Source organism: Amborella trichopoda, chromosome 7 (genome assembly GCF_054954075.1).
Source record: "Amborella trichopoda isolate Santa Cruz 75 chromosome 7, AtrichopodaSantaCruz75HAP2 v2.0, whole genome shotgun sequence".
Taxonomy (NCBI): Eukaryota; Viridiplantae; Streptophyta; class Magnoliopsida; order Amborellales; family Amborellaceae; genus Amborella; species Amborella trichopoda.
In genome coordinates this window covers 30,012,751-30,084,839 of record NC_142342.1, presented here as the reverse complement: position 1 = coordinate 30,084,839, position 72,089 = coordinate 30,012,751, and the positions used below count along the sequence as shown (strand labels likewise).

Sequence of the window (72,089 nt, the reverse complement as noted above, 5' to 3'; positions counted from 1 at the left end):
AGTTTCCATTTACGGAAACTGTGTTTTCTCATTTTGGGATGATTTCAATGTTCAAAACTCGCTCATTTTGAGTCAAATTAAGCTTAAATTCGAACACAAGTTAGATCTCGACAACCCGCTCGTTTTGACATACGGTACGCGTCATGGCATGGCCCTAAAAAAGAGAATTTCTAGAGAGAAGATGGGCGTGAAACATGAAATTCAAATTTTATAAAGAACATCTAATTCTTTCAGATGTCAAAGCTCAAGATCGCGATGTCGAATCATCGCAAATATGAGTCTGTTACGACCATGCTTCGAAGAGCTATAGTTTGATACAATTTTATGTATGATCGAAGGCCAGATGATACAACTTTTGAGGTTGAAAATGACATACTTTTTCCTGTCACCGGAAGCCCATTTTTTGGCGACTTCCCAAAATTGCAACGTACTCAAATGGAGACCAAAATGAATGAAATTTATTGCAAAACGATCGTGATAATATCCTCTTCAATTTGTGATCAAAATGAAGGCTTGGAACGTCATAGATCATGCTGGATTGGTGGTCGAAGAATCACAAGTTTATGGAACTTGGCCCGATTTTGGGTTCTTTCTAAAAAATCCATTTCAAGACTATCAAAGGGTATCAAAACGTGCGCAATAGTTCAAACTTTGATTCTACGATGAATGATCGCCTGAATTACCATCGTAAGTGTCCAAAAAGGCTCCTAAGGCCCAACAATGGCAAGAAGCCCCTTACAGAGGGATGATTTTGTCATTTGTTGAAAAGTGCCTAGAGGTATTTTGATCATTTGGTCCTAAAACGAAATTAATATTTTAATTTATAAAACGGGTATTTTTTTTACAATTTTGGTAGTCTTTGAGCATTCCTTGTTTTGTGGTTTCTCTATATAAGGAACTCAAGTCATTTGTAATAACATTGTTGGAGACTCTCTTGAACATTTTGGAGTAAATTCTTGAAGTTCTAGCTTGTTCTTTGGCTTTGCTTTCAAGTTCAAGATCCAAGATGGGAGGAGAAAGAAACATTTCCTAGAGAGAGAAAATCCCCCTATAACCCTACACTTCCTGGAACCCCAAAGTTCCAACTCCTTTAGGATTCCCAACTCCCAATCCCATACTCCCTAGAACTCCTAGCTTCTATACACCCTATAACCCTTAGCTTCCAATCCTACTCCATACACCCTACACCCCACCTTGGTTTACCTACACCCTAACTTACACTATACACCATAGTACATCATATACCCTGCTCTATTCTATACACCCTGCTCTATTCTATACACCCTACTCTATTCTATACACCTTAGGATGCTTATGCCTTAGGTCATTCTATACACCCTAGTCCCTATACACCATACCTCAACCCAACCCATCTAAGCCATCCACCTAGACTTTAAACCTTAACCTAGACCCACAAAGACCAAGACCTCTCTCTCTCTCTCTCATGTGTATACAAAGGGACCGATGAAGGTGCACCTAGGCTAAGGCCCATTCTAGGTCCACTGTCTCTCCTCTCTCTTCTCTCTATCTTCTTTTTTCTTCTCTCTTTTGTTTTTCTCTTCTCTCCCTTCCTTTTCTCTTTTTCTCTTTCTTTCTTCTCTCTCCTCTCTCTCTCTCTCTCAGACCCAGGGCAGGTTCAAGCACCCCCTCTCTTTCTTTCTTTCTCTCTCTCTCTCTTCACTTTCTCTCTCTCTCTCTCTCTCTCTCTCTCTCTCTCTCTCTCTCTCTCGTCTAAAGCCACGAACCCACACCTAGGGGGGGCCGGCTTTCCTCCCCTTCTTTTCTCTCATCTCACTCTCTCCCTCTCATCTCAAGTGACGGACCCGCGCCTTAGGCGGGTCCGCTCAACTCTTTCTCCCTTTCACTCTCTTGCTTATTTCTCATCCACCCCTCTCATCTTGCACCTCTCATCTGCCCCTCTCACCCATCATCCTCTGATCCGCCCCTCTCCCCTATACGCCCTATCCGCCCTACTCACTTCATATCCCTATACGCCCCATCCGCCCTACTCACTCCGTACCCCTATATGCCCCATTCGCCCTACTCACTCCATACCCTATACGCCCCATCATCCCTACTCACTTTATAACCTCATACTACTCGCCCTATCCATCCTATCCGCCTTATTCACCCTACTTGCCCTATCCACCCCGCTTGCCCTATCCGCCCTATACCCCCTATCCACCCTATATGTCCTATCCACCCTCTCTTTCCCTATACACTCTATCCCCCCCCTTGTGAGCCTAGACCCATACCTCAAGTAGGTCCCTTGACTTCACCCTTCTTTCACTCTCTTCCCTCTTTAAACCATATTTTAAACTCCTCATTCACTTTACTTTGCTTTTCATTTCATCATTATCTTCATTTCTCCATTTGCTCTTTGCTTCTTTCACTCTCAAGCATTCGATTCGAGGTCGTCCTGAGATGGTGCTCTAGGTTTTTAACTCTCGGATTGCTACTCTAACCATCAACTCGTACAATGAAGTCGGGTCAAAAGAGACACTATTCTCTTACACTCGAGTCGGGGTCTTCTTGAGTTAACTTTCTTTAGAATTCTAACCCTCCCACTACTCTAACCACCGAGTCACACAGTACTCAAGTCGTGAGGGGCTTTCATATCTCTCTTTCCCTCTTTCTCTCTTACTTTCTTCTCTCCCTTGATCACATTTACGGGGTCTTTGGTTTAGTGACATAGTTATAGGTTTAGTTTTGTAACTCCACTTTCCAAACCCTTCGGGTACCAAGGCTTTAAGCCTGGTGCTTTTTCTTGTCTCTGGCAATACCTCTTAGGAGAGGTTACGTCGGGAGACTGGCCAATTTTCTTTGGGTCATCCCTTCATTTCTGTTTACTTTGTCTTCTTTATCTTCTTCTTCTTCTCACTTCTAAACTAAATTCTGATCTAGTTCTTAATTCTTATTCCCTTCTTTTTCCTCTCTCTTGCTTATTTCACGCCACTCTGCCCCCAAAATTAGTCATTAACCCATAAAACACATAAAAGAGAAGTACATTATATTTGGATTTCATTGGCAGTTTTCAAGTGAGATTTGAGGTGAACTGTTGAGTTTAGAGAGGGGGGCCGAATTCAAACCGTGCTGCTGGACAGCCAAAGGGCATTCATTAACTCAAATCACAGTGAGGTAGGTGCTCGAGCCCATCTCTTCATCGCTTTTGAAATCCTCTCATAGTTGGACATACCTTTCCGTGCGTGGCACACGAGCAGCACACACACTTGTAAGGTCAAGGCGGTTGTTTGAAAGGGGGTCAATCGAACTCGAGTCCCCGAGGGAACCCTAGCAAGGTAGATCCAGGCCTGACCAGCTCCTTGCAACAGGGCTCCTAGGCGCTTGTGAATCCGCCTATCCTTATGATAGGTGTGGGAATGTAGTTAACATATATGGAAACTTGATGTTTAGAGACCAACTCTAACTTTTTTGATCGAAGGGAAGTAGGGATGTCCTTTTAGATCTCCATTTTATTGTTGGTTTTTCTCTTTTAGGAGACCGCTATGAGAAGTTTACTCCAGAGAACACGATCATTTTTGGAGGTAAAAGCTATTGGAGTCTCCGAAGATCAAAGTGCTTGTAGGGGATTTTTAAAGAGTTTGCGAAGCTGGCTGCTGTCAGCAAACACATAAATCAAAACGTTTACTTCCAAGTCTGGATTAACCACTTTTTTTACATGCGGAAGGTCGTAGATGAACCGACCAACCCTATCCAGAATGCAAGTGACGAACCTTCTGCTTCACTGGCTGATGTGCCTCTGCGCTCCGTAAAGCTAGACAATACCATCTATTTAGTAGCCTATTTGGCTTTATTCCTTTCCCACTTTGTTCTTCTAGGGTCGAGGGGATATGTAATTAGGCATGAATACCTTTATGTGGCATGTAATATGGTTGAAGGCCACAAATACGTCCTTGCTCAACTCATTTTGTGCAGCATTTATCACGAGTTACGAGAAAGGACCAATCCGCAGAAGACATTGGGGAACATGTGCACTCCTTTCCCCATGCATTATATGTACAGCTGGCTAGGGGCTTATTTCCCAGGCACGTACAAGTCTCCAAGCAGGAGGCTAGGGGCTTACTTCCTAGGCACCTACAAGTCTCCAAGTGGGAGGAATGTCGATGTTTTTTGTATTTTTGCTCCGCCTTATGGGTCGTCAGGCGGTATTTCATTCAGATAATGATTTACGAAAGTTGTTCTGAGACGAGTACTTCTCTTTAGAGAAATCATTCCCGATAGGGGGTCCTAAAGATCATTTTTATGCAAACAAACAGCCATACCGAGCCGGCCTAGATCCTGCCATAGAGAGGGGGATGATGTACCTGCTAAGTGTTCGAGCAGCCCTTCTTCCCTTAAGGATCGGGGTTCAAAGGTATATCGAGCTGTATAATCCCCACCGATTTTCTAGGCAACACAGGATAGATCAGGTTTGCCATGTGGTTTATGAGTTCACCAGGTGGCCCAATTGGCTCGGTTCTTGTATTAAGATCGTGTGGGATTCTTGCACATGTTTAGGTTTGGGTCGACAAGTCATCATCCCCCATTATAGCAAAGAGGTGTATAAGACTTACACCTACTGCCTTTGGAATGATAATCATCAAAGGGGTTTTCATAAAACCCTTTTAACTAAACTGCCATCGATGAGAGAAGATGGAACATCTCGCACTCATTACAAGTCGAAGATTACCAATGTGGATGTAAAGTGGGCCACAAGGACTCGCTTTCCCGATAACTGGAATATTGTCAATATAGAACGTCCAGTAGGTCCTTTGGTTCAGGAGGATGTTTTGATAGAAACCAATTTGCCTTTTTATCATTACTTGAGAAATTACTAGGGAATGATCCATGGGTCTCAAACGGACATGCAGACCCTTTTATTCAAGATCTCAACGCATATGTTGAAGCTGAGGCAGCTCATCGAGCTTCTGCTCTCGTCGAAAATTCCAAAGGCAAGAGGGAAGCCATGAATCCTTCCGCTACAAGAGGAAGATTGGCGCACGATCTTTTAAGCAAAAAGAAAATGCAAGAGAGGAGCTCTTCTCCTACACAAGATGAATATGTGCATAAGCCCTTAGCTAAGAGGAAGAGTCCCTCCCCTCAAGGGGATCAAATGGGGAAAAGACCCAACTGTTTGAAAGTTGAAGAAGAAGGTTGCTCCTTCTATAAAAGAGGAGTCGATAGAAGACCGTCCAGCTATGAAGGAAAGGAAGACGCAGACAGAGATGGTACCCTCGACTATAACTTCATTGGAGGAATCAACTACGGCGGGCAATGATGTGGTTGTAGGTTGCGCAATAAATGATTGATGCGAGGAAAGGATTGAGGTTCCTCTTTCCCCGCCCACAGAAGCGATGCAAACTTTGGAAAGCACCACGGATTTAAAGAAGAAGAATAAAGGTTGAAAGGATGGAGCTCCTATCCTGCCATTAATCGCCACAAGATCATCTAAGAGGCGTGTAGATTTGCGTCCTCAAGATGAATCTTTTGAGTCGTCGAAGGCTCATTCTTCGAAAACTGAGCTGCTTTCTGTTCAGGATTCCAAAGCGGTTGCGCCCACTTCAGGCCTTCGACTGAAGAAAATGGGATCTCAAAAGAAAAATAGAGTGTTGATTAAAGTAGACACACCTTCCCCTCCTTCTCCTGTTCTTGCTAACTTAGAGGTTGAAGCGCCCGGTGAGGAGTCTTTCGCCTTAGAGGAGCACGTGGAGGCAACATCTGCCTTGGACCACGAGGAGGGAATGACAGATGCTTTGAGGGGTATCCCCATCTCCCCAATGCGAGATGAGAGTTTGTCTTCTTCGACCCCTCCTCTTGCGAGTATTCCCGCAGCAGTTGAAGAAGTAGATCCTAAGTAAGACGAGGTTCGGAACGCTCGCATATTTGGTGACAAGCTGGCTTCAGAGATATTAAACGTTCCGCTGACGGGGTCCTCGTTCGAGCCATTCCTTATTCATGCGGAAGTGAGTGCGAACATTATTGCAACGCCACAAATTTTACTCTAGAGGCCTCTCTTTCGTCCACCTCCACCTTCGAGAGTCGAGGGTCGGACAGAGTCTGTTGATACGAACAAATCTCCCCTTCCAAGTATTGACTTAGCAATAATAGTTTTTATATCCCCTTGCTTTCTTCTAGTCTCTAATCCCCTTTTTTATTCTTGCAGGGGTCCGTCCATTTGCCAATCTCGTTGGAGAAGTTGTCCCACCAACAACTGCCCATGCTTAATCCCCAAAAGTAGATGTAATCGATGATGTTTTGGCAACTCTTGCCAACATGGCAGGAGACCTTGTGGGGTCCATGATGAAAGATCCCCCAACAGTCAGCAGTTTCTAAAGGCAGATGGGGATGAACAATGTGAAGGAAATGTTGCATCTTCTTGGCAACAGCTCTATAGCGGGTCATCGTGACGTCAAGGTGGAGATTCTTCCCATGCTGAAATTCACATGAACCATGTGGGTAGACACCGCGAAACTTCACCAACTGGTTGAAGGAATTATTCAGGGTGTAGGGAGGGTTGCCTCGACTCAAGACACCATGACTTGCACATTCCCAAGCATAATTACCGAGAAGGAGAGGGTTGTTGATAAGCATGAAGAAGAACTATTGACGACTTCTCAGATTTATGAAGTAGACAAAGCCGCCAAGTTTAGGGCTCATCATTCATGGTTAGAAACACGGAAAAGCACGGTGTTGGATGAAATGTCGGAATTGGAAGCCCGCCTTGCACTTTATGAGGTACTGGCCATCTCCAAATCTAGGTAACCTGGGGTAGAGACCCCCTCCACTGGTCATGAAATAACAATTAATAACAAGATTTGACTGAGAACTCGCCATCACTCTCGACTTCCCATATGATCTCATCCTCCGCATTTTGTGGCACATATACCCCTTTCAATAAATCCAGCAGAGAACTCAACTCTCCAATCAGTATATCGCCAATTCTATTGTATGGTAAAATCACATTCCAAAAAACTTGGTCACCAACTCCTTCACGGACCTCAAGGATCTTAGCATTTTGGTTAGTCACCCTCTTGAAAATCCCAGGGAACAAAATTTTTAAAGAGTAATTACCAAACCATTTATGGTGCCAAAAAGAGACCTCACTCCCACTTCCAATCATCCATCTAATATTTCTCAATAATTTATATGTAAAGAGCAATGGGTCTCCAAAAAGTGGACGCCATCCCCCCACGACGACGTCCTAACAACACACCTTGTCGATCTACCCCGTACTTCGCTGCCAATACTTTGAACCACAATTGATCCTTAAAAAAGAGGCTTCACCACCACGACTTACAAAGAAGCGCCTGATTAACTAAATTGAGTCGTCTAATCCCGAGACCTCCTTCACTTTTAGGGGTGCACACTTTATCCCACCTAAGAAGATGGAATTTTCTTTCACCTCCAAATGAACCCCATAAAAAGTCCCACATCATTCTTTCAATCTTTTTCACAATAGCGGGTGGCATTTGGAGCAAGGACATCTGGTAAATTGGCAGATTTGTTAGGTAAGACTATAACAATGTGGCTCTCCCCCACAATGATAGAAATTTCAGTTTCCACAGGTCCAATTTAGTCTGAACCTGATGTAGCACATTATCCCAAGCCAAGACGTAACATTTTGTCCAAAATTGGTAGTCCTAGGTAAGTTATTGGGAACTTACCCACCCGGCATTTCAAACTCCTGCAAGTTCAAGGATATATACCTCTTCATAGCTGATATCGATTAGAGAGGTTTTGTTAAAATTAACTTTCAACCCCAATGTGACCTCACAAATATTTAAGAAGGTGGCAATGTTACTAATCTGTATTAGATCAGCTGCACGAAAGATCAAAGTATCATCTACATATTGCAGGTGAGAAATAGGCACCCTGATATCCCCTATTTAAAAGCCATTAAAGTTTTTATTCATTAAGCTAATACATTCCGCATATATAATAAAGAGGAAGGGTGAGAGTAGGTCGCATTGCCTCACACCCCTTGAGGCTCCAAAGAAACCTATGGGGCTGCCTGTATAAAGTACCGTAAAATGAGTTAAGGAAAGACATCCAAATATCCAACTCCATTTCTCTCCAAACCCCATATTTTTTATGATTTCCATAAGTACCCCAATCTCCACCCTGTCATAGGCTTTCTCCATATCTAGCTTTAACACCACCCTTAGATTTTGGCTCAAAAGTCTAGAATGGATACACTCTTATGCAATCAAAGCACTGTCTGAGATCAATCTATCTTGGATGAATTCCAATTGAGGTCCAGAGACGATAAGAGGCAACACCACTTTCAGCGTTTCAACCACAATTTTATATAAGCTAATGAGAAGGCTAATGGGTCTAATATTTGAGAGCTCCACAATTGCTGTCTTCTTTGGGATCAAAGCAATATAAGTATATTTTAACCCATTAAATAAATCTCCTCAGTTTTAACCATTTCTAGAAGCCCCTTTTTAGTCAGATCCCAAAAGTTTTGTAAGAAGAATAAAGGAAAACCATCAGGTCCTGGTGCCTTATCCCCTGGTAGAGCAAAAGCTGCCCTTTTTTGTTCTTCTAAAGAAATGTCTACTTCAAGTTGAGCTCGTCAAGAAGGCAATAACTTTTTAAAAGGGATTCTATGCAACTTAGGAGTAAAAGTAGCTTTTGTAGTGAAAGCCTTCTTAAAGTGATTTACTACTGGACATTCCATCGCATGATGATCATCCGAGTCAATACCAGGGATGGTAACGCCCGAGATATCATTCTGTCTTTTGTGAGCACCAGCAATCGTATGGAAGTACTTTGTATTACAATCTCCCTCTTTTAACAGCTTAGTCCTAGATCATTGTTTCCAGTATATTTCTTCCACTCTCTTTAATTCAAAGAGGGACTTAAGCTTAGCATTCCTATCTGCAACCATCTCTACTGGTAGAACACCTGCATTCTGAATATGAAGGTCCATCGACTTTAGGTCTAGGAGGATCTCCTCAATTTTGGACTTAACTAGATATATGTTTTCTATTTTTTCCAACTGAGCAACTTATTTTTAACATCAATCAACTTCTTATGCAATTGAAAGTCTACCGACCCAACCGCATTGTGCTCTCCCAAGAGTGATGAACAAGATCTATAAACCCTTGTTCCTCCAACCATCCAATTTCAAATCTAAAAGATTTTGGACCCCCCTCACTCACTTTGGAACTTAGCATGATCGGGGTGTGGTCCGAGGAAGTCTAGGTAAAGCACCTACTGAAGCCAAACGGAAAACTTCAGCCCAGTCAGTAGAGACTAAAAACCTATCCAATTTAGACATTGAAAGGTTAGTAGTGCTACCATTTGACTGGGTAAAAATGGTTCCAGAGATCGGGCGATCCAAATGAGAATGCCTCTCTATAAAAACCATTGAACAACCTCATGGAAGAGATGAGGGAAGTCCAAGAAGAAGACTGATCCGGGCAACGGATGAGATTAAAATCCCCACCCAAGCAAACAGGAAAAGGAAACTCATTCAAAACATAAGACAACTCAGAAATAAAAACTTCTTTCAAAGCATGTATAACTGGATCGTAAACGTTCAAAAGCCCCCAAGAAAAACTTGGTAAAGGTCTAAAGAAACCAACAAGAAAAAAATTGTCCCTTACTACAGAAGTGAAACATTGCAAGACTAGAGGGTCCCACAATAGCCATAAGCCCCCAAAAGCAAGTACTGTATCTATGCCCAAAAAATTAACAGGGCCTAAGCCCTAAGTTTTCCTAACCCTAGATAGAGTAGGACTATGCAATTTGGTCCTTGCAAAATCAAAACATCTGGTTCAAACTTAGTCATTAAAACAAAACATCACGCTTATGTCTGGGGTCACCCAAACCCCTTACATTCCAAGAGATGATCAGCATTAGAAGAGTAATTAGAAGAAGAGCCAGGACCATCCACACAAGGTCCAAAATATACCTCTTCCAGCATAAGGGCCTCCTGTAGGGCTGAGGAGTCAAAGACATCACTTTCATCAAAGGAGACCTCGCTACTGAGCTCCACCACGGCCTGGTCAGTCAAGGAAGTAGTCTTCGGTTTCGGGACACTCTTGATGATGCCCATAGAAGCAAGACGAGCCGAAGACCTTGACCCCCAAAATGAGCTCTTCTCCTTACTCTTCTTGTCCGTCTTCTTCACCGGAGTTTGACGAGGGTCAGAGGTTATCTTATCATCACACTTGACTGACAATTTTCCTTCATTAGCTTTGGATTTCTTCCTAATCTTGATCTCATTGATAATTACTCCCAGCGGCACATCGATGTCCATGCCCATATTTTCCATCATCACTCCCACCTTAACTCCCTCCTCTGCTTCCACAACATCATCAATCACTGTCGGATACCCAGAGGAGGCAATAAGGCAGGCATCTGGTCTGGCTCGGGCAGAGGAACCAAAGCCAAAGGTTGAGCTTCAACCTCAACCAAAGCCAACTCCATATCAAAGTAGACCTCTTCATCAGGATCAAGAGGATCTTCATCTGCAACTGCATGATCGAGCACCTAGTGGGCTGGTACATGTTTCTCTTCCTTTGGTTCCAAAACCACTAAAGCCATGAGATCAATACTTAGAAGGTCGAATATGTTTCTGGACCGATTAGGATGACCCTTTACTGTAGCAAGACAAAATGGCAGGCGATACATCTTCTACTTTAAGGAAATAACCAGCAAGAGAGAAGCGGATAACAATGGAGAGCCCCAAGCCTTGCTAAGAAAGTAAACCAGAGTAAGAGGGCAAGGTAGTCTTCCTTTGGACGGCTCTTTGAGGAGGGGAAGAAGAAGCTTGCTTGGGGAAAGAGGGAGAAAGCCACGTGTGCCAAGGGATCTCTTTCCAAAGATTTCCCATCATTGCCCAAAAGAGGAAGTACATGCGTGCGTACTTGACTGATCTTTCTCCATCTATCTTATCAAGATAAACTTTCCTATTTTGTGGTCCCAAAGGTTTTTTTTTTTTTGAACGGTAACGTACGACTTACCATTAATTCAAATGTAAAATACAAGATATTTTAACAAAGACACAAGATTACAAAAATGAAGTAACCAACAGAGATGGAGTATGGACTCCTCCTTTGGCAAGAACATCGGTATCTTCATTCGCCTCTCTATAACAATGTTGGACTGTTGCCATAGAAGTTGACAAAATATCCGAAATTTGATGAAAAATGGTCCTTAATCTCAAAGGAATATGGGTCTTTCTCTTGCTCCAGGCAATGACATTTGCTGATTCTCCTTCGATAATCCTGTCCCTTTCCAAAGTACATAGCAATTTCAAACCTTCTAATAAACCTCGTGCTTCAGCCTCATTTGCTGTTGTGATACCACAAGGACTCGAGTAAGAAAATATAATGTGACAATTATTTCTGATGAGACCACCATAGCAAGCTGGTCCTGGATTGCCAAGTGAACTTCTATCAAAATTAAGTTTAAAGGAATTCACTGGTGGTGGTATCCAAACAACCTCATTATAAGTGTCGGTGGTAATACCTATAGTTGCAACTGCCAAGGGATTACTAATGATAAGACTTTTAGGAATAAAGTCACTATCCTTATGAGCGAAGAACGAATCAGCTGCAACTGCCAAAATATTCGATTTTAATGTAGACAGATCTGTACTTTTACTATAAAAAACTATTTTATTTCTTTCCTTCCACACACTCCAAAGAAGGCTAACCCAAATAGATCTCCAAAGAATAGTTCCCATCTTTGAAATATTGGGTGTGATCCATTGGTCAAGAAGAGTTCTGACATTATGGGGCAAAGGTAATGACAAATTGAGACATTGCCGAGCCCAATCCCAAAGGTATGTAACAAAAAGGCATGAGAGGAAAAGATGCTACGAAGTTTCATCACTGTCTTTGCAAAGAATACATACATTGGTGATAATAAACCCCATCTTTCTCAAGTTTTCAACAGTTGCTAATTTATCTTAGGAAAAGTTCCATAAGAATAGTTGCACTTTAAGAGGCAAATGCAATTTCTTAATCTTGAATAAACCAAGATCCCAGTCTCTCCAACGATCAGAAAATAATAGATTGTAGGTTGACTTAACTGAAAAATCTCCCAAAAATGAAGCTATCATCCATATTTCGAGTCAAATATGTATCATTCAATAATTCCAACAATGTTTGATACTTCTCAATGAATCTGTCTGCACCTCTCCTGTAGCTGCAAGGAATGGACCAACCAATATTAGTTTAAACACTCCCACTGGCCTCCTTGACAGATGCTAGTGGGTTTAAAGCTTTTAAGAAAACCTCAAGAAAAAAGTATCTCAACGGGTCATCTCCAATCCATTTGTCAAACCAAAAGAGAGTGGATTATCCATTCCCCACTATTTTTTGGAATTGCCATAGATATACAAATCTCTCATAGTCAATACCTCTCCAAACATGGGAAAAATTTATCTTGTTTCTTGGACTTTTAATGAGGCCAAAGCTCAAATCCATTCCATATTTATCTCTCAGAACAAGCACTCAGAAAGACTTCGGTTGTGAATGGATCATCCACCACTATTTTATTAAAAGTGTCGAGTTCATATGTTTCAGTCTCCTAACACCCAATCCTCCTTCTTTCATTGGTCTACAAACTTTTTCCCAACTCAGAAGGTGAAATCTTTTCTTTCTTATGTCATCTCCCCACAAGAAATCTTTCATAATTCTCTCTAGTTGTTTTTCAACTTCTTTTGGCATCTTAAATAAGGACATAAAATATACTAGGAGGTTGGACAAAGTAAATTTAATCAACGTATATCTTCACGCCATAGAAAGAGTTTTAGCTTTCCAGTGTCCAGTTTCTTGTCAAATCTCTCCACCACCGGATCTCAAATTGATCTTGAAGGCCACGAATCCACTAAGGGAATTCCCAAATAAGTAAAAAATAAAGACTCAACCCCACAACCTAATAAATGTAACATTCTTGATACAACCATTTGCGGACAGCCAATACCAATAAGATTGATTTTACTCAAATTAACTTTAAGTCCAATTGAGAGTTCCACATTTTTCAAGAAAATCCATAGGCAAGTGATTTCCTTAACGTGGGATCACATAATATAATTGTATCATCAGCATACTGTAAATGTGATACTATAAGACCATTATTATCAATATTAATAGCTGATATGATCATTTGCATTGTCAATCCATTGAGCATGACACTAAAGCTCTCAGCTACAAAAGTATATAAAAATGGTGAAAGAGGGTCCCCTTGTCTCAATCTTTTTTATCCTTTAAAAAACCAGTTGGTTCACCATTAACAAGAACAAAAAAATGGGTAGAAGACAGGCAACTATCAATCCACAATTGTCACCTCAAATGAAAAGCCATTTTAGCCATGATAGTTTGTAGTACTCCCCAATCAACCTTATCATATGTCTTCTCAAAGTCTAGCTTACAAATAAGGCCCGGCTTGTCATCCTTGATTGTTGAGTGGATATATTCTTGTGCAACCAAAATACTATCTATAATTTGTCTATCCTTCAAGAATGCTGATTGTGCTCCTTTAATAACCATGTGAATCACTCTGCGCAGTTTATTGGCTAAAATTTTTGCTATGATTTTATATAGACTACTAATAAGACTAATAGGACGAATATCTTTGATCTCCGAAATTACATTTTTCTTTGGAATTAAAGCAATAAAAGTGGAATTTATGGCAATATTAACTTTACATCTCCAATAAAATTCTTCCAATAATTGAACAATATCATCTTTTAAAATATCCCAAAACGATTGAAAAAAAACCATTGGGTATCCATCTGAGCCAGGAACCTCATCTCTGCCTAGGCCAAAGACTACATCTTCGATTTCTTGTTCTTCAAATTTCTCTCCATGGTCCCAAAGGTTTAGAAGGTTCAAAATGAATATTCAAGGAAGACGGTGAGTCCACTTGGGGGTTACTGCCATGGCCCCCACTAAGTGCTCGAAACGGGGGCACTAGGTACGTCCTCCATGGTCAACAAAAAAGGCTACCCCTATCAAAATCCACCCCTAATGAACAATTCTGAGCATGAACATCATGGTTTTTCCGGGCAGAGACCCTCTGCCACTCGATATCCTTCTTTACTTCACCAGATTGTAAGGCTCCCTTTCCTCTATCCGAAATTTTCAATGATTATCAATTTTTTTAACCAAGGTAGTAGTGCCCTCAACTGACACAGTTACCTCAAAAGATATCTGATCCACTTGCAAATGGATTCTCTTGGGAATAACGAGACCCCGAACTCTCCAAATTTTAACTCTAACATACTTAAAATCCTTCCCAATAAGAGAATCCCAATCAACATCCAAACAGTCACCACAGAAGTTGGCGAGTTTTTGTATAATGGTTAAGCTCCATGCATGCAATGGTATCCCCCTCAACATGATCCAAATCTCTTCTCTACGCATAAAGGACTCATGAATAGTGGGTTTCCAACAATCCAGAGATAGAAGTTTACCCCTCACCCTGGGAAATCTACGTTGTAAAGCTTTAATAACATCCGTCCCTGATTGTAGTAGAAAGCCACCTTATTTGCACCAAGAACCTTTAGTGCTGGGACATAATCCAGACCCCACCCCCTCCTAGCCCAATCATCAAGAACAACAACGTCACCAGATGGAAGGGAGAAAGAACCCACTACACAAAGCTTAGTCTTTGATACCAAACCATCCACCAAAGAACGATCAATAGCATTAAAGAGAAGGAAGAAGACTCTCCATCTTCTACATATTCCTCCATTCCCCTTCTATTAGCAGTATCATGATCAAACTAGTACAAACCATTTTGCCAGCTCTTAGAACATTTGGCCGCAATTATAGTCATTAAGCAGGCACATCAAGTGGTTACTAACCATTGATGAACAGTTACAATGTTTCAAGTAAGCAGTCACTTCCATAGGCCATTCTAACATCTATAGATGGGTTCTTTTTTCTCATTTTCAGATATGCCTTTACTCTCTCTCTCTACCCAACTTTCTCACTATCTAATCAAATTTACGTTCCTTCTCTAAAACAATACAACTACAATACATACAGTGCTTCTGGTTTGCATGCATGGAACCTAAAAGTGAATTTGAGACTTCATAAAGCAAATTTGAGACTTTCTTTCCTGTGTCCGAAAGACAAATATGCTCAATTTATGCACACTGGTTATAAGATACAAAATGGGCAAATATTGGCTTGAGAAAGTGCTCTTGCATTGCCCAAAAACAAGAAGAAATTAGTATTTTTTTCTCTGCCCCTATTTCACCCTGCTTTCCAACACCATAATTCATTCAAACTCAAGAGGCTAGTTTAGTTTCAAGTAGCAATAAATTCAAAGCATCTTAGGAGCTCAAAAAAATATATGTTCTCTTTTGAAATTGTTTTTGGGGTCATTTCCATGAATAAAATTTGATTTGGAGCTCAAATCCCTCTAGTCCAACGCCTATTTGATTGGATGGCTTGGCATGGCATGTCATGGCAAAGAATTTGCAGCATTGTTGGAGCTCTTTTGTTGAGAGGACTGCTTTTGGAGACGAAGACAGTGATATAGCACTTTCTTGGGTCTCTCACATTAAAAGTTTGGTGGAGTAACATAATAGTTATAATGTAAACATTGAAATAGAGAACTGATGGGTTAAGTAGCAAACAAACTCAAACCTATAATTCAGTTTTAACAGAAAGCGGAACAACATACCCCAGACAAAACGTAGAGGAATTTATCAAACCTAATGATGGTCACTATCTAAAAATGATGAGAAAGCCACATAAAGCATAAAAAGAGAAAAAAAAAACTAGTAAAAGATATTGAATGAAAAATACAAGCAATAAACGAGAAACATAAGCAATAAAAGTGAGGAGACATTCAAAGTGAAACAGAAAAACTGTTCCATTGAACAACTGGGTATAACAAATAAATTAAAACGGCAATGAAGAGAACTTTTGAGTGGTTGAGCCCTGGGATCATAAGAAATACAAAAGAATGAGGGAGTATAAGTGGGGATCCATGCCCTATAGGCTATGAAATTTATAAAAAAGCTCTTAAAAACCAAGCCATTACAAAAAACAAAGGTGATTTCTATTGTATTGCTGAAACCACTGGGTTGAACCTGAAGAGTGGCTCCATGGGCTCATGTTGATGGCAAGCAATATGTGCACTAACCACAACATAAAGATGATCTATATACAAATAATAGTAAAAACTTATAGAAACTGATACTCAAGGATTTACAGCAACATTTCACTGCCTGACCGTGTAAAGAGGGTACATTTCCATTACCATCTCAACTTGTTTATTTAGTCATCACATGATGCTGCATTACTTTTTTTATCGGTCATAGAATGCCTTCAATTTTGTCATATCAAACAGAATAACAGGAACATAGGAACTTGTATTTCCAGGCATACCAGCAGGACCAAATATGATACTATGAAGACCATCACTGCGTGCTCTTTTCTCCAATTCCTGTTAAAACGGAAGGATCCATATTCAATTCTATTTCCTCGAATAAGCAATTTGGGAACAAGAGCATACCATAATAAATAGATTCATATGTTACATATATATTACATCAGAAAGGCAAGCAGCAACAAATATCGAAATAAAGAGAGCAGTTTCTCAAGGAAAGAATATCAACTGGCAAGGTAGGATGCACTCACTTTATTAAGCAGCATTGGCTGCTATTTGCCCTATCCTAGATAGATCAAATATTTCTATCCAATAGCCATCAGGGTCTTTAATGAATGCCAAACCTTTCATTTTTCCTGCAATTACAAAAAAAACTATTGAGGCACCAAGATAATTGTACAAAAAGCAACTCAAAAATCAAGCTGTCTTAATTTCAAAACCAAAGACTTCATTTTTCTTTGTTCAGTTAGTACATTATAGGCACGCTGCAATGGAAACTTGGGGTGTGTTTGGATGCACAAGATAGTCTTGATAAGTGTTGATTATCCATGATTAAGTTATCCAAAGTACCACATATGCTAAAGATGTGTTTGAGATACACTTTTAGGTGGTTTCCAATAGTGCTTATCTGAAAAGCTTGCTATATGCCACTAGGCACAGCAAATTTATATATGCCACTCTCCCCCAGCAGTCTTATATAAATGAATGATTGGGATAACTTTAGCCATAACATCACAAGCTGGTCACCGTTTGATCCAAATTTGACGTCTCAGAGTAGTTTATTTTTAATTTTTCTCCATATCATATTAACATAAAATTTGGTGTGTGTCATCATCTCAATAGGGTGCACCTACAAACAATATTAAAAAAATATTTTCAAAAAACTAACATGACCAAACTGCCCCTGAAACTTTTGGAGGTATCTTGGTCATTTTATTTTTCAATATTTTTCATAGGTGCAACTCTATGAGAGGATGGGACACCCAAAATTTGATGTCAATAATTTGTAGAAAAAAATTTATGTCAATATGATTTGTAGAAAAAAATTTAAAATAAAATAGTGTTTAGGCATGACATTGTGATTAGGGTTATCTCAAACATCCATTGAGAGAGAGAGAACAGTTGACAGAGGGTGGAGAATCAAGAGAAGGGTCTTCTCATTGAACCAAGAAAATCATCCTCTCTCTCTCTCTCTCTCTCTCTCTCTCTCTCTCTCTCTCTCTCTATCTATCTATGTTCCTACTACTATTCAAAACCTTAAAGCAAATAATAAATAAATCAGTCCAGTACTAAAACCAGCCACAAACAAAGGCAGAAGCCCAAGCTTCACACTAGGATCAGAAGAGGCATTTCCCTTTGCTACCCTATAAGCACCAAATGGCAATGTTCCGTAAACAATGGAGACATTAACAACTGCTTTCTCCCAAATATGGCCATCCCATAAAACCCTACTAATTCCAACAGCACATCTGGATCTGGACCACACATCTTCCATAAATGAAGTTTTCTCATCACTTTCTCTAATGGCTGAGGACACACCATCCAGAGCTTCACATATAATGCATATGACTTGAGGCCTAAGACATGAAAAAGATGAAGAAAAAATGGAGCATTCTCTAAAGAAAGCTTCAGGTTTTTTGAAAACCTTTTTCCTTTCAATGGCAGCTGGAAAGGGTTAGAGGTTGAATCTACCACCACTAGGGGGGGCCATTTTGCAGGTAGGGTAGAGGAGGGTTTTGTGGAGTCGCAAAGGGTTTAAGAGAGATTTGTTGTTTGGAGAAGAGAGAGGGAGGCAGCAAGGAGAGAGAGAGGGGATGGTGTTTGGCATTTTGGGGTCTTTGCAGCTAGTGAGAGATGATGCACTGCGATAGGTAACCAGTGGAGAGAGATGGTTTATATCCCACTAATGGGAGAAGAGAGGCAAAACTGGGAGTTCTGAGAAACGATGATCATGATTTGAGAAGGGTTTTGTTACATTTATGGAGGCCGTGAATTAAAAACCCTGGTCATAGAGATGGAGCGAGTCCGCTGTATTGGTTTTACCATTTTCGTTAAAGAGAAAATCTGCCTGATATGTCTTGGCTAGTTGGCCCTTTATGGGTTGGCTTTAAATTGGTGAATTAGGTACTCAGACTCCTGTTGGTTTCATTCATGGTGGATAAAGGGTTGGGTACTGTTGTTGCTCCATTGGGAGAGAGGTGGGTTACGGTTGGGACCTCACTCTTGTTACCGTCATTCTATAGACAGACCGGTTTGGAAGCAACTTGATGGACCTTCTAGAATACCGTCATTCTATAGATAAGGAGGAGCTTCTTCCTTTTTCCTGCGCGACAGCTACTGAATGTTGTCGGCTACCGACGATCTAAGCCCACCCCGAATTAGTGTAGTGTTCATGTAGTTAGTCTATAGAGTTGCTTCCGCGGTTAAAATGGTAGCGGGGTGGTGGACCCTAACTAAGAAAAGGTAGTGGAACCAGGCTACTACAAAGGAAGTATGGGATGACCTAAGCTACCGTCATTCTATAGAGTTTGGGAGCTCAGCTATCTTTTTCTAGAGCTACAAAAAGAGGCGACTGGTATCGAAGATCGCGATGGCTCATAAGTGCGACGAACAAACAGCTAAGTCCTATTTTTTGCGTTCAAAGAACCTTCGAAGCCAGCTTGTGTAGCAGATAAGGCGGGTTGGTACAAGTTCAGTCGTTAAGCTACACGAGGCTAAGGGCGCGTTGGATTCAGTCTTTGCTGAATTGCAACGAGTTCAGTCGTTAAGCTAGCCTAATCCAAACAACAGCTATCACAATAGGCAGAGACATAATGGTACTCACCAAACAACTAAAAAGTAATATTATACAAGATATACAAAGTTTAGAAAAGCAATATGCTTGCAATATAATTAACTATGCTTGGAATAGGGCACAGCCCTATCAAGATCTAACATTCTACTGCAGTTAAATTCAAGCTCCAAGAGCTTCAAAAGCAATGGAACAATTTAGCCCCATTTATCATCATAAAAATGTTGAAGTCTTGAACATTGTTTTTCTCTTATATTCAGATTTCTGAGTGTAACGCCCCAAATGTGCCAGTAAAAATTATGATTACGATTCCAGAATATCGAAGAAAATCGGGAGAACTAACACACAGAGGGACACTTTCACCCTAAATGCCATATAGTAGGAGTTTTTTACATATAACTACAGTAATGAGGAGTTCCAAAGACTATTGATCAATCTCCGCTAAATTTTACAACAAACTGATATATAGGTTCCGACACCCTTGATTCAGGCCTTGAAAGCATATTACAAATCTTAAGAAGGAAATATAAAAAGAATTGGAAAAAGTATCAGCACCAAAGGGACTTATGACACTCACACCCGTATACCTAGATATATGCAAGGATGCTGTCCACTCTCTAGCTTCGTCGACTTGAGCTTTAAGTGAATCTAGAATGTCAAGCGTTTCTCTCTCTGTTTGATGACTTCTACACACAGCAGAAGGGTGTGAGCAATATTAAGCATCCCGTGTCTCATCCTTACTTCAGCACGTAAGAAAATACGAAGTCGCTCTTTCTTTCTCTCTCTCTCTCTCTCTCTCTCTCTCTCTCTCTCTCTCTCTCTCTAATGCACGTGGGAATGAACAAGACAATTCATGCATGATTAGTCTCAAATCAGTACCCTTCCCACTGCATTAATCAGGTACCAATAGAGTGTTCAAAGATAAGCATAGCTGCTTTTTTCCAAAATCAAGTGGTTAAAACCAGTTCTCTCACAGGATGGTTACACAAGTTAAACTTCATTTTGAATTTAAATTCAAAGCACCCCACAATGACTGTAATGATCAGCTTCAATCCATTCTTGAAGTTAAAACCCTTCCGAAATTGGAATTTGAACAAGAAACCACCTTGATTTGCTTTGATCAATCCTGAGAAGATTGAGGAATAAGCGGTTATTTGGATCACTCATTGGTCAAGCCATTATGTAGTTTGCGCATGTCTGCTTCATATCAACGCCACTTCGCTTTGTGATGGTGAATCCTTTTTACATGAGATTTTGCGTGATGAAAGAGGACTCAAAGACAAATCCAAAGGACCAAGTATCACCTCAAATGGATCAGTAACGAGGGAGATATACCCTGCCAAAGTTGACCCATTTTCTGTAACAGATTTCAAGAGCAGATCTGGCTATTACGAACCCATCCGCTTTCATCTCAAGGGATTATGGGCCTGGCAGCTAGATATTCTTGTACAAGGACTCATGAAGAATACCTCCACAAAATTTGGTGCGAAAACTCCTGATATTCTATGAGATATTGCAGACCGGCAATCAAGCTTTTATACAGTTTTATGATTACTGTTTTAGCTCCAACCACTTTCACATGGGAGCTACCCTCTCATGGTTGATAGGTATTGAGTTAGGAATCCAATGGTCCAATTCCCATGAGACAACTCCTAATAGATTAGAAGATATCTAGATTTACCGACCAGAGGTCATCCTGGCTGCTAAATATCTGCTTGGCAGCCAGTGGATACAACTCTTGGCTACCGTTGAGGGGTCAAATCATCTCCAAATGAGCTAAAAGTTTGGGATGAGGGTTATCACACCTCAAATATGATTGTCGCATAGTTTGTAGATCAATCTCCAAGTACTATGTTGGGACCAACGGCCAGGGTATATCTGGATAGACAATGTATTTGGGAGATGTATCAAATGATGTTTATTTTATATGATTCTTGGACTAGAGGCATATGAGGCCTCATTATGTATCTCTGCAAAATTCTACCTCATATACGATTGGATGAGGTTTCACATGGACCGGCTGTTGAATCCCTCTTGAAGAATGCTGGTTTTCAAGACATATCAAATTCTATCAAAACTCCTCTAATATCATGCTGAGAGGAATATAGGGGCAATATAGTGGAATATAGTGGCAATATTGTTACATCCACTATATTCATCCTTTTTTTTCCCTTAATCATAAATCTCCCAAGTGTGTTTTGGCCTTGCATTATGAATAAAAAACACACACCCAACACTAAGTTCAGGTAAAATCTACAATGGACTAAAAGAAAACCCACCCATGAATACATGAGAGTATGTCTAATTATTTTGTCTATGACAGGTCCATATATTCAAAAAGTAAACAATTTTCAAGCATGGCAAGGTGAAGCAAAGAAACAAAAGAAACTTTAGTAGAAAATATCAACATTGAACAGGTAGAAAGCATTTATAAGCCTCACATAACCAATTGCATTTACACCTTGACTGTAAGAAGCATAATCAAGTAACATTCAACCAATTTCAGAAACAAACTAGCCAGTTGGGTTCTTAGCAATCAGAGATCCAATATTCTTAGGCAGGAGATATACAAAAAAAGTTCTATTATTCAGACCCTGACCTGCATATCTACCAACTTATTTGTATATGGAAGTTCCATCTACCAAGGAGCTAATATGAATTTGGGGCAAGGCAGAATCAAGACATAATTATTAGCCAGACTTAGCCTCCATCCTCCCCTTTAAGTACACACCATGAGCATCATGTTTGCTTTGAGTAAGATTGAGGGACCACTATCAGGAAAGACAGGGGAACTATAAAAGCAAAGGGAAGCTTAAGTGTAAACATGAAAAAGGGAGTTCAGGATCTTGAACTTATATATATTAGCAGAAGGCATATGCCTAGCAATCATTTCGCACAACCACCCGATCCCAACATTCAAACTCCAAGGTTGCTCGAGACTTGGTCAAGTCCTAAGCCGAGTCAACTTGCTGACTCCTGAGTCAACAAGTTTTTCAACATTTCATTTCTAATACTAAAAGAAGCGAAATGGATAAAATATATATATATATATATATATATATATATATATATTATGTAGAAGGAGCATCCGTGGTTAATTGGAGATTTTTGAATTTATTTGTTGAAAGACACTAACTTAACGCCTCAAGCATGTGTTTATGCATCATTTGATTGTTTTTTGAGTTGTCTTCTATTGATGCATTTTATGTCACACCAAAAATTAAACAAATCCACTTACTTCAGAATTCAACCCTAAGGATGTAGTATTCCATATTTTTATCAATAGATGACTCAACAACAATCATAATAATAATAATAATAATTCCTAAGAACCATGTCTATTAAGTTCGCAAAAACAATTAAAAACAATATAATTGACTTGAAAATAATAGCAATAACTTCTAAGAACTATGTGGGCCAATTGTACCACATGTAAGTGTTCAAATCTTAAAAATATTACACACACACAAAGGAAGGGAGGCAAGGGGGGAGAGGGGACAGAGAGAGAGAGGGAGATGTCCAAACTCCAGGTTTAGACTCTAGCACTAGTGCATACCTATAGTGGTATAGCGGTTATATATTGGTAGCCTGAAGGCTATGATTGTAAAAGCATTCATATGAGCTATATGTTTGGCCACTGCTGGAGCCCATATTAAGTCATCAGTCATCAAGAATAATCCATCCAGAAGCGATACTACCCCTTAGTATAACCACCATCGAATGACTCACCATCATCATCATTGTCATAATCCTAACTACAACCAGTATCAGCTCTTCATCTTGCCTAGAGCACATGTTTAAAATTGGCGGTAAGGACTCACCTAAGTCAAATCCGTTGGTGCCACCCTCTAGTGCTTTAAGTTCAAACCACAAGGACTAAAGAGTAGCCAAGACTTTAAGAGACTTTACCGAGGGCATCCAACTTGTGCCAAATGGACACAAACGAGTTAACAACTTTTCTGTCAAGTTTTTAAATGCCTATGGTTGAAAATGAATGTTTCTTTCATCTTTTTAGATTTACAAAGGCAACCAATCACATGAATGTCAGAAGGATTAAAATTAAAACACATTTGAGCACCGAAAGTTTTGAATCAGTGTTTTAAAATGCGGCCACATTGCCACCTATGCGGCCGCATCATGCGGTATGCGATGGGCTCCACATCTGAAATGACTGCATATGCGGTTTTGAGCTATGCGGCTGCATATGCACCGCATCACGCTGCATCGTAGCCGTATCGCATCGCACCGCACCGCATCTTTTCCGCCGAAATTTTTTTCGATTGTGCCCCTCGAGGAGGGGCAAAATGGTCTTTTTGACGATCCAAAAATGGGGGAAACAGTTTGGGGGGGTATTAAACCCCCTAAACAATGATTTACAGCCACTTTTGTGGCTTTTTTTTATCAAATCGAGCAAACAAAGAATTAGGCGGAAATTTTTTTTCATTCAAATCTTGGATTTGGCGGTTGTTTGATACTTGGATGTTGATTTCATGCTTTTAATTGTTAATTTGGGGAAGTTAGGGGTAAAATACGATGATTTACAGCCACTTTTTTGGCTTTTTTTTTATCAAATTGAGCAAAAAAAAAATTAGACGGAAAAATTTTTTTCATTCAAATCTTCGAGTTGGCAGTTATTTGACACTTGGATGTTGATTTGATGCTTTTGATTGTTAATCTGGGGAAGTTAGGGTGAATTTGTGACAAGAAATCGGGGTTTTCAAAGGCCGTGAAGAAATCAAGCATTGCTTCAAGAAACGGTAACTTTTTATTACTTCTTGTACAGTAATACTATAATACTTATTTTTGGGGCAATGTCTTCTTCCCAATCTTCTAGTAATAAGGATCCGACTTTGGAAATATGCCAAACTAAAAAATCCGAAAGATAGAAATTGTGTGAAATGCTTAATCTGTGGAAATACTTATATGGGTGGCATTTTTCGACAAGAAGAGCATTTAATCAGAATTTCCGGGAATGTAAAAGTATGCCCATAAGCTATAGATGATATAAAAAAAGAGATTAGAGAATACTTAGATAGATTGAAAAAAGATAAAGAGAAGAAAAAAATGAAAAGAAAAGAACTACTCGATGATATGCAATTATTTGATGATGATGAAAAAAGGAATAGGTTGGAGCAAAAAAACTTGAATGATTTGGTTTATGTGCGTTATAATGAGCGGCTTAGGGAGAGGTATCAAAATCACATGAAGCTCAACTCTATTCAATTATATGAAGCTGATGGTGATTCCACAAGTGAGTGGATCATGGATCTAAGACTAGAGCGTGTGTTTGAGGGTGAGGATCTTACATGGCTCGATGTCGAGCTAGCAACAAGGGCTAATGAAGAAGGTCGACCTAACACTAGAGCACAGAGGAGTAGAGGAGCAGCAAGAACTGGGTCTAGTCGCACTCGTACATCAGCTCCAGAGGTCGAGGAAGAGGAGGCTGCCTCCGAGGAGACCGAGGAAGAAAAATACGTGGAGGCCACTGAGGATGATATTGATGATGCACATGACAACTCTTAAGATGGCTTTTCTGATTAATATTTGAAAAATTGACTTCAAAATTGTTTGGGATGATTGTATTAAGTAACTATTAACTCTTCTTGAGCTTGACTTCAAAACTCTTTAATCTTCATGGAGATATGGACTTTTGGTTTGTAGTATCACTATTTTATAATTTTGAAGTTTGTGATTGCAAATTTGCACTAATGGTTTTTTATTGTTGAATGTTTTATGAAGCTAATTTCAAGTTTCTAGTTTCTATCAGGGGATAGTTGATACAGAATCTCCGACTACTAATATTTTTGGACTTAATCATTAAACTAAAATATCTACTATCACATATATCACCTCCATATTTTTTTCTATGCATTAACCTATTTTTATAGATTTTTTAGAATTTTTTTATATTTATTGACCACATCGTCGCGATGCACCCGCATCCGGACCACATCGCGCCGCATCGGCCCCTCCACCGCTTTTGGCCGAATCCCGCATTTTAAAACGTTGTTTCGAATTGAACAAAATTTCAAAAAGTTACATATGGGCTTCATCCCAGAAGATTCTTTAGCCCATAGTTACTGGAATCTCTCACCCCAGGTGGTGATTCCACTTCAAAATCCCGATTCAAGGAGGACTCCGTCAAGGAATCTTCAAGGAATCTGTTTCCTTAGGAATCTCGACCCCACATTAGGAATCTCCATTCCACATTTATTGAATCTCAATTCCAACATTTATTGGATCTAAATTCCACATTTGTTACATCCCGATTCCACATTTATTGAATCTTGATTTGGTTTTTTTGGAATCTAGATTCCACAGCATCAAATGCCGCAGTTTGTAAGTGCAAGAAACAACTATTCGATCAACATGTAATCTTGCTGCCACCTTCATCGAATCTCGATCAGATTTTTTCGGATCCAAATTCCGCATAATCAAATACTACGATTCATAAGTGGACAAAACCGTGATTTAATCACCATGAAATCTCGCTTCAAATATTTATGAAATCCTATCTGTGAGTTTTATGAAATCCAGATAGGAGAACATTGAATCCCATGGTTCATGGGTGCACCAAAAAGCAATCCGATTAACACGAGTTCAAAGTTTTGGTAACACAAAATCAACATTCAAATGTAAATGTCTAGAGTTAGGAATCTCGATTAAGGTTGAAACCCGATACATTGATGTAGGAAATCTCAATTCCAAGTGGGTTGAAACTCGATTCCTAAATGGTATGAATATTGATTCCAATTGGGATGAAAATCAATTCCAAAGTGGTATGAAATCGAATCTAAGGATGTAGGAATCTCAATTCCATTTGGGTCGAAACCCGATTCCTATAAAGTAGGAACCTCGATTCCTGCAATTCGCCCGGTACAGACAGCAATTCTGGCAACAAGAATCTTCCAACATGATTCCATGATTGCCATTCCTTAATTGATATCGAATCTCAAGCATTTCAAACAATGGTCTAGGTTTTTGCTGATTCTATGGATAATAGATGTCGCTTATTGAAGATTAGGGAGCGCATTTAGGGAGAGATTTAGGACAGAAGCTTCCATTGGATTATGGAGATTGACATCTAAGGATGAAATTGGTGTTCAATTTTATACAATGATTTCTATTTTTAGGGCTCTTTAGTCAAAAGATTGCAAGGTGTACCATTTTCGACATACATCTCCATACTTAGTCACTCTCCAAACCTTTTCAAAAAATATGAAATACTACATATAATATATATATATATATATATATATATATATATATATATATTTTAAAATTAGCATTTTGACCTCATTCCTTTAAGAAAGTCGAGATCTATGAGTTTGAGTATGGCTATATGGGAAAAGTATGAAAAATAAAACAAATGTCCAAAAAATTGATAAAATAACAATTATTGTTTTTTTTTTTACTTTTAAGAACTATTTCTCTTAAACTATTAAACAAGAGAACATTTAACTATTTTGAATTGTATATCTTCTCTCTTTTTTTCTTAGTATACACTATTATCCTTTTGAGATTTTAACTTAAAAATGGAAATAGCTAAGCACATTTTGTTATACCTCCACTTCGAGTAATTATTAATACACAATTACAGTGCCAAAAATATTCCCAAAATAATTTCTAAAATGGACATGTACAATCTGAGAATATTGAACATTTTCATGCCTCACAAGGCAAAACAAACAAAACATCTTGCCAGGCACAAACCATGAGCAGACCTTCAGATATGCACCTGTAACCATGATAGGCACAACCAACCAAGTCATAGCAAACAACCTCATAAGCAAATCAGCTACAGAACAATTTAGGATCAAATTGTTGCGACCAGGTTTGGCCAACATCAGGTATTGCCTCAGGGCATCTCTTGACTATAATACTAGATGATACATCAGCTCAGTATGATCCCAGTTCCCAATGTTTTGCAATAAGGAGATATTAAAAAAGGTATCACCATGCATGCCATGATCCTCTAATGCCTACAAGTTACAATCCGTCAATTCACAGGTAAAACTTCAACTGAAGAATCAGGATGGCTTAAAGGTTTAAGCTAATGTGCAGCTCAGCTTTGAGGAAGAAGAAGCCCAGGTGCCTATCCTACCATGACAATGAAAGCGGACTACACCATAGTTGTTGGAATTGCCACAATAATCCTCTTTTTATCATCATCATCTTAATCATGATCACCATCATCTTCATGTCCCTCTAACAACCCCAGTCTACTGTGATGGCTTTGTTGTTGATAGAATTTATGGGCCCACTCATGCATACTTCTTTAAATCAGCCTCTAATGGGTTTTAGGTTTCAAATGAACTTAAAACCGACAAATTTTCCCCTTTAGTATTAAAACAATGACCCAAAAATACCTTCAAGGAGCTGCATTTCCGCCCCTGGGTGGGGCGCAAGCCCTAGGCGGCCACTTAGGCGGGGTTCAGACGGGCGCCTAGGCAAGCTCCCTAGCACCTAGGTGGGTGCCCAGGGATATCCGCCTAGTTTGGCCACCTAGGCCTGCGCGATGCGCTCAGGCCTTCTAGACCGTCTAGGCGACCACCTAAGCGCTGGGCCGCTTTTTAAAACTATGAGCGAATCCGTCAAGCACTTGTAAGGCTCACTCCCTAAGAGCTTGTTGGCACATTGGAGGAGATCTTGGATACCAGTGATAAGTTGTAATTTCTTTTGTTCACATCATCAGAAAGGCCAACACAAAAATCGACACCTTAGCTTGAGCAAAGTTGTTCAAAACAAGTTGAGCATGGGGAACTCCACCCTATTGACTTTTTTCTATTCTACATGCTTTCTCTCATGCTTAGTTGTAAATCATATTTAAGTTATTAAAGGTAAGACATACTCAAATACAATGAATGAAATGCTTCTTTCAGCTGTTCAACAAAGAAATCCTAACAAGATAATAGTCATGCGTCATGATGGCCCCATAGGAAGTAGCCTTAATCCAGAATTTATCTAACCTTGGTTTGAGATATTACAGTGCTTCCCAGGAGATATAGCTTTATCTGATCTCCTAAATTCATATGATTAATAGAGAGTTGATGTAATAATGAGCAGAACCACCACCCTAATCCATTTGACTTTTTTCTATTCTACATGCTTTCTCTCATGCTTAGTTGTAAATCATATTTAAGTTATTAAAGGTAAGACATACTCACATACAATGAATGAAATGCTTCTTTCAGCTGTTCAACAAAGAAATCCTAACAAGATAATAGTCATGCGTCATGATAGCCCCAAAGGAAGTAGCCTTCTCTAATCCAGAATTATCTAACCCTGGTTCAAGATATTAATTACAGTGCTTCTCAGGGGAAATAGCTTTATCTGATCTCCTAAATTCATATGATTAATAGAGTTGATGTAATAATGACCAGAACCACCATTACGTTGGAAAAGTGGCCAACTTGGTCCAACATATTCCAATTGCTCATCCAATTAATTTATAGTTTAAGTGTTAAGAAAAGAAGTGAAAAAGAATAAATAAAACTGGTTCAACTAGTCCTACAAGCCTCTCCAACAGTATATTTCAACCCTGGCCTTTCGGTTTCCTGAATTCAAGAAGTGACCAGACAAGAAAATAGGCCGGTTGGCACCAAAACTAGGGAAAACAGCTTGTCGTGTATAATCGTTATTTATTCTTTATTTCTCTTTTTTCTTTTTTTCTTTTTCAGTTGAGAGGTCTGGTTGAGTCCTTGTACCAGTGGCCCCATCAAAAAAAAGTGCAAGCAAAGCAGATATCTTAACTCACAAGCAATGATGGGCGTTCGAGAGGTTAACCAAGCCAAGCATAATATACTCGCTAACTATTTTCCTTTCTTTCTTTTTTAGTTCTTCAAGCAAGCAAATGGGTGATAGTGATACTGACCATCATCTGGTCTTTTCACAAACTCCACTCCCAAGCGCTCGAAGCGTTCACAGGCCTTGTATGTATCATCAACAGTAATTCCAATATGACCTTTGAGAAAGAAGATTGCATTAAGAAGGATAAAAAAGAGAGAAGGAAATTGTTTATTCTATTATCTGTGCAAAAATAGCTAAACCAAGAAATTAACAGCACGATTGACAAATCTTGGCGAATAAAACCGATTAAATAAAAGGAATAAAGACAGAATTTCATTGTTAGCTTTAGATGAAGCCTGAAACCATGACACTGAATCATATTTAATAGCTGACCTACATATGTAGACCACTAGACTATGCTTGGTTCAAAATTTAAAGGAAAAATGATGTGCCATTGTAAAATATTTTTAAAAAATTCTCAAAAAAACATGGGAATTTCCTCCAAAGTCAGATACAAAATTCAGTCCTGAACTTCATTTCCACATTTATAGTTCAGGACAGGATTTTCAAAAGTTGAACCCAAGATTGAAAACTTTGGCTTAATGAGAATTGTTCCAAGATATGAAATTGTGATCCCAAAGACAACAATAATTTATGATTTACATTTCCCTTGAAAACGCATGTATAAAATTATGCTTTTGAGACAGAACAAAAATCGTACTTCAACATAAAACCAATAATGCTCATACCAAATCCACGAGGTTCACTGTTGCCATTGTGGTAGCCTTTAAAGTCAGGATCAGTTTCAGTGCCCCAGTTACTGCAAGAAACACATTTTAGCAGATAGAGGCCATTCAGAAATCTATGTCAAATAAAGTATAACATAGAAATGATGCAGATAGAACAATCAGTGTACTAGAGAACACATAAGTTAGTAATTACTGGGTAAGTTCTATTGTTGCCTTCTGACCAAATGTCCATACTGTCCGTTGGGTTGGATCAGTAGGAGCTGTATTTGTGTCCTGCAAATTACCAAAATATGTCACTATCTAAAGAGAAAAAAACAAAACCCAAATAATATTGCTGAATGGTCATTAACAAAGACCTTCCCTTCTAATTAGCAATTTATAGACTTTTACCTCATAACCCAAAAAGTACAAACTGAACTTCATATCTGGAAAATCCAACCTCTTTAGGAGCCTGAAATTGCAGACCTTCTGATTAAAATGAGGTATGAGAGATCATAATCAATAACTGCATGAAAATATATAGATTCAGGTGTATTGACAAATAAACTATTATTAGTAAATGAGAACTGGGACCATAACAGAGAAAAGACATCCATTCCGATTTATTTATTGTGACACTACTAAGAGTGAAGATGCTGGTTTTTTTCCAAAGCTTATCGCATTGAAATTTAATCAGAAATCTTGGGTAGAACTTACTTCATGCCCAAGACCCGAGAGTAAAAATCGAGGCTGACTTTGGGATCTTTGATTCGAAACATCTAGGCCACACACAGATATTGTCAGTGTTCCCAAGCAAATCAATAATTCAAGATAAAACTTTCAATCCATGAAATATGACTTTAAAAAAGATGCAAAAGGTAAAAAAACTTTGCACTCTGAAGTACACCTCCAATCTTGTCCTTAAATATTTGACATCTTTTCCAAAATATCCAAACAGAAAAAACCCAACTTCCATGATCTGTATCTCCCATAAGATTCATTACCAGGAATTGACTCAATTCCAGAGTTGTATTCCTTAAAGATGGAATGGGGCACAAACAAAGCTAGAGTGACAAGAAATTTGTAAGCCCAGAGTGAAACAGGAAGAGAGAGAAATGGAGATTTCCGCTTACAGTTTGCTGCATGAAATAGCCTTTGGTGGCATCGGCAGTGTCTTCATGAAGACCAGGATTGTTGGCAGCAGACTCTTTCAGCTGAGACGCCATTGGAGAGAATGACTGAAACCTACGCACACTCTGCAACAACCCAATTAATGGAGAGTCACCAAACCGCCTCAGAATGGGCAAACCAAACGAAGATAAATGAGAGAGAAAGAGGACCTTTCCTTTTGTTAAAGAGTAGGAAAAAAGGCGAAGAGCGTTTGCAGGGAGGAGTTGTGAACGAAGAAGCGCGAGAGGAGATGAGAGGAGAGGAGAAGCCATGGGGTTAATGTAGAGTGCCAAGGGACAAGAGGAGTCGCTCACTAAACACTATTTGGATCCAGGTTCGGGTCCAGAACCACGTCAAGGTCCGATAATATTTTTCGGGTTTTAACATATGAAATATAATATAGGGAAATGATCTTTTAGGACTCTTCCCCCCCTCCCCCCTTCCCCCTCCCCCATCCCCCATCCCCCACTTTCCAATGTGTTTTAGGATCACCATTTAATTTAGAATTGATCTATAGAAAAGTCAAATTTCACATGTGATAATTTTTTTTAGAGATCCGCACCAATTTTAATGGTGATCTTTTAGAGTCTTACACACATGGGTGAGGGAGGTCCTATAGATTCATTACTCATATATTTATAAAAAAAGCTTTTTGTATTTTCCCTACAACCTAAAAGTTCTATCCTCCCATTCCATCTAGCCGACCATTTTTTATCAAGACAGCCACCCACCGTTTAATCTTAGATTCAACATCTCAAAGTACTTTATTTTTTCGTTTTTTTAATACAAATTTTTTGAATATGCAATTTGGTCCGTACCATACTCTCATTGGGGTGTACCCAATGGTTTAAAAACCGGATCGGTGACCCGGATCGGGCTTTTCAAAAACCGATTCGGATCGACGAATCGGCGATCCGGATCGAAATCGGGTGAATCGGTCATAATAAAGCTTCAAAAAAATCCGAAAAAATTATTAAAATTTATTATAAATATTGGTTTTTAGGAATTCAATAAAAAATGAGGGTACTCCATTAAGAATTTTCATGTTTTTGAATGAATATACGAATATTGATATGTTCTTTCCCTGCATGAACCGCCATTCAGCATTTAATTTACAGTATTTCGTGCTCATCCCTACACTGTTGCTGTTGGGACTCGATATGTGAATAATATGGCTGGGATAGGGTGGCCTCAGAATCATCATCTCTCTCGTTTTCTCTTTGAATAATATGGATTAAAAAAAAAAAAAAACAAATTTTCAAAAAAATTCTATCATGGATTACAAAAAAAAATTCGATCATGGATTAAACAAAAAAAATCACAAATTTTCAAAAAATTCAATCATGGATTACATAAAATTCGATCATGGATTACATAAAATTCGATCATGGATTACAAAAAAAAACAAACAAAAAAAACAAAAAATTCAATCGTGGATTACAAAAAAAGAAAAAAATAGTTCGATCATGGATTACAAAAAATTCAATCATGGATTACAAAAAACTCTATCATGGTTTACAAAAAAAGCAAAAAACAAAAAATTCAATCATGGATTAAAAAAAAACAAACAAACATTTCGATCATGGATTACAAAAAAAAAACAAACATTTCGATCATATATTACAAAACATTCGATCATGGATTACAAAAAATTCTATCATGGGTTACAAAAAAAAACAAAAAAACAAAAAAATCGATCATGGATTACAAGAAAAGAAAACAAACATTTCGATCATGGATTACAAAAAATTCTATTATGGGTTACAAAAAACCAAAAAATTCGATCATGGATTACAAAAAAATCTATCATGGATTACCAAAAAAAAAAAAAAAAAAAAAATTCCGTACGGAATCGCCGATTCACTGTTCGGACTCGCCGATTCCGTACAGTGAATCGGCGATTCACTGTACAGAATCGTCCGGTTCTCTCTAGAACCGGACGATTTCCGATTTTTGGGCGATCCGGTTCCTTTTTCACTATTTCCGAGTCGAACCGGGCGAGTCCGATTCGACTCGGCGTTTTTTAAAACGCTGGGTGTACCTATAAAAAAAATTAAAAATAATTTTTCGATAAAATATAATAATCGAAATACCCCTTGAAATTTTCAGGGGTATTTTGGTTATTTTATTTTATTGAAAATATTTTTTTATATTTTTCATTAGTGCTAGTTTAATAGAAGAATAGACATCCAAAATTTGGTGCCAAAATAGTAGAAAAAAATTAAAAATAAAACAGTGTAGAGATGTGACATTGTGATTGGGGCAATCTTAGCCCACCATTCAAAAATGGATGGATGGATAAAGGGGAGGATATAACTTCTATGTTGCAGGGAGATCATAGAAAGCTTTCCCATATTTAAATACAATTAAATACATAGACATTATAATTTTTGGGTTCAATTGAGTCAACGTCCGAGTCTAACACTATATTTTTGGGGCCAGGTCCGAAGAGGGACCCAACCCGACCTATTGCCACCCTTAAAGAAAACCCTGCCAATGGATTAGTTGTAATTTTTTATGTTAATAACAACAACTAAGTTTCTAACCCCTCTTGCTGAGGCTTCTTTTTTATTTTAGAAATTTATGTTTATAATTCCCACAAATTTTGTTATTAAAATATATTGTTTGTTTATTATATGTGTGCTAGGCATCTACAAGATGAGGTACTGTATCCACGGTTGAAGGGTTACTCACTTGTACCCATTATTTCATTTACCAAACATTATATAGATGATGTAAGATCTCAATAAATTAGAAACTAATTCTCTAAATATCTCTTAAATCTATCACAAATATATTCTACACAATTAATTATCCAAAATAAGGGATTTGTATAAGCTATCCACCGAGTAAGATATTTGGGTAGTTGTACACTGTTTCAACACCCCCTCAAGTTGATGCTTTGATGTCTATCAAGCTCACCTTGCTTAATATTTCCTGAAACTGCACTTTGCTTGTGGCCTTTGTAAAGATATTATCAAGTTGATTTTTGCTTCCGACAAAGAGAGTAGTAATTTATTTGGCTTGAACTTTCTCTTTTACAAAATGACAATTTGTTTCTAAGTGCTTAGTCCGTTCATGAAATACTGGATTTTATGTGATATGAAGAGCAGCTTGATTGTCGCAATTCATAACCATTGGACGAAAATTATTGCAACTTATATATCTGAGAAGAAATTTTAGCCAAATTATTTGCAGGTTATAGTTGCCATGACTCTATATTCGGCCTCTAGACGAGATCAAGCAACCACCGACTGCTTCTTACTGTCTAAGTTACAAGGTTACCATCTACAAATGTACAATACCCTATGGTGGATCTTCTATCTATAGAAATAATTGTTCAATCATCATCAGAAAAGGCAATAATATCAGTATGACCATGATTTCTCATTAAAATTCCACTTCCAATTGATGACTTAAGATACCTTTAAAACTAATTGACAACTTCACGAAGAGAGCATGCACGAATTGACTTACCATACTAACCGGATAAGCAACATTAGGTATAGTGACAGTGAGATATATAAGTCGACCAACCAAACGTTAAAATATCCAAGTATCTTTCATAACATTGTCTGGGCCGGTGTAAGCTTTATAATTTGTCTCAATTCGAGTACCAATTGATTTACACCCTATCTTGCCAATTTCGCAGATCTAAAACATATTTTCTTTGAGAAATAAAAATACCTATATGAGAGTAAACAACCTCAATTCCAAAAAAATATTTGAGTTTTTTCAAATCTTTAATATCAAACTTCATATGAAGGTAATCTTTCAATTTTATATGGCATTTGAATCACTTCCTATTATAACAATATCATCAACATCGATAAGGACAATAACATTATTGGATTGCTTTTTTTTACAAACATGGATGAATCAATATTACTTTGAGAGAAACTTATATCAATAAGAAATTGACTAAACTTTGCAAACCATACCCTAAAAAATTGTCAAAATCCATAGATTACTTTCTTGACCCTGCAGACCGGAGTTTTATTGTCTTCTTGAGGATGAGCAAGAGCAAATGTCATGTAGACTTCAAATCTCCATGCAAGAAAGCATCTTTTATATCTAGTTGATGCAATGACTAGCCATTGTTGGCAGCAATAAAAAGTAAAACCCTCATAATATTCATTTTAACCATTGGAGCAAATGTTTCGTTGCAGTCAACACCAAAAGTTTGGGTGAATCCCTATGCAACTTGTCTCACCTTGTATCTCTCAATTGTTCCATCTCTTTTGTATTTGGTTTTATAGACTCATGTGCAGCCAACGGGTTTTTTTTCTTTATGAAGAGTAATGACATCCCAAGTATGATTTTTAGAGAGATACTATATATTAATTTTTAGAGAGAGAAAATACTTGAGAAAGAAACTCTCAAATTGTTAGATAGAGAAACAACTTCAAATTTTAAGTTTTGAAGAGAAAGTACATTACAATTTGAGAGAGAGAGAAGCCATATAAAATTTTAGAGAGAGAAATTATCTCAAAATATTTTGAAAAATTATCCCAAATTTTGAGTTTTAGAGAGAGAGAGTATATTGAAATTATAAAGACAAACTTTATCAAATATTGTTATCGAACAATGGACATGGAAATGATGTAGGAATCAATGAATTTTTTATTGTATATCCAAACAAGAGTTTCAAGAAATCCATTACAAGAGTCTTTGATGTTGCAAATCCATAGATTTTTTGGAATTTTAAATATCCAAAATTCTTAATTTCGTTCTATTCAAACATGCTTTTATAGTAACTTGGTGATTCCTAAACGCCAAAATTTTATATATTGAAAAAAAATATTGGCCTTTAGGGAGTAAATATACAATATCATTTGTGGAGGATACCCGTATGTGCTCATCTTGCTTTGGTGTGTGAAAATGAGGTCCCAATAATTCGTTCATCAACGTTGGTGTTGGGGATGCAATCTAAGCTTCAGAGAGATTCAATAGCTACAAGCACGGTTCAAAAATACAACACATAAGACCCAGACTGCTAATCCCAAAAACCGGTATGCACTGTAACTTGTCAAAAACATAAAAAAAAATTCAGAAAAAATTAAAAAAAGATAAAAAAAATAACTGTGATGCTAGATCTACTCCTAGGGGAAATCGGCTTGTTCTTATTATATGGGAGCAATGGATCGATCCCACCGATTCCCAAATCAAATTGGACCATTTTGATTGACCCACCGATTTTTCAAACCTTAGGAGTTGTTTGGATAAGAACTTAGGTATAAGAACTTTAAGGGTTGTTTGGATACTTGGAAATACATTTCCAGAAATGTTTTTAGTGGAGATGACGCATTTCTTGCATTTGGATTGAAATTTTGGAACCGAAAAGTATTTCTGCTGGTAATTGTTTTCCTCATTTCGAGCCAAAAATAAAGGAATCTATATCATTGTATTTACCCTCCAAAATTGATTTTCAGCCCATATTACCCTGTTATGGAGACGTCCACATTACAAAATACAATCACCCCTATGAATTAAAGAGAGACACTATCTCAAATTTTATGTTTGATAGTGAAAGTATCATTAAACGTTATAAAGAAAAACTATTTCTAATTTTAGAGAGAGAAACTATCAAAAACATTTACAGTGAGAAGTTATCTCAAAGTTTTTATAGATAGAAATTAGTCAGAATTTAAGTTTTAAAGAGAAAACATTTTAATATTTTAGAGAGAGAAATATATCAAATTTTAGATAGAGAAGTTTCTAAAAACATTTTAGAGAGAGAAACTATCTCAAAATTTATTGGGAGAAACTACTTCAAAAATTTAAGTTTTAGAGAGAGAGACTTGAAAATTTCTAGAGATAGAAACTAACTCAAATTTAAGTTTTATAAAGAGAGAGTACTTGAAAATTCATAGAGAGATAAACTATCCCAAATTTGAAGTTTTATAGAGAAAAAGTACCTGAAAATTTTGAGAGAGAAAAAACTATATAAAAATTTTACAGAGAGAAACTCTATCAAAATTTAAGTTTTAGAGAGAGAAAATATCTTAAAATTTTAAAGAGAAACAATATCAAATTTTAGAGAGAGAAGTACCTAAAAAGATTTAGAGAGAAAACCTGTTTCAAAAATTTTAGAGAGAGAAACTATTTCAAATTTTAAGTTTAGAGGAGAGAAAATGCTTGAAAATTTTTCGAGAGAGAAACTATCTCAAAATTTTAGATGGAGAAATTATCTTCAATTTTAAGTTTTATAAAGACAAAGTACCTGAAAATTCTTAAGAGGAAAACTATCTCAATTTTTAAATTTTATAGTGAGAAAGTGGCACATACTGAGGAGAGTTCTTCTTGTTCTTCGATGTACCTAGACGTACCTATCTTGCTAATGCAGCATAAATCTTCTTGTTCTTTGACGTACCTATCTTGTTAATGCAGCAGAAAACAAAAACAACGACATTCCTATCTTGCTAATGCAGTAGAAAACAAGAACAGTGACCTATCTATCTTGCTAATGCAGCAACAAGAACTACTAATGAGTAGTGAGTAAAATAGGTTTAATGAAGGAAACCTGACCTTGTGTTGGTTGGAGTTCAAAAGCATTCCCTCGCGAAATGTTACTTCTTATTAAATACTCAAGTCAAGGTGATTACAAGAAAATAACTAAAGCCAAAAGATCAGCTTCTACTAGCTACTCATGTAATCCATAGCCAAAAGATCAAATCTACCCAAAGACTTGGTCTACCCGATATATATGACTTTATTAACTACTCCTGCATGCGAGATATACATACTCATGCCTACCTTATTTACCTACACATAACATGACTTATTTACCTACACGTAACATCTCCTCACTCCTTAAAATTCGATCTTGTCCTCAAGACCAAAATCTGGAAATTGCTGGTCTATTGCAACGATATTACCTTCTTCTTCATAAGAGGCCTCAATTAAAAACAACTTCTCATATCGATGTACCGACACAAATTTCTCGTTACAATTATACAACAACCTTTTTGCACGTCTCTCTTGCAATTCAGCAGGTGTCATCCGCCGAACTGGAAGCGTATGACCGATGTTGGTTGCCTCCTTGCTGCTTGTGATGGACGGGCCTCGTACAAACAAGCAAGTCTGATAGCTGTTGATAAGGTCGTAGGGCGCCCTGTTAACATGTCTGCCTTGATGTTGTCCCTTAATCCGCTGATGAGGCGGTTAGGAGGAAGATACCCCACCTTAGTGAGCAGCCTTTCAAATTGAGTTTGGTAGTCTCGAACAGTTCCAATTTGTTGCAACTTAGCTAAGTTGCCAAAGAAATCTTGGAATTGGGTGGGATCGTACTTGACGTGCAACCTGTCACAAAACGTCTGTTAAGTCATTTCGCCTCCTTCTTATTTGAATAGTTGGCACCACAGTTGAGCGTCACCCTCCAAATGAAAAAACGCAATAGCCACACGTTCTTCCTCTGGTGTTTGATGGAACTGGAAAAAGTTCTTCCTCTGGTGTTGATGGAACTGGAAAAATGATGGAACTGGAAAAATGGCTCTACTCTGCAAGTCCAACTCGTCGTGTCTTCTTCACCATTAAAGAGGGGAAAATCGAGTTTGACAAGCTTTGAAGGGAATGACTGCTCGATCCATTTTGACGATTTCCATTAGTATTCCCAAGCCGTACTTCATGGTTCTGGAGTGGAGCCCTTGAGTTCTCATCTACTTCAGGTTCAATATTAGCTGAATGTGAACCAAGCTTTTCGAATAGCTCGTTAAGCTTGTCCATTATATGTTGTTGTCCAACATTGAGAGAGCTCAAATCATCTTCCAGCTTCTCCACTTGCTGATCCATACCTTTGCTCCATTACCACAATGAACGTACTGAGGAGAGTTCTTGTTCTTTGATGTACCTATCTTTCTAATGCAACAGAAAAGAGTAAAATAAGTTTAATGGTGACCTCGTTAACATATACGTGTTGGTTGGGTTCAAAAGATTCCTCTCGAAAAATTACTTCTCATTAAATACTCAAGCTATGTTGATTATAAGAAAATAGCTACTTCTCATTAAATACTCAAGCTACGTTGATTACAAAAAAATAGCCACGTTGATTACAAGAAAATAGTCAAAAGATCAACTTCTACTCACTGTAATCTACCCGATAAACCCAAAAAAATAGCCAAAATATCAACTTCTATTAACTACTCATGTAAATCTACCCAAAGACTACATCAACCCGATATACACGACTTTATTAACTACTCCTACAACTACTTAAATCTACCCAAACACTTAAGGGCCATTTAGGTACCCGAAAATCTATTATGTCACAATAGATTACAAGGAAATATGACATTTCCACTCTTTGGGTACACTTAATCGTAAGGAAATGGAAAGAGATTGAAAAATCTATTACGAGTGATGGGTAATTTTGGAAAATCTTTCGCTTGCGTTTTTACCTACCTTATCTTTCATTAAAAAAAATATTCTAAGCCCTCCCTCTTCATAATAACTAGGTGATCCTCCTTTTTAAGCTCGTCCCTTTTATCTGAAGGCATCAGCTGTCATATAAAAACAAAAATAATAATAAAAAAAATCAGTAATTAATGATAAATTACACAACACAATCATAATAAAAAATTTCACACAACATAATGTGATCCCTCCCTTTTTAAGCTCGTCCCCTCCTCTGAAGGCATTAGTGCCATATAAAAACAAAAATAAAAATAAAAATTAGTAATCAATCATAAATTACACAACACAAACAGTAAAATCCATTTACAGGTAATTTATTACGCCAGTAATATATTTTACAAACAATATATTTCTAGGTATCCAAATGGCAAATAATGTATTACGCAGTAATGTATTACATGACTTTATTAACTACTCCTACACGACTCAGCATGAGATATACATATATGTAAATCAACCCAAAGACTTGATCAACCCGACGACTCTGCATAAGATATAAATACCGATGCCTTTCTTATTTATCACGCTTATCATTAAAGCAGATGAGCTACATGTTAGGCACGTAACAAAAGTACCATGTTGGACACGTAACAAAAGAACTTAAAATTTTTTAGAGAGAGAAACTATTTCAATTTTTTTAGAGAGACGTTATCTTAAATTTTAAGTCTTAGAGAGAGAAACTACATTAAATTTTAAATTTTAGAGAGAGAAAATACTTAAAATTTTTTTAAGAGAGAAACTATCTCAAAATATTTAGAGAGAGAAACTATCTTAATTTTACGTTTTTGATAGATAAACTATCCCAAAAATTTTCAAAAATTTTTCAAGAGAGAAACTATCACATATTTTAAGTTTTAGATAGAGAAACTATCTTGAAATTTTTAAAGAGATAAACTATCTCAAATTTTAAATTTAAGAAAAAAAAAGTACTTGAAAATATTTACAGAAAAACTATCATAAAATTTTTAAATAGTGAAACTATCTCAATTTTTTTTAAAAGTGAACCTATCTAAAATTTTAAGCCTTGGAGAGAGAAACTACCTCTAAATTTTTAAAGAGAAACTATCTCAAAATATTTAGAGAGTAAATTTTATCAAATTTAAGTTTTAGAGAGAAATTACCAAAAACTTTTAGAGAGAGAAACTATCTCAAACTTTAAATTTTAGAGTGAGTATTTGACATTTTTATGGAGAAAAATTATCTCCAAATTTTATAGAGAAACTACATTGAATTCTAAATTTTATAGAGAGATAGTATCTTAAAATTTTAAAGAAAGAGAAAAACTACATTAAATTTTAGAAAGAGAAACTACCTAAATTTTTTTAAAGAGAAACTAAAATTTTAAGTTTTAGAGCAAGAAAATACCTTAAAATTTTAAAGAGAGAAACTATATCAAAATTTTGAGAGATAACTATCTCAATTTTAGATAGAGCAAGCACCTAAAAATTTTTACAGATAAAATATCTCAAAAATTTTAGAGAGAGAATCTGTCGCAAGAATTTTAGAGAGAGAAACTATCACAAAATTTATAAAGAGAGAAACTATCTTAAATTTTAGAAAGAGAGAGAGTATTTGAACATTTTTAGAGAGAGAAACTATATCAAATTTTAAATTTTATAAAGAAAAAGTATCTTAGAATTTTAAAGCGATATAGAAGGGAAAACTATATCAAATTTTAGAGATAGAAGCTACTTCAAATTTTTTTAGAGAGAGAAACTACCTCAAATTTTTTAAAGAGTGAAACTATTTCAAAATTTTTAGAGAGAGAAATTATCTCATATTGTAAGTTTTAGAAAAAAGTATCTTAAAATGTTTAAGAGGCAATATATAGCAAATTTTAGAGAGAGAAAGTACTTAAAATTTTTAGAGAGAGAAACTATCTCAAATTTTAAGTTTTAGGGATAAAAAATATTAAAATTTCAGAAAGATAACCTATATCAAATTTTAGAGAGAGAAACTACTTGAACTTTTTTAGAGAGAAATTATCTCAAAATTTATAGAGAGAAAACTATCTTAAATTTAATAAAAAATGACATTATAATGAATAATACAATAAAAAATATTTAAGAAAAAAGTAAAAAAAACAAAAAATCCATAAAAATATCATTCGAACAGCCAAAATCTATTGGAAAAAGTTTATATAAGGATGCTACCTTATAATGTAGAACTATGGATGCCCCTAAAAAAACTATCGAAAAAGGTAGTTTTTGATCATCTCGACATCGAGATGTATGACCATGAAAAATAAAAAGATTTAAGTCTCAGAAATAGTGCATTTTACAACATATTATCTATACCGTTCATTTTCAAGATTTTCATATGTTTATAGATCTACTTGATTTTAACCATTTTTGAAATTTAAAATTTTATAATTAGATATAAAAATAGATTTTGAGATAATCCTAAAAAACATTTTACATCAAAATCATATACCATGATAAAATTTGAAGGTGCACCTTACCTCTACACCTACGGATCCATCCGTATGCCAACTGCACCCAAGTCTATTTTATAGAAAATACTTTTCTTAAAATATATTTCAAAATAAATAGATTTTTACATGTAAGCTTGTTCTATGGATCCAAACGGTTTTGTAATGGAGAGATAATTCTAATAGCTATACACAGTTCAACGGTTATAGAGAGAGTTTTGGTGGGGGCATTTTTTGTTTTTTGGGCAATTATGGAGGCGTTCTCCATTTGATAAAATCGCGAGAGAGACGATGAAGACATGCAAGAGTTTGGTGCAGAGAGAGAGTGAGAGTTGGGGAGGCGAGAAGAGGTTGTTTGATACCCAAATATCCCTCAAATTGATCATCTCATCTTGATTTCAAAAATTTCACACAAGAGGCTATTTGATACCCAAATATCCCTCAAATTGATCATCTCATCTCAATTTCAAAAATTTCACATGAGGAAAGGTTGTTTGATACCCTAATATCCCTCGAATTGATCATCTCATCTCGATTTCACACGCAAAGAGGTTGTTTGATACCCAAATATCTCTCAAATTGATCATCTCATCTCGATTTCACACGTGAAGAGGTTGTTTGATACCACACGAAGAGGTTGTTTGATACCCAAATATCCTCAAAGTGATCATCGAAGAGGTTGTTTGATACCCAAATATCCTCAAATTGATCATCTCAATTTCACACACGAAGAGGTTGTTTGATACCCAAATATCCTCATGTTTGATACCCAAATATCCTCAAATTGATCATCTCGATTTCACACGCGAAGAGGTTTGTTTGATACCCAAATATCCTCAAAGTGATCATCAAGAGGTATGGACAAGAGAAAAACATGGATTTCAAGTTTTTTGGAAATAGTACATTTTGCAACACATTTTAGACCGATAGTTTTCAATATTTTCAAGTTTTCATAGATATGCTCGATCTACACTATTTTGATGCTTTAAATTTTATAATTAAAGATGAAAATATATTTTAAGGCTAACAAAAAGATTTCTAGCATTGAAACCACATTTCTCGACACTATTTGAAGGTGGGCTCTACTTTGATTGTTTAGAACCTCGGTCTTATACAAACTGCACCCTTTTATTTATGGTCATATATTGTGCACTCTATTCATCTTTTTTTATTAGCTAAAGTGGAATTTTTGTTCATATTGTGTACTTTATTTTTTTTATTAGCTGGCTTTGAAGTCTCAACTCTTTTTCAAAGCTTCCAGACATAATTCCAATCGAAACCCTCAGACTAGAACTCGATTTAGGTTAAGAGTTCCTAATGTATTATTGAAGATCTAATATTCCTTAGAAACTCCATTTAGCTTTCAAGGTCCTCATGAATAAAGATTGACAATCCATTGCAAAGAAATCACAAACTTTCAAAATGGAGCAAAATAATAACTAGGCTGAGAATTTCAGGATGGGGTACAAAAACTTGGCCGAAATTTATTGATATCTCAAATCCATTGAATGTAATTGTTTTTCCTCAAAAGTAATGTTTCTAACAAGACAGATCGGTCAAAATTTTGTTTAGTTTTTTAAAACCTGGCAATGTCAATGGGAAATCGTCAATCCGGGCTGGAATTGGCTAGGGCTTGACTGGTTATCGACAACTATCGGTTTTGGCCCGTTTCCCCTTAAACCCTCCCAAAAAATTTTGTTCTTTACTTTTTTTTCTAGGCTTAGAGGACAAAATTTGTGTAGAATTCTCTGCGCCCCATAAAGATGTAGGTTCTATATATAATAGTTACGTACTCATCCTTGATTGACTCAAGCCAATATATGATTACAACAAATCTGTACATATATGAAAATGATTACCATATGAAGAGATTACAACATATCATGTTAATCCTTATCATGATCGTATCTTTCTAGATCATCATCATCATTCTTATTACTTCCCCTCAAACTATTGTCAATATGAAACATGAACAACTTGGTTGCTATCGAACGATGTTGTGAAGTAGGAAAACATTTTGTAAAAATATTAGCAAGGTGTTATGTAGTTGAAACATAATCAAGTATCTCTCCACTTTCAACTTTTTCTCGAATAAAATGATAATCCAATTCAATGTGCTTGATTCGTGCATGGAGAATTGGATTAAAGGCAAGCCTTATTCCACTCTGGTTATCCCAACGTAGAATTGTATGTTGAATTCTTATACCCAATTGTGATAGAATGTGGTAGTACCAAGTTATTTCAGCAGCTATAGAAGACATTGCTCAATATTCTGCTTGAACTTGAGCATGAAATAGTTCTTTGCTTTTTACTCTTCCAAGACACTAGAGATCCTGCCAAAAAAATACAAAATACAGATATCGACCTTCTTGTATCGGGATCTCCAACTCAGTCTACATCATAATATGCGATAAGGTTAACTTGTCTTCCACCAATGGGAAAGAGAAGACCATCACAAAGGGTACCCTTCACATATCTGAGAATCCTTTTAGCTGCTATGAGGTGCACCTTATGAGGATCATGTATAAATTGACATACTTGATTGACTGCATAGGTGATATGTGTTAGATTTAGAGAAGATGCAGAGCTCAAGAACAGTCTAGAGGGAGAAACTATCTTGATCAATTCTCATTGACAAAGAATGAAACCATAAAAGGGTTTATATACAAATACATATTTACTACATTAACCACATTATTCCTACACAAGTATACAATGACAATAAAAGACAACTGAAAATTATACATTTTATTATTCCCCCCTTAAAGCTGATGCGGACACGAGGAAAGCATTAGCTTATCCACTAGAAAATCATGGTGGCTTCGAGGAATATATTTGGTAAAAATATCAGGCGTTTGTGTAGTAGAATCAACATAAGGGAGAGATAATGTATCATCAAGATAACGATCACAAACATAATAGCAATCTACGTTAATATGCTTTGTTCGCTCATGAAAAATTTGATTAGATGCAATCTTAATTGCACTTTGGTTATCTACATATAAAGGTGTGGGATTTGAAATAGAGATACCAAAGTCATTGAGAGGAGCACAAACCTAAACAATCTCATTAGCAACAGAGGACATAACACGATACTCTGCTTCAATGCTTGACTTGGAAACAATGTCCTATTTCTTGCTCTTCCATGAAATTAATGATGGCCCAAAAACACATAATATCTTGTAGTAGAATGGCAAGTGTCTAGATCACCTGCCCAATATGCATCTGCATATGCACTAAGATCGAAAGAGGATGTGGAATCAAAGAATAATCCACGAATGGAAGTACCTCTAACATAGCATAAAATTCGATGAACTGTTGATATATGTGGTCATCGAGGATCTGAAATAAATTGGCTCACAACATGGACAACATATGCAATATTTAGGCGAGTCATAATAAGATAGATGAGGGAGCCAACTAGTTTGCGATACATCGTAGGCTGAAGAAGAGGATCTCCAACATGTGTAGAAAGTTTAACATTGAGTTCCATGGGCGTACCAACAACCTTCACATCATTCAAGCGGGCACTGGAAACAAGATCAAGTGCATACTTCTGTTGATGAATGTAAATGCCACGTTTAGAGAGAGAGATCTTAAGGCCAAGAAAATAAGATACTTCCCTAAGATCCTTCATTTGAAATTCTTCTTGCAATCGTAGCTTCACATCCTTGATGGAAGTTAAATCATTGCCAGATATAAGAATATCATCAACATATAATAAAATAATGCAAATTCCATGTTTTATGGTACGAATAAACATAGAGTGATTATGATTACTTCGAGTGAAGCCAGTTGCAAGAATGATAGCCTAAAAACACTCAAACCACGCACGTGGAGCTTGTTTGAGACCATAAATTGTTTTACGAAGTCAACAAACCAAATGACTTATCTTGAGAGACAAACCCAGGTAGTTGACGCATGTAAGCTTCCTCTTGAAGTTTGCCATTAAGGAATGCATTTTTGACATCCATATGCCATATGGGCCACTCACAAATAGATGTTAGTGCAATAAAAGTGCGAATAGTTATTATCATAGTAACTGGAGCAAAAGTTTCTTCATAATTGATGCCATGCTCTTGGGCATAACCCTAAGCAACTAATCGGGCCTTGTGCTGATCAAGAGTGTCATTAGCTCGTAACTTGACTTTATAAACCCATTTACTACTAATGGCATGCTTTTCTGAGGGCAATGGGACCACATTCTAAGTGTGATTTGCCTATAAAGCTGCAAATTCCTCATTCATAGCTATTGTTTATGATGAAAATCTGACAGATCTTTCGATGAAGATCTCTCGAATTTTAACACCTTAAACTAATAAAATAGATGTAAATAAAGTGGTAGAGAAAGTGGGACTGAGCGAATTCAGATCTGAGGCCAAATCTTCCCGAAGACGAGCAAATCTACTCTTAGATCTGTGGCAGAGCCAGCATGATCTGAAGCATTAAAATACGATTTTAAGATAAAGTTAACAGATCAAAATAAATAAACACATAAATAAAACAATAAAAGAATAAAAAAGAGAGAGGAAGAAATAATACCAAACCGGGCTGGATGGCCCGGGGTTCGAGGGTTCGTCCATATCAAAATCGGTCCTTTTTGAAACTATGATTCGGATATTGACCAGTGGATCTCTACTATAAAAGGGTTAGATCTAGGGTTGTTGTGCCCTAAGTCTAGTTTTGATTTAGGGTTGTTGTGTTATAGGTATAAGTTTTCTCAAGCTTGGGGGTTAGAGTCTCAGAAGGTTAAGGTTTCTGTCTTTCTGAAGCTCTAAGGTTTCAATCTCTATCTGTTTCTCTCAGGTCTAAAGGAGAATTTCCTTAATTTTCTAAGGGTTTTGTGATCTTTAGAGGTTGAATATGAATTATTAAATTTTCTCTAATTTTTTGGGATTTATCCTAAATTTTTAGGAAATTTTTAACGATTTTGTTTCTATTTTTGGTATTTTTGGGTAATTTCCTAATTTCGAGAATTTCTGAGGTGTTTTTTTTTGTCTCTTTTTCTCTCTCCTTTTGAGTTAGGGAGAGGGGGTATTTATAAGATTTAATTGGTGATTTTTCCTAAATGTTTTGGAGTTTTTTTCAAATTTTTTTGAATTTATCTTGAAGTTTCAACCTTATCTAATTAAAGAAAACGCATTTACTACATCATCATATGCGTTGACTGCGTCCTCAGCTCGCATCTAAGCCTGTCGAGCCCATTACAGCTGGGCCTGGGGCCCCGAAAGTTGGGTCTCACAGGGACTAAATTGTTATTTACTATATCGTTTTATCCGTATGTCCGATTCACGCGATTCGTAGATCGTTGGAAAACTCTTGGGCTCTACTTCAAATTGGGATAGGATTTAGGTAATTTTGGGGTAATTAAAATGGGTATACTAGGATAATGTGGTCCTAAAGGTTTAAAAAACCATAGAATTTGCCAGATTTAAAATAAGCTGTCTATAGTTACCCCTCTTTGGCACTCCTTGTCCTTCGAGGGACAGGCGAGTGACAAGGAAATAGACACTTTGGCGTTCACTGTCCTTCGACGGGCAGGTGAATGTCAAAGATAAAGTAGACATTTTAAATTTATTCTTGAGGTCACGTGGTCAGGGGGCACACCAACTATCCCTCCAAGTCACCGAGCTCACCTACTTAGGGCATTTTTCCTCATAGGGTTTTCGGCGTGATATGTTGGTGAGTTACACAAGCTTGAAACTAGAGTTGGATTTTCTAGTCATGCCACTTAACTTTAAGGGTTTTGTAGTTTGAATTTTTAATTTTGGCATTTTCATTGATCTCTTTAGAGTTTTCTAAGGATGTCTATAAGAAAGGCTTTCTATAGGAAGAGACTTATCTGACCGAATCCGAAGTGAGAGACGAGGCAGCAATGTGGCAATCGCGGCAACGCAGTAATCATCATATACAGGTGCCCAAGCCCCTTCATTTTTTTAAGACTTTTTTAGAATTTTTTTGAAAGTAGGAGGAGATTTGAAATAGAACCCGAAGCAAGGACATGTTACGATTTTAAAAAAGAAATTAAAGTTTTTAGAAAACACAAGACATATAGTGAAAATTTTGAAAAGAGAAAGATATTTTGGAAAACAAGGTTGGTTAGTAGCTTTAATTCCTGTAACCATAGAGCCCTATAAGCAGTTTAGCATCATGCAGTGATGGACCATACACCCGACCCTTTACGTTAATACAGAGATAGACAGAATTCATCAAACATAGTGGTTGTGCCCTGGATACACTCGACTTGTTTGCGTCATACAGGGCTAAACGGTACCTGCCTCAACTCTTTTACGTGGCACGAGTTTGACGTTTTTCCATTGAACAAGGTGGTTGTGCCATGGATACACTCGACCTTTCATGTCAGGGATAGACGGTACCTGCCTCGACTCTTTTATATCGCACGATTTTGCCGTTTTTCTATTGAAACAAGGTGGTTGTGCCCTGGATACACCCGACCTTTCACGTCATACGGGAATAGATGGTATCTGTCTCGGCTCTTTTACGTCGCACGAGTTTGAGGTCTTTCCATTAAACATGATGGTTGTGCCTTAAATGCACTCGAACTTTCACGTCATACGGGGATAGACGGTATCCGCCTCAGCTCTTTTATGTCGCATGAGTTTGACATCTTTCCATTGAAAAAAGATGGTTGTGCCATGAATACACCTGACCTTTCATGTCATACGGGGGTAGATGATATCTGCCTCGGCTCTTTTATGTCACATGAGTTTGACATCTTTCATGTCTCGGCTCTTTAACGTCGCATGAGTTTGATATTTTTCTTGTCTGGGCTCTTTAAAGTCGCACGAGTTTGACGTTTTTCCTATCTCGGCTCTTTAACATTGCATGAGTTTGACGTTTTTTTTCCTGTCTCGGCTTTTTTAACATTGCACAAGTTTCACATTTTTTTTCTTGTCTTGGCTCTTTAACGTTGTACGATTTTGACGCTTATCCTGTCTTGGCTCTTTTACGTTGCACGAGTCTGACATTTATCTTGTCTCGGCTCTTTTACGTCGTACGAGTTTAACGTTTTTCTGAATTGGACTTTGGGACATCATACACACATACGAGGATGAGCTTGCCTTATTTCACCTCAGGGGATCCAGTTGAGAGAAAAATGCTCATAGACTAGCCAATATCATCATTGGCGAGGTTCACCCATCTCCGATATGTGGTAGTTTGTAGTTATACTCATACAACCATAGAGTGCCTGGCTAGTTTCAAACCTTCATAACAAGCGTAGGAAGTTGACTTGGAGCATGAGGATAGATCAACTAAGTATTTAACCTCTTGTAGTGATGGAGGAAGTCCGTTCTAAAAGGGTTTTGAAAATGGAGGGTTTTAACAATCAGGTTGAAAAAACGATTTTAAAAGGGACGGACTTTATAGTTTTGCCACTTGTAGCTCCTTTGGTGGTCATTTTCTTTATTATATTTTACCCAAAGATGATGAAAAGATTTCCTTATGGGATCGTGACAACTCAAAATTCTCGAAGTTATCTTTTTACCTTTGGAGCTTTCATCCTGTGCTTCGCGGGTCCATGAAGAGTTCTATGGATTCTTGCTGAGCTTCCATCTTGGAGAGGTCCTGATGTTCTTTCAGGAATCGTCGAAGTCACTTCGGTTTTCCATTCATATCACGCTCTCGCATCTTCTGTGTTGGTACTGTTGGGAACCTGCAGGGTTTAAGAAGAGTCTTCATCCTCGGGGTCTGCTTATGCCGTATTGTTGGAACTTGCAAGTACTTGTTTGTACTCGAGTGTTTTTTAATCAGAAGCTCCTTCTTGGAGATTTATTTATTTATTTATTTATTTATTACCCGTGATGCCCTTTCAGGTTTTCACCACATCCTTTTTCATATAATTTTTTTTGTGCCTTTTCAGGTTTTCACCACTCTTTTGAGACCGTTACAGTTAGTATTTTTTGAGATACATCGCATTGATGGGGTCATTGAGCTCACACCCCTCTTGTACGAATTGCTGGCATACACTCAGGTGACTACGAATGGCCCCTCCCAATTAGGTTTGAACTTGCTTAAAGGGTGTGGATTTATAGGAGTGTAGAAGATTTTGTTGAGTACCATATCCCCTTCCCTGAACTATCGAGGAACAACTTTACTTTGGTATACCCTCTCTATTCTACACTGGTAAGCAACAATATTTTGTGTTGCTCGTAGTCGTCTTTCATCCAAATTAATAAGGGCAGCAATTTGTGCTTCGATCTTTTGTTCCTCATTTGAATCTTTATGAATAAGCACTCAGAGAGACGGTATCTCAACTTCAACAGTAACATTGCTTCTATACCATACACCAATGAGTATGGGGTCATGCCAGTATGAGCCTTCTCAGTTGTCCAGTAGACCCATAGCTCGTCATTTAGCTTTTCGTGCCAATCTTTGCCACCTTCTATTATTCATTCCCATGGCGTTCTCGAGCCTGGCTATCAAGGTTTCATGTTCAACAACGTTATTGGTACATGAAAAATTCAATGTGATGGTTGTTAGCATTAAAATCTTCTCGAGTGAGCATAATATGACTCCTATACCTGACCCGTATTCATTCCTTGCACCATCAAAGTATAACTCCCAAATAGATTCCTCAATTGTGAAGATATTCTTATTATGGAGATCCGTGTTGATGGGAGTGTTATCTGCTAGTGTGTGTTCAGCTAAGTGATCAGCAATGGCTCGTCCTTTGATCGATTATTGAGTAACATATTCAATCTCGAACTCTCTCAAAAGCATTCTCCACTTCGCCAAACATCCATTCAGGACTGGTCTCTCCAATAGGTACTTGAGTGGGTTTATTTTTGAGATGAGCTTGACTGAATGTGATAAGACATAGTGTCTTAACTTTTGCATGGCCCACACAAACGTCAAGCAATGCTTCTCCACATCTGTGTATCTTGTCTCATAGTCCACCATAGTCTTGTTAATGTAGTATATCGTTTGTTCTTTTCCATGGATATCGTATTGTCTTAGCATTACCCCCATGGTCTTGTCTCTCACGGACATGTATAGGAAAAAGGGTTTATATAAACTTGGAGGGCTAAGGACGGGAGGTTTGGTGAAGTATTTCTTGATTTGATCAAACGCTTCTTGGCACTCATTATCCCATATGAATGAGGTATCTTTCTTGAGTAGTCTATTAAACGGTACGCACTTGTCTGCTAATTGTGAGATGAAACGCCTTATGGCTTGTATGCGACCTTGTAGCTCACAAATTTCCCTGATGTTCTGGGGAGAGGGCATTTCAGTGATGGCTCATATTTTGGACAGGTCCACCTCAATGCCTCTTTGGCTTATTACAAAGCCTAATATTGCCAGATTCAACTCCAAAGTCACATTTTTGCAGATTGAGTTTGAGTTGATGTTTCCGAAATCCTTCGATAATGGTTCTCAGGTTGGTGAGATGATTCCAGAATGTCGTCGACATAGTCTTTCATGATGGTGTGCATTAAGTCATGACAGATGCTAGTCATTTCCCATTGATAAGTTGCCCCTACATTTTTGAGGCCGAAGGGCATGACTTTGTAGCAGTAAGTTCCCCATTATGTTAAGGACGAAGCCTTGATCTGGTCTTCTTCTGCTATGAAGATCTAGTTGTAACCTGAGAAGTTGTCCATAAATGACAACATCTCGTGCCCCGCAGTGTTGTTGACGACCAAGGCATATATGTTCGGTAATAGAAAATTGTCATTTGGGTATGCCTTGTTGAGGTCTCTATAGTCAACACACACTTGGATACGACCACTACGTTGGCTAACCATTCTGAGTAATCGATGGGGGTAATTAACTTCGCTTTGAACAGCTTGTCGATTTCTTCTTTAATTTTGAGCTCAAGGTGGGTCTTCTTATGTCAGAGTTTTTGCCTTATAAGCTTGGCCCTTTCATTATATTAGGTGATGTTGCACCAATGTGGGATCTAGCCCTGATATATTATCGTATGACCAAACGAAGACATCGCGATATTCCTTGAGATAGAAAATCATATTTTCCCACTCCTCAGAAGATAGGGAGGTTCTAATCTTGGTTAACCTTTGGTCCTTCTCAGTTCCTAGGTTTATGTCGATCGTCGCTTTGATGATAGAGGGGGTATTTATAAGATTCATTTGGTGATTTTTCCTAAATGTTTTGGAGTTTTTTCATATTTTTTGGATTTATCTTGTTGTTTTAGCCTTATCTAGTTAAAGAAAACACATTTATTACATCATCAGATGTGTTGACTACGTCATCACCCATGGCTAGGCCTGTCGGGCCCATTGCAGCCGGGCCCGCGGCTCGACAGTTGGGTGTCACAGGGACTAAATTGTTATTTGTTATATCATTTTATTCATAGATCCAATTCAGGCGATTCTTGGACTCTTGGAAAGCTCTTTAGCTCTATTTCAAATTGGGATAGGATTTGGATAGTTTTGGGATAATTAAAATAGACATACTAGGATAATGTAGTCCTAAAGTTTCTGAAAACCATAGAATTTGCCAGATTTAAAATGGGGTGTCTACAACTATTTGTCAGCATTGGAGGTTAGATTCCTAAGAATAAGAAAATGGCTCATGAAACATTGGATTAGTAATGGTTACAAAAGAACAAATATCGTATGGGCTAACCACTGATACGTTCAAACGATCAAGTGGAATGGGCTTTCGAAGTGACCGTCGAAGGTGAACATGATCGATAAAAGGATCAACAACTGGAGGTGATGCATAATCAGCACTTGACTAAGAGGGTCATCGTGTTAGTTACTGGAGCTGGTAATCCCTGCTTTTCATGATAATGAGAAGGACGAATATCAAAACTAGGAAAAAAAGAAAACCCAGGCCTATTTATGGTTGAATTAGGGTGTGGATTGTGTTGATGGAAGGGTATGTGCTCGAAAAATATAACATGCCGAGATATTCTAATATGATTAATAGAATGATCAAAACAATGATATCCTTTTTGATTTGTGGAATAACCTACAAACATGCATTTGACAGACTTAGGTGACAGTTCATCGCAGGTAAAAAATGGTAAAAGCACAAAGTATGTGCACCCGAACACATGTAAATGTGAGTAATTGATGGTATTTTTAAAAACTTTTGAAATTGTGTCACATTTTACAAAATCGGTGTAGGAAGAAGATTAACATGATAAACAGTAGTAGACATCGCTTCAGCCCAAATGTTCTTTGGGGAATGAGAGCTAATAAGAAGAGAACGAGTAGTTTCAAGAATATGACGATGTTTTCTTTCAGCAACTCCATTATGTTCTGGGGTATGATGATATAAACATTGATGAATAATGTCATTTGTACGAAGATATGCTTGAAATTCATTAGATAGATACTCACCCCCAGAGTCAGACTTAAAAACTTTAATGTTTTTCTCAAATTGATTTTTTATCATATTATGGAAGTCTTTAAAAACACTAAACACACTTGACTTGTGTTTGAGAAAATATATCCAAGTATATTTGGAAAAGTCATCAATAAATATCGCATAATAAGAAAATCCATTAATTGAAGGAACAGGAGCAAGGCCCCAAACATCAGAGCGCACTAAAGATAAATGATGGATACTTTTATTATTAATATGAGGAAAAGGTTGAGCCAAGTGTTTTGCCAACTTGCAACTCTCCCAACAATATCCTCATCAAATTTTCTATGAGAGAAAAAAGCAAGTAAAAGGCTAGAGTTTAAAAGAGAGCATTTTTTGAGAATGTGGGTGTTGTAACCTATAATGCCAAACATACCAAAGAGAATTTGATTGACTTATTTCATGAGAAGGGTTGAGATGACAAACTGGCAAAGCTTGTGAAATATGGGAAGGAACTTCACTAAACCTAACTGTGAAAAGCCGACCCTGCTTAGTGCCTGTCCCAATCACTTTCATGTTGCTAGATCCAATACCACACAACATTTATTAGAAAAAAAACAAGGCACTTGTTATCAACTAACCGGCTAATATATATTAAATTCAAATGAAGGTTGTGAATATGATGAATATCTTTCAGTGCTAAGAAGTTACCAGATGGACCAGGGATACTGATATTACCAAAGTGGATAACACAAAGTACAGACCCATTAGCAGTAAAATAAGTCAAATTTTCATAATGGGGTTTTACCGAGGATAAATGCAAAAGTTGTCTTGTCAAATGATTTGATGCCCCTGAGTCTATGATCCAAGTGTTTGATAAATGATTTGAGTTACCTGAAAAACCCATGGCAGCCAAAACCTGACAAGTTGTTAGAGTGTAGTTGAGTCAATAGAGTGAAGATCTGGCATGGATACAGGGGTAACAGATGTGGAGGCTGAATGAGAGTGACTAGAATTGGCATCCTCCATGCTGGGTGGACTAGGAATGGAGGTGATTACAACCTATTGAGTTTGACTAGATACAAGAGCCTTCCCATGTGCCTGAGGGCATTTTCGACAATTATTTGTTACATGCCCAAGCTTCTTATAATAATTGCCAAAAATGCGCTTCTTGCATCGATCGGTCGTGTGGCCTCTTTGTTTGCATATGTAACATTGCACTTGGACATACTTAGTATCTTTGTTAGGGAAATTGGACGTGGCTAAGGCCACATCAATTTACAAACCCCAAGACATCTTAAGTGAGTTTCTTCAGCAAGGAGATCCGAGAGGCAATCATCTACTGGTGGAGTGGGAGTACGATGACAGATTGATGCTCTCATGCTTTAAAACACCGATCGCAATCCCATAAGAAAGTGAAATAAATGAGACCGATTCCGTGCTTTAGTAACAACTTCAATGGGTGGCTCTGTCTCCATCGAGTCTATCTCATTCCATATATTTGAAAGAGTATTAAAATAATATTGAATTAATGAGTCCCCTTATTGTGTCTTCACGCTCTCCTGTTCAAGGGTCTATAGACGGGCAGTATTGGCTTGAGAATAAATCTTCTGTGAACAACTGCTTTGTCACTAGATTGATACGTGAGGTTGCGCCCAATTTTGGGCTCAACTGAGTTCATAATTGTCACGCCCCAAGAATTTACAATACTGATATTCCGAAGATGTGACAGTCAGAACATATATACATCTCTTGATAGGACATATTTACAGTGGTGAATTCCTACAAAGTAACAAAAGAAAGTTTAAACACAACTACAATATCTTCCAAAGTTGATCCTGATGAGCACTCAAAATAAAACCGTAGTTATCCTGAAAAAAAATGTTTACCATAGTTTGATGAGTTTGGCTACTCAGTAAGTGATCATCATAATCCTAAAAATAATCATAATGAAAGATATCAATATTTTCAAAAAGGAGATCTATTAACAGAAATGCATTAACATTTTCACTTTCAAAAAATGTATAATTAAGTATAATCCGAATAATTGAAATGCATATAACATTTTAACGGCAGTGCATAATTCAAAGGATTTCACAAAATACCCTACTGGCGTCTCAAGTAGGTCACCTATATACCCCATCAGCATCCTGATGGGTCCACTTAATCCCTATCAGCATCCCAAGTAGGTCCACTTAATCCCTGCATGTCCACTTATACCTCACCGACGTACTGGATGAGTCCACTTAATCCTTACCAACGTACCGGATAGGTCCACTTATACCTCACCGGCAAACCGGATGAGTCCACTTGCATACTTAAAGTATTTCTAAGTCTCTTTAAACATTCGAAAGCAGCAATATCATGTACTCAGCATATCGCTGAAATTATTAATATGAATTTCACTGAAACCATTACTAACAGTCACTTTCAATAACATCTCAAAAATAACTAGTCAATATTTTGGGCTCAAATTTAGAAAGGTAGCAGTTCGTAAAGACATTTTAGTATAATTGTCAATCTAATATGTATAGAAAAACTCTTATAGAAATTCAAGAATACGAAATTATCACAATTTATGAGATGTCAATTTGCAAATAAACATTTCATAGACAATGCTATAATCAACTGCAAAAATATAAATTTTAAAATAATAAGGCAGTCACTTGCACATGAAATTTACAATGTCTAAATATTCAAAAACAGTAGAAAGAAATCTCACAATTTTACTAAAAGCAGAAATATCACATTTATTTCTAATAATTTTACAGTATCTAAAATTTTCTAACAATAGACAAGAAAAATAAATAAATTTATTTCTAAGAATTTACAGCATTTAAAATTTCTAACATAGATAAAATATCACAATTTTACTAAAAAGATTATTTTTCAAAATAATGAGGTCGCTTGCACATAAAATTTATCGCGCCTAAAATTCATGACAATAAGCAAAAATAATTATTTTTTTAAAAAGAACGGATTATTTTTTAAGATAATAAAGTCACGTACCTAAAATATTTGAGAGAGAGCTTCCGATAAAAATTCGGCTAAAGAGAGAAAGAGCTCATTGCGTTTCGACTAAAGAGAAAAAGATCTCAAAAATTTTTTAAGGTGGGAGCCTCGCTTCTCCTATTTAAATTCTTAAGACACCTTATTATTTTATTTTATTAAGTTACACCTCATACATGAGGTGTAATAATTATATTACACTTGAACGTTTAAAGCCCACGTCCACTAAAAGACGTGGCAGGGCAGCAAGAAAACTTAAACCAAAAGCTTTTGAAAGTAGTGATGGTCCCTAAGGACCATCATGCTCATATGAACCATCACTTATTAAAAGTTTCTTCTTTTTTTTTTTTTTAAAGTTTAGGATTGTTACAATAATCCATGTCACAATAGAGCTATCTATGACAAGCCAATCACTATGTCCATTCTCATCCTTAGGTTGGGGAACATAACCATTAATATAGCCCCATAACTTCCATCCCATGGAAAAACGTCTCATTTGAAAAGACCACAAGAAGTAGTACTTTCCATGAAGACGCACATAAATAGTAGCACTCTCAATATTATTCTTTGATTCTATGATAATAAGAGGTATGACTTACACGGAGGACACGGGGATGTAAGAGTATAGAAGAACTCAAAAGCAAAGCTACTAGAACACTAAAACAACTCCAACTCGATGGGGTAAATATCGGCCAAGAGTTTCTTCCTTCTTCTTCTTCTTTTTTCTTTTTTGTTTTTGTTTTTGTTTTTGCAATCAGTTTCTCGAGCTTTATATAGTGGATTAACACAAATATTTGTAGTGATCCGACAACTCTCCAAACGTAGATGATAAATATAAAAAGAGAAATTTGAGGGCCAAAAAGCGAGAGAACAATCTCGCACTTTCTCTCTCTACAAAGCTCAAAAACAAAAAGATGTCTCTCTTTAACACCCTTGAGCCATTGAAAGTGAACAAAGACCCCAATTTACAACAATAGAATTGGAAGCACTACCTTGAAGCAGGTTATCACCAAGATCAGTTTTTATATGGGGAAAGCCATTAAAGCTAGATGGAATCTCCAGCCTGCTCTTGGTTATCTTCAACAATCTCAATGAACCAGCATCAAATACATAGCAAGGCACCTCATACAACTCTCTATAAAAGGAGCTCCATAAAAAAGCACCTCAATCTTCAAAGTAATTGATCCAAAGGTCCAACAGAAAAACCCATTGCTGGAGGTCAATCTCTCTCTCTTTGTTTAACAAAAAATTGCATACGCAACTACTTGCAACGAAGTTTTCAATGAGAGGGCTGAAAATTAGCAGCGAAGGGTTTCAAAGAGTTGAGAGCACGAAAAAGTTGCAAATATGCAGATACATCGAAAGAGTTGCAAATTTGCAACCAAAAAATTGCAACGCAAATTTTGCAACGAAAATTTTGCATATGAAAATTTGAGAGATCAATAATTGCTCCAATCATGGGTGTTTAGGCAAAGTAAACAGAAATGGATTACTGACCTTCATAAGAAAAGAAATTTGTGAGCAGCGACAAAAAAGAGATGATTAGATCTTTGGTGCTCTGATACCATGTTAGATTTAGAGAAGATGCAAAGCTCCAGAACAGTATAGAGAGAGAAATTATCATGATCAATTCTCATTGACAAGGAATGAAAACCTAAAAGGATTTATATAGATTTAGTGTAGACCACATTATCCCTAATATGTGGTCAAGTGAATGTAAGGTATTGTAGACCACCAACAAGACTTTCATATTTTTCTAGATCTTGAATATGATCACCATCTCTAGCAAATAATTTTGTTGTTGTGATTTTGTTTATAGTTGCTCATTCCAAATTTTTTTAAAAAATCTAATCCATACTTGTGTTGTGTCAAGTTCATACCTTGTTTTGTGCACTTTTCCACGTGTAGGAAATACTTTAGATTTCCAAGATCCTTTACAGCAAATTGTGCTCCAAGCATTATCTTTAACCGTTTTATTTGATCCACATCATTTCCTATTACAATGATATCATCAACATAAAGAAGCACCATCACCAGCTTTTGTCATTTCCTTTTGAGAAATAGAGAATTGTCTGCAACACTTCGAGAATAACCTCTTGTAAGAAAGGCTTTGCGGAAGCTTTCAAACCAAGCTCGTGGGGCTTGTTTAAGACCATATATTGCCTTCCTTAATCCACACACAAGATTAGAGTATTTGGATTTTCTATACCCCGTTGGTTGCTCCATGTAAACTTCTTCTTGGAGATCACAATGTAAAACGACATTTTTCACATCTAACTGATGTAATCTCTAACTATAGAGAATAGCCATTGCTAATACTAGTCTGACAGTTCCCATCTTCACAACTAGATTAAAAGTTTCTTCATAGTCCAACCCACACTCTTCTATCAGAAATAAATGATATTCAGGGGAGTTTTCACCATAGATGCCCAATCTTCTATCAGAAAGAACCTTCATCGTTGAACATCTCTAAAGGACCGACATGGCTGATTATTGTGGGTTGGTGCACTTGAAGTTCTTTCTATAAAGAGATTAATATTGTCACCACTACTCTATAGATAATGTGTCATTGGCAGGCGATATAATCAAAGAAGGTAAAGAATGTAAGGCATCATCCTGACAAATTTTCTTTGCTTCATTGTAGAATCTTCTCAAGGTCACATGATGAGAAACATGTATTTTTCCACTAACAGGAGGGTAGCATCAATATCCTTTATGCTCGTTACCGTACCCAACAAACACACATTCTTCTGCCTTTGCAGAGAGTTTCCGCCGAAAGGTTTTATCGATATGAACATAACATATGAAGTCAAAAGCATGCAAAATTGAATAATCGGAAACTTTTCCTATGAGCAATTAATATGGGGACATGTTGTTTGGATTGTCAAAAGTTGGTAACCGATTAATCACAAACATTGTTGTATGAAATGCCTCACTCAAAAAATACATTGGTATCCCACTATGAAATATTAAAAACAACCCCAATTCACTAATGTGTCGGTGTTTTCGCTCTACCACAACATTTTGAGCAGGTCTATGTGGGCAATAGAACTGTTGTTTGATACCATGAGTTTGACAGAAGGATCTAAAAGCATGAGATATAAATTCACCACTATTGCCACTATGAAGGAATTTAATTCGCAGTTGATAGTATTTTTTAGTGAAGTTTTTGAAGGACTAAAAATCTTGAAGAGCTTGAGATTTGGATTTTAAAAAACATATTTATATAAAGCGGGTGAAATCATCAAGATAACTAATATAATAGCGAGAGCCTGAGAGAGGTAGCATCATATGGTCTCCATAAATAAGTATGAATAAGTTCAAAAAAAAGAAAAGTACACTTATTTGCACTAAAAAAAGGTCATTGGTGATGTTTTCCAAGCTGACAGCCTTTGCAAACAATGTTGCTTAGCACTTTGTTACACAAAGAAGGCAGGACCTTGAGTTTATTCAAGTGGTTTACTATAACGTAGTTGGTGTGAGCTAACTGATGATGCCATAATTCTGCAGAGACTCTACGACTACTTGTAGAGGCTAGGACATCAACAAATAAAGCATGGACTTCATCACTTTTTTAAAAATAGAGATTTCCCCGATGTTTTCCTTTAGTGAAGAGCTGCCCAGATCAATATCCTTCACCAAAATAGCAACATGTGTAAATTGGAAAGAACAATTAAATTGGTCAATAAATTGAGATACAAAGAGGACATTTTTCTGAAATTTAAGAGCAAGAAAAACATTAAGCAATTTTAAGAAACTCATGGATGAAGCAACACAGGCAATACCAATATGTGAGATGGGAACTGAGGAACCATAACTCATAATGATATGACATGAACTATTATAGAGAATAATATCAACTAGCATACCTGAATCATCAGCTACATGATTTGTAGCTCCAGTGCCGACAATCCAACTTACCTCAGAGGGTATGGTGAGAAACATAGACCGGAGTGTTGGAAGACATTTTCCATCATCATGGGTCCCCGGTCAATAAAACCTAACAAACAGTGGAAATCTTGAGAATCCCAAAATAGCCCCAGAACTGGCCAAGATCTTCATAAGGACTCTCAAAGTCTCCTGCCAAGTTTCGTCGCATTTCAACATGTCTAAGGCGTTGCAGACTGAGAAACAGTTTCGACAGAATCAACCTCTAGCACCTTGAAACGAACCCTATAACTACAGCTATATTTTCGGTATCTCAATTTGTTATGGGACCGACGCCATTAAATCTGTTACGGTTGAAAACCCAGAGGGTAAAATTTCAGCTTGAACGGACATTCCAGAAGAAGTTATAGGCAAAAGAGCGAAACAGGAGCACCCGCACGCTATTCCTGTACAGCCACCCTACAACTCAACTCTTTTAAAGGGAGAGTCACGAACAGTGACTTGCGATGCTTATATCTCCCTCATCCAAGATTGGATCGTGCTCAAACGTAATAGACATGTTCGTCTCGTCAGGACGGCCGTTTCGATATGTGAAACTCCCTGTGACGATGCTCGAACACGAAGAAAAGCTAGAGAGAAATTGTTGATCCAAGAAAAAAGTGCAGAAAAATCAACAGCATCGTGCCTTGCTCGAGCAGCGAAATCATGCCGCTCATGAGCCCGATTGACGTGAAACCAATTCCATTGTGTGCGTAACGTCTAGAGCTATCTCTTGTCCAAACCCCGTACATGATGAACGGTCGGATTCCACACACAAAGCCAACGAAGTGACAGCAAATTCCATATTCGGAATTCCAGAGTTCAATAAAAACTCCAAAGTTGAAAAATCTTCGTTCGGACACATAATCGAGTTGCGTTTGTTGCCTCGCAATGGTGACGGCATGCTCAGTGTGATCCCATGAAGAAATCACAGAAAAACATCAAGAAATGAACACACAATCGATCTAAAGTTTCATGATTCATTCAAATTTCAAGTCACATGATCATACCCTAAAAACACGATCCATGGCTCGAAGTTGACATCAAATCAATCTCCATGTCAAGCCCTACAAGAAAACAATCATCTTTCGATCAAACGGGCATCAGAACAACCTTGGATCATCCATGAAAAATTATGCACATTCTAGGGCAACACATGGAATGTCATGGAATTTCACAACTTGTTAGGAAGGGTCAAATCTGTCTATTTTTAAATTTCTTTTAATTCAGTTAAATCTTAATTTCCAGCAATTAGGTTTAATTTTGATCAATCCACCCATTTACGCACGATTCTATATATACCACATTCCATCATTGTATGCAAAAGGCTTGGAACCTTCACTAAAGAGACTTTTTACTCAATAGAATTCCATTTTCTTCTCATTGTTGGGTTATGTTTGGAGAGAGAAAGGGGAGAGAAACTTTTAGACCGGTACCCCTGGGCTCAAGGTAAACCTTCTCTCTTTTCTTTTCGTTCTTCTTCTTCTTCTTTGTTTGAGCCTCCCTCAGAGGCTATGCATGGAAGTGACAGTGTCGTGCATGCCTCTTTCTTTTCTTTTCTTTTTTTTCTTCCTGTGGTTTCACAGGTCTCACATGGCGATGGCAGCGCCATGCGCGAGCTCCTTTCCCCCTTCCGTTAGTTCACCTCTATCTCTCAATGAGGCTTGCAGGCGGCACTGCTCATCGCCATCCGCAGATGTATCTCGATGCTTCTTCGTGCGCTCGGTGCCTATCATCGAGTGCAAGCTCTTCTTGCGTCCCACACATATCACCTTGTGCCTTGGTAAGAACTGTCGACGTACGCCTCGCAAATGGCTATCACCGCGCACTTCATAAGAGACTATCGCCGCCCGCGCAGGGGTGTGCTGCCTTCTTGTGTTGCCCCAGCAGTGATGCCTAACGCCGCCTGTAGTTCACAGCTCACCCTCTAGCCCTAAGCAGTAGTGTCTAGCATTGTCCAAAGGCCATGACACTGCTACTCCGTGGTTATGGGTGGTGACACTTAGCATCGTCAGGACCCCATCTCTTCGTCGTCTCGTGCATTCTCTTCATTCTCTTCTCGCTTGACCAAGGGTGGACTCAGTCTAGTGTTTCCATAGTAGTCTAGTTGTCGAGCAGTGTTGCTGTCGTGCTGGTCCTAAGTTCCATGCTCTTCTTGCTGCCACACCAGATTAGGACAGTCATGTTGACCTTGGTTTTGAGTAGTATTACCGTCGTGCCGGTTCAAAGTACCGTGCATGTCTTGCTACCACTCCAGGTCGGTCATTACATTGGTCCAGCTATCATGCTAGTCTGGTCCCCTTATTGAGTCCCCTCTTCTTTTCCCCTCTCATTCAAACCTCCTTCGTTTCATCACCTTAACTTTCCACCTTCTCAGCTATATGAAGGTACATTGCCCTAAGCCAAGGGTGGGTCATTCAGCCCACTTATCTTGCAAATTAACCATAGTAGTGTTGTGCACAAAACAAGGAGATTGCCGATCAAGGGAGGCAATTCCATACCAGCTGAAGCAGCTAGGGGCTTTCCATCGTGATCTAAGAGGGTACTCGTGTGAGTCAGCCTTAGTAAGTCACGGACCCAGGTGAGGCTGGTCCCCACCTCACATCCAAAATTCCTCTCTCACTAGTTGGATACCTGCCCTTGTCCTTGAACAAAATTCCTGAGAGAGCGATCTTAGGTCTCAGGTCTTACGAACCCGAGACACGTGTCACTAGATCACCTAGATGTGGGGAGGCGAGATCGAGTCACCTAACCAACTTGGTGACTCCACTGGGGACTTATTACCCCTTCTTCAGTTCGATCTTGTTTGATCAGTATCTTCTTTTACTTTCTGCACTACTTTCTATGGCATCTGAGTTATTCAACCGTTCATCCGAGTCGGGGATTTTCTCATCGCCGCACTCGTGACCGTCCTAGGGAAGCAAGCTGCTCAAGCCTCCTTCCCTAGACTCTTTCTGAGTCTAAACTCATAGTCCGGCTCCCAGGTTCTTCCAGGGTTGGTGCAAGAAGGGACTTAAACGTCCCTGACTCCCCTCTTCCTTTCCCCCGTGGACCCTCCACCAAGGCCTCTTGCATTGGTAGCGCATCTGCTACCGCACACAACACACACCCTGCTACTGAGAAGTCCCTTGCCAGTCATATTATTGAGGTACGTCGAAAGGCTGCCGTGTCCACTCTCGTGAAAGGCAAGCAAGTTTCCACTGCTTTTGAGGGTCGTCGTAAGGCACTCCCCTATACTCATTCACCACCCCGAACGTCTAAACCTGGAGGCTCAGTACACGGAGGCAAAAATCATGGGGTCTCCACCCCATGCACACACCTAAAAGCTCATGGTCCAACCACTCGAGCCACACCTCGGGGCAACTTTCAGGCCAAACCCCGCATGCGCCATGCATCCCACAGCTCAGGGCAGCGCCAGTTCGACGTCAGTTCGAGCACATGAGGGTCGACCACTTTGTCCTCCCTCTCACCGCACACAGCTTCACCCTATGAGGGATGGGCTTCTACCCGGTCCCTCATAAACACAAGCTCGTGGGTCTTGACCTCCTAAGGTCGAACCAATTGAGCAAATCCGAGTTGACCCCCAAGTCACTTGGATGGCTAACCCTAAAAGTGCACACACCCCGACTTTGCAGGTTCCTCCCCGATATTGGCTTAGGAGGAGTGATGAACCAGCTCTTTCTTCTGTCACTCCTCTCTCACCAGGCAAGCACCTCGAGACCTGGTACTCAAAGGTTTTCCCTAAGTGTACCATCTTGAGTTAGCCACCTCAAGTCAGACATGCACCCGGGCCTCACAAGGGAATCTGAGGCAACGACCTGATGTCAGACAGAAGCCTCCATCCTCCAAGGCAATGACGTAGGTTTCCCTCAGTCCTTGGACCTCATTCTTTGCTTCAGCTAACAGACACGACCCTCTCCTTCTTAAGAAAAGCAGGGTAGTCCAAGCCTCAGGCTCAGTTTTGGAGTGAGGTTCATAGCCGCCTCAAGATCAAGCAGAAGAAAAGTCTACAGATTCTGATCAAAGAAGCCCCCAAGGTAGTTGAGGTTACCACCTTTGGTGACCTCCTGCCTCGTAATCCCTTCTTCCCTCTACGGATTCCAGAGCCCGAGCCAGTCCAAGAGTATTGCTCGGTGATCACTTCCAAGAAGCCGCAGTCCCAACCTGCGGTCCTCATACGGTCAGCGTACAAGGCTCGAGTCTAGTCGGGGCTCGCTGAGCCCCTGCAAACCGACTTACCACACATGACTCGCCAACCCCGGCCATCCACTACTCCACCTGGCTCTGACCTTCTAGAAGAAATGGTTAGTGTCATGGTGATCAACGAGCCGGACTACACCCAAGAAGAGTAGATGAACAGGTTCGAAGTAATGATGCAGTCCATCCTTGAAAAGATGGAACGCCTAGAAACCTCCAGGTCCCCTTCTTCTCACCATGAGATCGATTCTCCGTCTGGTGAAGACATAATTCCTAGACAAACTCCCCCACCGGTCTCCTAAGACAGCTCTGCTTCCCACGGGGTTTCCCAAACCGACATAGATGCCATGGTAGCCCACAGTCTCAAGAACAAGGTCCCAAGCATGCAAGAGGCGCCGCTTTACCAGAAGTCGTACCCTTTCTACATTGACCAGGTGTCGTTTCCCCCGAACTATAAAAAAGGGAATCTCCCCCTATTCAACGATACTACATCCCCGCACCAGCATACTGCCCACTTCCAAGCAGCCTATCGAGAGACGGCGACTGACGGGCGACTCCTCCTCCGTCAGTTCATCGAGACTTTCGAAGGGCCAGCCTTCCAATGATATGCGCGGCTGACTCCAAACTCGGTGCACACCTGGCAGGGAATGGAGCAGTTGTTTTACCAACGCTTCTACGGAGTCCAAAGGAAAGTGGAAACCATCGAGCTCCTAACTCTGTCTCAAGACCCTGGTGAGCTAGTTGATAAGTTCATCGCCTGATGGAGAGAGCTGGCAACCTTTCATGCCACTCCCATGACTAAGAAAGAAGTTGTCCAAACCTGCATATGAAACATGTTTCCTGAGATCACCTTGCATGTCGAGGCCTTCAATCCACCTTTCATGTTAGAGCTTATCTCTAAAGCAGTTCGTATCGAGGGTTTATCCAAACACCATGGCAAACCTCATCAGCAACCCTTTGGCTCGAACTCCCGCTCCAACAATCGGGGCAACCAGCAGAAAGTAGTGATTAGTGCAGTCACTAACAAAGCCCCTCCTCAAACCCTGGATCTCTCTAAGGCACAAACATCTTAGGCTTGGGGACAAGCAGCAGTTCTACAACAAGGTCCTACCTCCCAAAAATATTAATCGATGTGACTTTTGAATTTAGCACCAGAATAAGGTGTACCCCCTTTGATAATGAGTGAGTCCCTACATTACTTCGACTACTACTAGAGTAAAACATGATCCAGATGCCGGAGGTCAGCACTCGAGAACAAGCTAGACAGGAGACACACGAGAGGTACTGTGCCTATCTCCGGAAAGTAGGCCACCCCACTCAAGACTGCTATAAGCTCAAGGACATTATCGAAGCCCTTATTAACAAGGGTCAGATAAAGCTCGAAGAGTTAAAGAAAGCGTTCGGGACAACTGAGGCTTCTCACATAGTGACAATACAAGAAGATGATGGGGCCCCCATCCTCCGTGTACTATTTTCCATAATGCTCGAAGAGGGACACATCATGCCAAAGCCGACAAGGCAGCCCAAGTTCATGCCTCTAGGAACTGAGAACCTCTGGTGCTTGTATCACTTGATGCGAGGCCATGACGTGAGCGAAGGCATTGGCTTCCACGAACTCTTGGCAAAGAAGATGCAGCGATGCCAGGAAGCTCATGTTAACACAGAAGGACGCCCTCAAGTCCCTCTTCCACCAGTGCAAGAAGATCTCCTGACGCAAACCCCGGGAAGCGCTGAGCTAGATCCTCTTCAGGCCCTCTTCGAGGCAATGCTTCAACAGGGTCTCGTCACTCCCAAGCCCGCCAGGCAGCCTAAACAGCTTGCCCAGGTACGAAAAACCTCTGGTGCCCTTATCACTAAGTATGGGGCCACGAGCTGAAAGAATGCTCTGGGTTCGAAGCTATGGTTACTCAAAAGGTACAGGAAGGCCACATCATTTGTGTCGTTCTCCCAGAGCACTTCCATGCCGTCACTCCAGTCCAAGACGAAATCCAGCTATAGGTCCCCTATGAGCATACATTGGATCCTTCAGAGCCTTGAGTGAAGTAGACTCAAATACCGAAAGCATGGGGCAATCCACCAAGCTAGAGCTACTCATCAGTCTGATAGGGCGGTCTAAACACCTCCTCAAGGATCCAAAAGGAGAGGACGAGCACCCAGGTCCGCTTACCGAAGGAATCATCTCCCTCAGCCACTAGTCGAGGAAGACTTTCTCAGGCCCCTTCCTCCACTACCTTACATGAATTCATCCTTGGTGCAGCTTGCCTTATCCTGTTGTCCAATCAAAAGGACGTCCCTGAGTAATCAATAGCTCGGGAGTCGTCCAATATGGGTGATGACACTAAAAGCACCCCACAACGGTCAAAGCCGAGGGCAAGACTTAAAATACCCCCTGCACACATCCAATTCCGGCGACGATGTAAAAAGCTGCCTAGAACATTCTAACTCTTCTTCTTCTCCCTCCTCTTCTATTTCCCACAAGTACAGCTCGGTAGCGCCTAGACTTTGACGCTCTAAACAGAGAGCTTGGAGGCACCAACCTTAGCAGGTCGCAGGAGAAGCACCTAAGAAAGATGCTGGCCCAGGCGGCTGGATTCTTGACAGTCACCGACGCCCTGTCAACCGAAGCCAAGACCGAGCCACCCTTAACGTCCTCTTCCAAAGCGCCTCCCACATGGTGCAGATCTTGAAAATACCATCCAACACAGGGGCAAATGAACCTGAGATCGGGGAAGAAGCTACAATCCACACCTTAAAAGCTCAAGGTCCTCAAGTTTCTTGATCCTTCACTTTTCCCTAAGCCCCAACCTCAAACCTATACATCCCTAATACAAATAGATATTTCCTCCCCTGCAACCCTTCGAGTTTCCCCAAACACTCCTCTGTCCACCAGAAATTCCCTCTGACCCTGTTCTTTCCCCTTTCCAACAGCCAGGAAAATCGAAAAAACTACTAGAATCTCAGAGAACTTCCCTGAGGCCACACCGGTTTCCATTCTCCCTGTTTTCGCACTTCGGCAGTTTGCCACAAACTCACTAGAATTCCACTGAGTTTCCAGTGAACCCATTGTTGCTCCTCCTTCTTCTTCTGATAACCAAAGGACCGTCAACTCCCCTGACTTCCTTGCAACCTCTCCTTCAGCCTCGGGACTATCGGAAGAGCACCACAACTTTGACAGAACACCACTGCAAATCTCGTTAAGGCTTTGAGAAGCCTCGTTCCTTGCTCAAGAAGCCTTGACACTCTCCGAAAATGCCTGCAATCACGTTGCGAGGACTCTCGACCTTCTGAAGCTCACCAGAAAGCTCTTGAAGGCCTGACTGTTGAAAACTTTGGCCACCCTCAACGAACGACTCCTGCCAAATGCTCTGGTTCTCTCTCTCTCTCTCTCTCTCTCTCTCTCTCTCTCTCTCTCTCTATAAACTCTCTTCAACTTCTTTACCCTTCGGTAAAATAGTACAATAGGATTTTCCCCCTTTTTATACTCAGCAGTGTCACCTCACAAGTTCGAAAAGGCGTTGCAGTCCGTAGCTTCTAACAGCAATGAGACCAGGTCAGGGCGGGTCAATCCCGAAACCCGAAAGGAGCTATTGTCGCGCGCCTCGTCAAGGAGCTATCACCGCGAGCTTCATCAGGGAGCTATCGCCACGCACTTCGTCCGGAGGCTATCGCCACACGCTTCATCAAGGAGCTATCGCCACACGCTTCATCAAGGAGCTATCGTCGCATGCTTCATCAAGCTATTGTCGTGCGCTTTGCCCAGAGGCTATCGCCGCGCGCTTCGTCAAGAGCTATTGTTGAGCGCTTCGTCAAGGGCTATCGCCAAGCTCTTCTTCAAGGGTTATCGCTGCTCGCCCATCATCTAGGGCCTAACGCCGCGAGCACCATCCCGAACTTAGCATCATGCGCATGCCACGACACTCCTATCTGAACCTTCGTCCTGCATCCCTAGGAAGTTTATTCCCTACACCCCAGTCTCACTCTTCACGAGTCAAGTCTCTAGTTACGGCTCGATTCCCAAGAGAGTCACTTTCCCTTACCACAACACTAGTCTTAGCCGCAGGACCCTAAACTGCACAGCCACGGTCTAGTTGCACGACCTTAAACCGCATGGTCCAAACTATATAACCTTAAACTGTAGCGGAGGTCTAGTTGCATGACCTTAAATTGCATGGTCCTAACTGCATTACTTTAAACTGCATAACCATGGTCTTAACTGCATTACTTTAAACTGCATAACCATGGTCCGAGCTACAAAACCTTAAAACTGTAATGCACGACGCGACAAATAGCCCACACGCATGACCTTAATTGTGAAATTGATGCACCTGTTCGACCAGGTGTATTCCGTCAACATCCTCCATGAAGTTAACTTTATGCAAAAGAAAAAGAGGGTCCCCTTACCCCTTTAATCCCCCAGAGGGTCTACTTCACACCAACATCCCCAGTAGAAGTCACATCTTATTGTGACCCACTATCCCCAGGGAGTTAGGGTCATTCTTATATTTTCAACCCCCAGTGGGGTTGCATTTGTGCTCTAGCCTGTCATTCTCAGTAGAGTTATACACATACCATTACTTATCATCCCCAGGGAGTCACACTTACCCTCCTAATCCCTAGTGACGTTCACTTCTGCTTCCACTATCTTCATCTCAATCTCTCTGCTTGTGTAGAGCCTTAAATATATTTATCCCCAAGGAGTCTGATTGCTATCCACATACCTATCCCTCATACATCTTCACCAACATGGCGACCCACACATAGTTCGTGCTGCATGACCCTAAACTGCAAAGCCGTGGTCCAGCTGCATGACCCTAAACTACACAGCCATGGTCCAAACTATATGACCTTAAACTGTAGTGGAGGTCTAGTTGCATGACCTTAAATTGCTTAGTCCTTCATGACTTTAAACTGTATAGCCACGATCCGAACTATATGACCATAAACCATAGTCTATGTCCTATCTGCATGACATTAAAAGGCTTAGCATCATGGTCCAAACTATATGACCTTAAACTGCAGCGGAGGTCTAGTTGCACGACCTTAAACTGCTTGGTCCTAGTTGCATGACTTTAAACTGTGTAACCACTGTCCAAGCTATATGACCTTAAACCATTGTGCACGTCCTGGCCGCATGACGTTAAACTGCTTTGCATAGGTCCCGGAGGCACGACCTTAAACTTTCCCCCACATACGCGCACACCCCCCTTTATGTGCTTTTTCACGCACGCTTTCCCTAATCGACCCATTCGCGTTCGTGCACCACCTTCATTGCTTCCTCAATGAACCCATTCACTTCACAACCACTATTTATTATTCTCCAATGAGTCTCACCCATGCTCACAAAATGGTGAGTCATCTCGTCACCCACACTCGTCGTCAGCTCGTGGGTCATCACTTTTCACCCACCTTTCATACATCTTCCATCTTTCATGGGCAGCCTCGTGCCATCTCCCTAAAGTGAGTCAAAACCACCACCATACTCACTTCATGGCCACAACAAATTGCCATTTATCACCATTATGGTTTAGCTGTATGACCCTGAGCTATAGTGCACGTCCTAGCTGCATGACGTTAAAAGGCTTCGCATAGGTCTCCAAGGCATGACCCTAAACACGCCTTCACAAAAAACGGGCATGGTGTACATCTGGATACGGGAACGCCATGAGTAAAAATGATGGACGGGCATGGTCATGAAACCATGAGTAAAAGGGTTCCATGAAAACAAAAATGCAGGCACGGTGAAAACCCCAAAAGGGCACCGTGAGCAAAACCGAATGAAAAGGGTGGACATGGGCGCAAGGTCTTGGGTAAAAGAGCCCAAATACAAAGGAAGTTGGTAAAAACCGTATTTACGGTGCCACTTCCCTTGTTCAAGTAAAAACCCGCAAAAGGACGCTTGGACCAACAAAACAGGTTGATACAGCATCATAGCCTCAACCGGCACCCCATCTCCAAACAGCCATGATCTCGGCTAATGAGGTCTATGCAAAATCCTCAACTACCAGCATCCAATCACAATGCAAAGTGGCTCACTTGAGAGTGAGTGCCTCATAAGATCTCCCATGTTTCACCTTAAAAAACAATAAGAGTCCTTGAGGGTGAGGACAACGACCGAAAGATCCCTCCAAAATGCTAAAGATCCCCACGAAAGTAAGAAACTGACAAAGCTAGGGCCTAACCTGCTAGAGACTTCAAGGTAATGTCTCGCCATGAGATCACCTCGCCTAAAACCTTCCTAAGCCGACAAGCCCAGATTTTTGGGATAGGCTGCTAAAAAGCCCCTTTCTGGACCAAGCAGGATGGGGCCCACGAGACCGCCTGGCCAAAATTCCCCTTAGCCGACTGACCCATATTTTCGGGACAGGTCAGAAGCCCCCAACTAGACCCCGCTGGACGAGACCTACAGAGATACCCTGATCATCAAAAGCAAACTTGGTGTAGCAACAAACAATGTCGACCACAGGTTCATAGCACTTGGCCGCCACATAGGCCCGATTCTGATCAATGATGTCCCTACAGAATCCTCAAGTAGTCAAAATCACAAATAGTCCCTCGAGGGTGAGAACTTCGATAGGATCCCTCAAAAGTCTCTTCTCCCCCTAAAGTCTCCACGGATGGACCCATACATTGCGTTCAGACGTTTGAGCATTGTGGTTACAACATTGCGTGGATCTCCTCGATGTTCACGTAGTCCTGTGGCTAGCCAAGGAAATTTCTCGAATGATTGTACTTCTCGCTTTTCTCGAAGCACAACATTCGGTGGGGCTTGCTGTTGGAAGACATTTTTCATCATCATGGGTTCCCGGTCAATAAAGCCTAACAAACAGTGGAAATTTCGACAGTCTCAGAATAGCCCTTGGACAAGCCAAGATCTTCATAAGGACTATCAAAAGTCTCCTGCCAAGTTTCGTCGCATTACAACATGTCTAAGGCAACGTAGACTGAGAAACAATTTCGGTAGAATAATCCTCTAGCACCCTAAAATAGATCCTATAACTAGAGCTATATTTTTGATGTCTCAATTTGTTGTTGGACTATCGCCATTGGGTCTGGTATGATTGAAAACCCCTAGGGGTCAAATTTCAGCTTGAACGGACATTCCAGGAAACGTTATGGGCAAAAGAGCAAAATAGGAGGACCCGCACGCTATTCCCTTGCGGCCACTTGCAACTCAACTCCATTAAAGGGACAGTCACGAATAGCAACTTGCAATGCTTATATCTCCCTTGTTCAAGATCAGATCACTCTCAAACTTGATGGAGCGTGTTCATCTCATCAAGACGAGCGTTTCGATATGTGGCACACCCCGCGATGACGCCCGAGCGCGAAGAAAAGCTAGAGAGAAGTTGCTGATCAGTGAAGAAAGTGCAGGAAAATCAACAGTGGCATGCCTCACTCGAGCAGCCAAATCACGCCGCTCGTGAACCCGATCGACGTGAAACCAATTTCATCGCGTGCGTAAGGTCTAGGGTTATCTTTAATCCGAACCCTGTACATAATGAATGGTCGGATTCCGCACACAAATCCAGAGAAGTGACTACAAATTCCATTGCCGAAATTCCAGATTCCGCCCAAAATTCCAAAGTTGTAAAATCTTCGTCCGGGCACGAAATCGAGCTGCGTTTATTGCTCCACGATCGTGATAGCATGCTTAGTTTGATCCAATAAAGAAATCATAGAAAAACATCAAGGAACGTATACACAATTGATCCAAAGTTTCAAGATTCATTCAAATTTCAAGTCACATGATCGTGTCCTAAAAAAAAAAATCCATGGCTCGAAGTTGGTATCAAATCGATCGTCAAGCCGAGCCCTACAAGAAAAAAATCATCTTTCAATCAAACGGGCATCAGAACAACCCTGAATCATCTATGAAAATCATGTACGTTCTAAGGTAACGCATGGATTGTCTTGGAATTCCACAACATGTTAGGAAGGGGCAAATCTATTTTGCACCATATTTTCTAATTTT

General features: G+C 39.0%; 1 protein-coding gene across 3 annotated transcripts; it reads right to left on the bottom strand.

The window, feature by feature from the left end:
- Window positions 1-16,016: 16,016 nt before the first annotated feature.
- On the bottom strand, window positions 16,017-31,137 carry LOC18438662 (lactoylglutathione lyase family protein / glyoxalase I family protein). 3 transcript variants are annotated; one of them, XM_020670110.2, is made up of 9 exons: window positions 31,017-31,137; window positions 30,810-30,932; window positions 30,394-30,455; window positions 30,088-30,148; window positions 29,891-29,970; window positions 29,698-29,768; window positions 29,034-29,123; window positions 16,620-16,724; window positions 16,017-16,425 (listed from the first exon to the last, which is right to left on the bottom strand). In XM_020670110.2, the coding sequence occupies exons 1-8, from the start codon at window positions 31,116-31,118 to the stop codon at window positions 16,624-16,626; spliced, it is 690 nt and encodes a 229-aa protein (XP_020525769.1). In that variant the 5' UTR covers window positions 31,119-31,137; the 3' UTR covers window positions 16,017-16,425; window positions 16,620-16,623. The 3 variants fall into 3 exon arrangements, with proteins under 3 accessions (XP_020525769.1, XP_088728352.1, XP_088728351.1); XM_088872226.1 differs by having other exon boundaries at window positions 30,810-30,934; window positions 31,024-31,137; XM_088872225.1 differs by lacking the exon at window positions 29,034-29,123.
- Window positions 31,138-72,089: the final 40,952 nt, after the last annotated feature.

Excerpts from the sequence above, each read along its gene's own strand:
- LOC18438662 (XM_020670110.2), bottom strand. The coding sequence starts at position 31,118 with ATGGCTTCTCCTCTCCTCTCATCTCCTCTCGCGCTTCTTCGTTCACAA. Across the intron at positions 30,933-31,016 it reads ACTCTTTAACAAAAGGAAAG|AGTGTGCGTAGGTTTCAGTC; the intron begins GTCCTCTTTCTC and ends GGGTTGTTGCAG. Across the intron at positions 29,124-29,697 it reads CAGTGAACCTCGTGGATTTG|GTCATATTGGAATTACTGTT; the intron begins GTATGAGCATTA and ends TCTTTCTCAAAG.